General features: G+C 34.4%; 5 protein-coding genes and 1 long non-coding RNA gene across 15 annotated transcripts in view; 2 read left to right on the forward strand and 4 right to left on the reverse strand.

Moving 5' to 3' along the window:
• The window catches only part of LOC140830919 (CLIP-associated protein-like), a 10,892-nt gene extending 10,685 nt beyond the window's left edge, over nt 1-207 (reverse strand). For all 3 annotated transcript variants that reach the window (XM_073194509.1, XM_073194512.1, XM_073194503.1), the window contains exon 1: nt 1-207. This exon is cut by the window's left edge and continues 126 nt beyond it. In XM_073194509.1, the coding sequence (XP_073050610.1) occupies nt 1-207 (207 nt within the window).
• Nucleotides 208-8,839: 8,632 nt separating this feature from the next.
• Nucleotides 8,840-12,724, reverse strand: LOC140830933 (uncharacterized). 5 transcript variants are annotated; one of them, XM_073194538.1, is made up of 8 exons: nt 12,439-12,724; nt 10,815-11,746; nt 10,667-10,731; nt 10,076-10,579; nt 9,546-9,957; nt 9,202-9,468; nt 9,048-9,102; nt 8,840-8,959 (listed from the first exon to the last, which is right to left on the reverse strand). In XM_073194538.1, the coding sequence occupies exons 5-8, from the start codon at nt 9,561-9,563 to the stop codon at nt 8,850-8,852; spliced, it is 450 nt and encodes a 149-aa protein (XP_073050639.1). In that variant the 5' UTR covers nt 9,564-9,957; nt 10,076-10,579; nt 10,667-10,731; nt 10,815-11,746; nt 12,439-12,724; the 3' UTR covers nt 8,840-8,849. The 5 variants fall into 5 exon arrangements, 2 of the variants coding, with proteins under 2 accessions (XP_073050639.1, XP_073050620.1); XR_012117721.1 differs by lacking the exon at nt 8,840-8,959 and having other exon boundaries at nt 9,019-9,102; nt 9,546-9,714; nt 9,833-9,957; XR_012117719.1 differs by lacking the exon at nt 8,840-8,959 and having other exon boundaries at nt 9,019-9,102; nt 9,546-9,714; nt 9,809-9,957.
• Nucleotides 12,725-20,823: 8,099 nt separating this feature from the next.
• LOC140830951 (tetraspanin-18-like) lies at nt 20,824-24,861 on the forward strand. Its single transcript, XM_073194550.1, has 6 exons — nt 20,824-21,277; nt 21,419-21,518; nt 21,872-21,952; nt 22,720-22,824; nt 23,299-23,487; nt 24,450-24,861. Exons 1-6 carry the CDS (start codon nt 20,967-20,969, stop codon nt 24,513-24,515), a joined length of 852 nt encoding a protein of 283 aa, XP_073050651.1. The 5' UTR covers nt 20,824-20,966; the 3' UTR covers nt 24,516-24,861.
• Nucleotides 24,862-25,964: 1,103 nt separating this feature from the next.
• Nucleotides 25,965-31,603, reverse strand: LOC140830960 (uncharacterized). Of its 3 annotated transcripts, none has more exons than XM_073194562.1 (7): nt 31,203-31,603; nt 30,348-30,446; nt 30,090-30,239; nt 29,682-29,773; nt 27,814-29,586; nt 27,012-27,162; nt 25,965-26,913 (listed from the first exon to the last, which is right to left on the reverse strand). In XM_073194562.1, the coding sequence occupies exons 3-7, from the start codon at nt 30,229-30,231 to the stop codon at nt 26,168-26,170; spliced, it is 2,904 nt and encodes a 967-aa protein (XP_073050663.1). In that variant the 5' UTR covers nt 30,232-30,239; nt 30,348-30,446; nt 31,203-31,603; the 3' UTR covers nt 25,965-26,167. The 3 variants fall into 3 exon arrangements, with proteins under 3 accessions (XP_073050663.1, XP_073050681.1, XP_073050674.1); XM_073194580.1 differs by having other exon boundaries at nt 29,700-29,773; nt 31,203-31,602; XM_073194573.1 differs by lacking the exon at nt 31,203-31,603 and adding an exon at nt 30,891-30,909.
• A 9,980-nt stretch (nt 31,604-41,583) lies between these two features.
• LOC140812466 (uncharacterized) lies at nt 41,584-50,471 on the reverse strand. The gene is made up of 3 exons (XR_012113678.1): nt 50,394-50,471; nt 49,457-50,167; nt 41,584-41,888 (listed from the first exon to the last, which is right to left on the reverse strand). It is a non-coding gene; the product is annotated as an uncharacterized lncRNA (long non-coding RNA).
• A 6,796-nt stretch (nt 50,472-57,267) lies between these two features.
• Nucleotides 57,268-58,183, forward strand: LOC140830966 (photosystem I reaction center subunit IV, chloroplastic). Of its 2 annotated transcripts, none has more exons than XM_073194599.1 (3): nt 57,268-57,613; nt 57,768-57,872; nt 57,910-58,183. In XM_073194599.1, exons 1-3 carry the CDS (start codon nt 57,356-57,358, stop codon nt 57,910-57,912), a joined length of 366 nt encoding a protein of 121 aa, XP_073050700.1. In that variant the 5' UTR covers nt 57,268-57,355; the 3' UTR covers nt 57,913-58,183. The 2 variants fall into 2 exon arrangements, with proteins under 2 accessions (XP_073050700.1, XP_073050692.1); XM_073194591.1 differs by having other exon boundaries at nt 57,274-57,613; nt 57,768-57,833; nt 57,963-58,183.
• Nucleotides 58,184-72,089: the final 13,906 nt, after the last annotated feature.

Here is a 72,089-nt window from a genome sequence, read left to right on the forward strand (position 1 = left end):
GGCGGCCGAGGCCAGCGCCTGTAGAGCACCCTGACAAACTCGAAAGTTGTTGTCTCTCAGAAGATCTAAACATACGTCCACGAGTGACGTCACCTCGGACGCCGTATATGTCTTCCTCGACACTTCGAGCAGTTGGTGGAGACGCTCGACGCCAGCCATCCTCTCCTTAGTGTCCTTCGCACGCGCCAACTCCAGCGCCTCCTCCATAGCGGCGGCGGTTAGGCTGTCTGCTCCGATCTCCGGCGTCGAGAATCGGATCTGCAGTGAAGGGGTACAGTGGAGAAGAAAGAGGAGAGAGAAGCTTATAAAATGGACGGACTGGGAAAATATAAATAAATTATGTGAGGGTTGGGACAGTTGAGATTAGTCTACTGCGCGTAATTATTAGTTCTTAAATTAAATTAAACTGCTGTTTTAAAATTGCGCTCGATATATTATTTAAAATCGAAATAAAAATATGTAAAACGCTTTACATGATCAATTGAATATTTTTTACTAAACTTTAGAAAAATTGTTGGTCCAAGCTCCACAACATTTTTATATGGATATTTTTATGATTCATTTTATTTATATTTAAATGAGAATCAAAATATAATTATAAAAAATAGTGAGAGATTACGCTGCAATTTTGATATAAAACAATTTTGGTGAATTTGTCCGTAATGAAAACACAAAAATGAAAAAAAAAAATATCAAAATAAAAATTGAACCTACGACTTTTTTCTTAAGAAACAAAAGCTCTATCCGCTAAGTTACACGTTACTCAGATTAAAGTTTTAACATTTTATTAATATATATAATTATTAAAACAAACCATGACATAAAAAATTAGTTACTCTAAAGATATCAAACTTAATAATATAATATCGACTAGTGTATCTCGCGTAATCTTGATATATCAATTAAAAAAGAAAGAGAAAAAAAAAAGCAAAGATGGACTACTATGTAATCTTGATATATTAATTAAAAAATAAATGAAAAAAGAGGAAAAAAAAAAAGAGTAAAGAATAAATTGAACCTGCAACTTGAAGTTTAAGATACAAAAGCACTATTTGTTAAGTTACATGATACTTACATTGAAGTTTTAATATTTTATTAATATATTAAATTATTAAAATAGACCATGAAATAGGTTAAGTTAGTTAATTTAAATATATAAGTCATATAGTACTAAAAAAATTTATTATTACTAAGATGAGAGAATAGAGATCATTTGTAAATAGAATGAATGGGATGTATTAAATAAAATTGAAAATATGTAAACACTATGATAATTATTGGTCCCTAAAAAACTCTTTATTCTAAAGTAAACATCTATCCAACTATTAATGTGAATTGATATTTATTTTTATGGAACCTGAAGATATTAGTCAACTCAAGTATAAAGTACTATTTATTAGTTTATATAATTTTGTTCTTGTTTTTTGAAATTGATTTTTCAAAATACCATGCACTATAGAGTGGGTCTTATGTGAGATCGTCTCACGGATCTTAATTTATGAGACGAGTCAACTCAACCAATATTCACAATAAAAATTAATATCTTTTCATGGATGACCCAAATAAGAGATTCGTCTCACAAATACAACTCGTGAGACCGTCTCACACAAGTTTTTGTCTGCGCTATATATATTTCTAAATAGCAAATTGCATCAGCGTCCAGTGAAATTTCGAAAAACCAAAAAACTTTTGGATTAAAATTATTTGTATTTAAAACCATGTGTAATTAAAAATCAAACATAAATTTTTTAAAAATTGGGTAAATATGCCTGAATTTTTTTTTAACACTGAGTTTAAATATATGTGATTTTTTTTTAAAAAAAATGAAATATATATTGGCCTATTAATATTTTTAAGAGATTTATGTCTTTTAAATTTTTTTATAGGAAACGGTACAAATGAATTTTCATAACATAATCACATGATTATTACGTCTTCCTAATATATAATTTAATATTTAAAAAATGCACATATAACAATATTAAAAAATAGATGTTCTAGCTAATATTTGCACGCAACAACCGTGATTAATATGAGTAAAATACGAAGTACGGAATCATAAATTTATATAATACATTTTAATAATGCAATTGAAAGAATTTGAATCTTGAAATACATTTTTATAAAGTTAAATTTTCAATTTTTGTCTTGTATATATCCGTGTGTAATACTTTTAGTTATGTATATTTTGTTGAACTTACTAAAATCTTGTAATCAATTTTAGTCATTTTCGTCAATGACTAATATCTTTCTTAAAATTTATAATTTTTTTTTCGAGCAAACATGTTTGTCTTGAGAAATTTTTTCATCCACGAATCTACATAAATTTAACAATAAATTGGTTATTTAATTACATTGTTTTAGGAAGAATGACTAAAATTGATCAAAAGAACATAGTTATAAAATTGAGTAGGTATCTTGTGAGACGGTCTCACGTATCTTTATATATGAGACGGGTTAAACCTACCGATATTCATAATAAAAAGTAATATTTTTTCATTAATAACTCAAATAACCGCTATTCACGATAAAAAAGTAATATTCTTAAAAATAAAAAGTAATATTTTTCATCGATTACTCAAAATAAAAAACTCGTCTCACAAAATACAACTTGTAAAACCATCTCATACAAGTTTTTGCCAATAAAATTATAACTAATTCAGCGAAACATACATAACCAAAAATATTATACATCAATACATACAAAACTAAAACGAACATTTTTCCTTAAATAAATTGATCGATTGCTCTGCTTTTAATTTCCATGCAATAATAATTGCTGCTGTAATATGTGAGCCGTGGTCTTTGGTATTGACAAATAAATTATGAGCATTTATAATCGAAGTATATTCAAGGAATAATATAAAATGACAAAGACCAAAATTTAAATAATAGGAAGTCTCGGTGGGCATGTACTGAATATTATCAATAAAAATCTATATGATATCCATTAATTACTATTTATCTACATGGTAGATCTCGATTCGAATTAATTAGACTTATTTTTTTCGATCGTCTCAAATATATAGTTCACTTTTTAAATTTTGTTGCATTTTTTTTGTTTTACTATTATACATATTCATATTAACTAAGTATTGACAAACGTACAACTATTTTTAAAAATGAATTAAACATGAATAAAATAAGATGTTTGTATGAAATATTGTTTTCTCAATGATTTTCTTAATATGTGTGAAATACAAATAAATATATCTATATATATATATATAAATATATTTTATATATATATATATATATATATATATATATATATATATATATATATATATTTGGGAAGAGGGAGTATTTATTTACCAGATTTAAATATACAAAATGTATTGATTTAAGGGTAAATTGTAGAAATTGCATCTGTCCTTGATTTTGTTATGATTCAGTACCCTTCTGTTTTTTTTTTTTTTTTTGTGGTTTAGTACCTGATTAAATTCCAAATTACTTTTGACTACATCTGTCATACAATTTTACATTTTTACCTTTTAGTAATGAAAAAAAATTGTAAGAATCACTGTTTCGATTCATCTTCCCTATATGCTCTCTTCCTGCTTCCTGCTTTGCTTGTCTTCTGTGCGAGCAATCAACTTTTTTTCCTTTAATTTCCTACTAGCCATTATGTATGAAAGCCTCTATCATTCTCCATCGAGACATTTGACGTTTTTTCCGCAGGTCTAATTAGCTGAATCTTCCCACAAACCCGTTGATAAAAACCGTGAATCTGCGCAAGCGAGCGTAGAAATTTCCCAGCAAAGCCGATTCCCAACCAGCGCAAACCAGCTTCCATTGCCGTCCTGTTGCTGCAAACTTTGCGAAAACCAAAATTTCTGGGTCGAAGCAATTTCTGGGTGGGAGCAGCGTATGTGAGGAGGAGCCATTTCCGTGGAGCTACCACCCTATAAGAATAATAAAGGACGATTAAAGGGTACACATTTCAATTGTCGTTTATTTGTGATCATTTATGTAGGTGTAATTGTTTTTGTGCGTAAAAACATTTTGTTTTCTTCAATTGCATTTCGGATACACAATTGTGTTTATGACGTTGTATGTTCGTAATAGATTGTCATTTGCGGAATGAACCATCGGCCCCCTAAAAGACAGCAGAAGTGAAATAGTTGAAGAGGGCTGAGAGCAAAGTTTAGGGCTGCGATTTGCGGACATAATATTGAATTTAGGTTTTATTTTTGTTAGTTAATTTTGGTGCCTTATCGTGAAATTGAAATTTATCCTAATGTTGTGAAATTGAATTTTGTTCTTTTGACCAAATACGGACATTAATGTGCATGATCTTGGGAGCAAGTTTTGTTTAACAGAACATGTTAGTTTAGAGAATATGCTTGGAATGATAGTCAGGTGAGATTAGTTTGCCTTGTAAAAATGAGATTGTTTTAGTTTATTTTGACGGAATGTTTTTTATTTGCTTTGACAAAATATGATTGTTATTTGATATTAATTTCCGCATGTAAGATCATTATCATGTTTTCACTTGATATTTGTGTGCACTATTGTTTGTTTGCTTGACTTACCTTTTGTCAAACAATTTTGTAAAGAATGGTTGAATTATTACGATGATTTGGAAGAAAATTATTTCTGAAATGAGTAGCGAAAATTATGAATGATTTTTTTGAAATATGATGTGAATAGATAAATTTATGCTTCAATATTGTTTGAGCACAAAGGGCGATTTTGGTTCGGTTGTGATTTTATTTATGTAATTCATTTATCCCCATTATTTGATTTTTTATTTAAAGTAAGAAATTGTTGGACAAAATTTTTTTTAGATGTCCATTTTATTTGACGCCTAAATCGATAGAATCAAAGTTTAATATTTTAGATATTCCACGATTGATTTATTGATGGAAGTTGGTTTCAGGAGCGCAATATTTTCGTTTCTTGGAAGTTGCCGCTACGTCAATGGTCTTTATTTGATTTCAATTCCTAATGGCGCAACTCTGTTAGAGATATTCCAGAGTTTAGGACGAAAATGTGCGGCTATTAATTCAGAATTAACTATATTGCAATACATGGCACCCCATGAGCAGATTGCAGTAACCCTGAATGAAGATGATGATGTCCGAAATATGATAAACCTTCACAGTTGTTTGAAATAAATATAATCAAATTGATAGCAGTTCAAAAATATTATCAGAGCCCGGTCAACATAAATGTTGCGAGGTAACTTCCTTATTTTTTTGTTTGCATTTTTTTATTGTTTATTTGCAAATTTCAGAAATTGCAAAGTTGATAAATGAGTTATTGTTTTTTTTACTACTATGAAATACTTGATAATTGTTTGTTATATTTTATAGTTCAATTTAAATTATGTAAAAGAATATTGATGTGTTTCTTGATGTATTTTATTGATTTGTATTAAAATGGTTAGGTTTGATTTTGGTGATGAAGTTTGTTCTGAGAGAGTTGATGATATTGACGTTGGCACTTTAACCAATTCTATTGATGCTTGGATTCATTGCATACGTTGTGTTGGGCAAAAATTTAAAGATGCAGCCGAATTCAGAATTTGTCTTAAAAATTATGTTTTTGCCACTAGAAGATCTTTTATTTACAAGAGAAACGAAAGTGGTAAGATCTTAGTTATTTGCAGCAAAGAGAATTGTCAGTGGAAAATTTATGCCTCCAAACATAAAGCGGACAATTCATTCGGCATAAGAAAGTGCAACCTAAGTCATAGTTGTGGGGATGATAATTTGCGGAATAGAGGTCACCCTAAAGCTGATTCATCCTGGGTAGCTAATGTTGTGAAGGAGAAGTTAAGGGGAGAGCCATCATATCGCCCATGTACAATGCTGAAAGACATTGAAAGAGATTATGGAGTAGAACTTGAGTATCATAAAGTTTGGACGGGTAAAGAGATGGCACTACATGATATTCATGGAACTGATAAGGGGTCGTTTGATAAATTACGATGGTATTGTCATGCTGTTAAAGAAACAAATCCTGGGAGTTTTATTGAATGTGAAATTGATTCGATGACAAATTTAGACGGTTATTCATTTGTTTTCACGCATGTCTTGTTGGTTTTGTTACTGGTTGTCGGCCATTAATATTTTTGGATGGAACTCACATTAAGAACAAGTTCAAAGGATGTTTATTAGGCGATGTGGCAAAGGATGCGAATGATGATATTTTTACACTTGCGTATGCAGTTGTTGATGCAGAAAACGATTCTAATTGGGAATGGTTTTGCTACCAGTTAAAACATGTCTTGGCATCCCAATACGTAATGATATTCCGTAGCTACACTTTTTTCTCAGACCGACATCCTGGACTTGTCAAAGCTATTCAGTATGTGTTCCTTGGTAGTAAACATTCTTATTGTTTAAGACATCTGGTTGATAACTTTGTCAAGCAGGTTTGCCTTATTTTGATTTTTAAAAAATTTAGCCATCTTTTTTTTTTATTTTCAGTTGGTTATTATCTTGAATGTTTTTAAATTTAAATTTTGTAGGTATTGCGGAGGTATCCTCTCCATAACAAGAAACATTGGTCTTCTGTTTTGAAGAAAGCTACATACACCCCATCAAGACATGAGTTCACGCAACATATCAAAAGCATAATCGATTCGATGCCACTCGCCCAAGAGTTTTTTGTGAGTGTGTCCCCAGAAAATTGGGACAATTCTATGTTTTTGGGTGAGCGATGGGGTGTCGTTAATAATAATATTGTTGAAAGCTGGAACAACTGGGTAAAAGCAGCGCGATATCTACCCATTGTGGGTATGATAGATAATATACGAATTCAAATAATGACCACTGTTGGAAACGAAATTCCGGCGTTTGACAAAAGATTGACCAACTGATTCTAGCAACTGAATTGGACTAACTGATCGACGTAACTGAACACGTCATCAGTCAACTGATCGCTTCAAAAGTATATTTCATCGTCAACTGATCTTTACTAGCTGATCTCTCAGCTGTACACGTCATCAGTTGAAAGCGACAAACGACATATAGTACAGCCATCTGCAACTGGTAGTGGCTCACCGCATTTCAGAAATAAACAGTGTACTATTGTCAGGATATATCGACGTGGTAATCAACGGTTAGAATATTCAAATATCTTTAATGTTACCGTTGAGAGGGAAGCCTATAAATAGTCGAAGGCAGCAGCTGAAGCAGTATCGCATTCTCAGTTATCTTACTTGCTGTTACGCTGCAAAAATATCCGCTCACACTCAGAAATCAAGCTCACGCTTATCATTTTTATCAGTTGTATTCTAGACTACGCTCTTGAGCTTTCATAGCATTTTGTAATAGATTGATAGAATTTCTAAATTGTGCTAAGATCAGTTACGATCTGTAAAAGTGTTGTATGCTAAGAGTTTCAGTATTGGCAAAGTGATAAGTCCAAACTGAAGTGGGTCAGTACACTGATTTGTATTTGATCAAAGTCTTTTAGTGAAAATCATATCTGCGTGATAGAAGGGGTGACGTAGGAGTTATTCAAGTCTCCGAACATCCAGAAACAAATTGTGTTGTTATTACCTTCAGTTATTATTTTAAGTTAAATACTCTATTTTTCAGTCAGTTAGTTTTCTGCAACTGTTTATTCAGTTTAACTAATTGTTGTTGACCGAAAGAATATTTTAGATTCAGTTCTTAATACAACTGAAATCAGTTTGTCGAAGAATTATTTTAATCGAGCAGTGTTTATTCAACCCCCCCTTCTAAACACTCTTCACCCGATTCACCGATCCTTTCAACCACGATGCACAAAAGACGAGAAAAAACATTGGAGATGACCGGAGAACTAAGTCCAAGAATGGAGAAGGATGTGTCAATTGCATATAGTCAATCTCGAACCTTAAAGGTGCACAAGTCATGTGGAGCTCTGTTTGAGGTGATAGATGGGGACAAAAGTTATTCAGTGGATTTGAATGCATGTCGTTGTTCATGTCGATATTGGCAGATCTACAGGCTACCGTGCAAACATGTTTGCTCGTGCATAGAATCAAAGTCTTTGTCGGTTTATCAATTCTGTGATGGATATTTTAAGATCAACATGTACCGCCAAGCTTATAAAAGAATCATAAATCCAATTCCAACATATGACATGAGTGGGGGCTATCTGAATGATGGACCTACCATTTATGCTCCTACAACCCGTAGCCAGCCAGGACGTAGAAGGACTAAACGGATACCTTCTCAAGTTGAACAACGTGTGACAACGTATGGGAGATGTCATGGGCGAGGGCATAATAGACGAACTTGCAAAGAACCGGTGGCATAATTGGTTTGATTGACATAGACATTAATACTATATCGTTGACTGCAATTATCATAATTTTTGTAATATAATTTATTTTTAAAATTCCTAATCGTTGTCTTAATAATTTTAATTTATTGCAGGCCAGTATTAGAACAAGAAAGCTGCTGGGAGGTTGTTCAAAAAAACTACAAGATGTGATGGCATTTTGTGAATATATTTGGTGTTGTTTCTTGAATTAACCGACCTTTTGGACCATTACGTTTATGGTATCCATTTTTTTTGGTTGTTTTGACGTGATGGTAAGACGTTATCGTGCGTTGAAGGCATGACAATTTTGTAAACCAACAATGAATCTGTTCAATTGCTTCAGTGAGATTGACTATGTAAATACTGGATTGCTTTAGTGAGATTGGAAAAGTGTATGAAGTTGAAAAAAACATCGGATTATGTGTTTGTAATTGCAATTTGTAGATGTGTTAAGAAGTGATTATGTCTTAATCAATAAGAAGTGATTATGTCTTAATCAATAAATTGCTTTGTTCACTGATAATTTCATATGTGTTGTGAGTTGTGGTTTATTATCATTACAAATATTTCATGGACAAATCATTTTAAACCTTTGAACAAGCCTCGTTCATCAGACAAAATCGCCAAAGCAATCCGAGCTCTATATCCTTCCATTGAAGTATTCCATTCTTCATTCCAAAATGTCGGGTTATCTCTAGCAAAACATTCACCCCATAGACAAACATAAACACCACAATTCAAATCATTTCTGTGTTGCCTACATTTTAACGCAATCACTTCACCTTTGCCAACATCACAATTTTTCACATTCCAAAGATATCCAGACATAAATTTGGCCTGAAAAAGCATTTCAATCAATATTAGTTTTCCAAAAATTCATAAAATATGTGTGTTGTGCACTTTTGTTTAAAACAATTTTTTTCGTAGCCGACTTACAATTTTCTTGGCTGCACCTTTGTAAACAGGACCATTAAGAGAATCCCTTAGTGTGAAATACTGATCGCCTCGAGTATACCCGAGCAAGATCCAATGTGCTCTGTAACTAATCGGGAAAATTATGTGCTTACAGCGTTCTAGAACCTCTTTGTTCAGTTCAGACAACTTGCTCAATGTACTTCCGTCCAACTGTGATGTAAATTCAGAAAAATCTTTATCTTTGACCCTCTTCTGCTTCATTTTCTCGAGCATCCGAATCACGTTAATCTATGCAAATTTTTAAAAATATTGTTAGCTATCATTTTCATAAAAATATTATTTACTTAAGATCAAAACAATTTTACCTGCACATTGGGAGACATGCAGTAGATGTCATGCCCATATTTATGTTTTCTATTGCTCAAAGTATTGAAATAGGCATGAATAAGGTCAGATCGTAGTTCGCTGCCAAACTAACAAAGCAGCAACTCGTGCCCATGCAATATCACGTCATCATCTTGCCAAACTACACCACTACAAAGACAAAATAACAAACATAACAATTCAAACAAACAAAAAATGACAAATTATGTTGTCGCCATAATTTAAAAAAACAAGATCTTTTTACCCCAAAATATCCCCGCATAAGTACTTTTCAATTATGTCTCTCTCTTCCTTTGATATCTGATCATGACCATCATAGTCACGTCTTCCTCAGAACTCCTGCAAAGATTCCTCTACAGCACTTTCAGCTATACCTTTAACATCAATATCATCCTATATAAAAACAGAAAATATGCAAACACAAAATTCATCAACAAAATTTAATGCTTAACAAATCATACAAAATATAAATTATTTTTAGCTATTGCCAAACAAATGAATTTTAAATTACCAGATCCAATACGAGTGATGATTCTTGTTTTCTCTTGCGCTTTGGGGTCGTACTAGGAGGTGTCAAATAGTCAGGATGTTTTCTCTTTTTCAGCCGATCTGTTCTTTTTTGAACCGTCTTCACAATCGATGATTTTGGATTAAAAATAATCATTTCTTTCCCTTCTCCAATGTCAGTACCTACGTGCACGTTGTCTCCAGAATTTGTGTTAATTTCCACTTCGTCCACAAACACTCTCGCATAACTCTCCACTTTAACGTTGTCTTCTGTCTCCGTTTTCATTTTGTTCTCAACCACTTCATTCAAACTTTCAACTACATCATCAACATGTCCATCCACATCTTGCTCGGTATGACCTTCATCATACATATGTGTCGCATCCTTGAAGACAAATTGGGTTGTATCATCTTCAACCACTTCATTTTTTTCCTTCAACATTTTAATCTCATTTTCAAGCCTTTTTATATGCTCCAACAATTCTGAATCATTGTATCGAGACTGAACCTGAAAATATGAGTGATCTTTAAATATGGAAATTCATTAAATAGCATACCATTAAAAAATAGACTATCATCAAATACAAATGTTTACCTCAACAATCCTCTCTGTATCATCAACAAGTTTTTTTCCTCCTCAAATGGTTTGATCGGCACAATCTAACAACAATAAAGACAAATTTTTATTTTTATTAAAACATGTACGCAAAAGTATAGGATGATATAGATTAAATTGCGCAAACCTTGTTCGATCTCACAGCCATTAAAGCAGCCTCTGCCCCTATAGGATTCACGGGAATCTTGCTCTCTACCCACTTGAATAAACGAGGAAAGCAATGTAAAACACGCGGTTCACCAAGCATAGGAACTCTTTCATACACCCAAGCCGACACAAATAAAATGAGTAACATTTACTACAACCAACAATAACATATATAAGCTTCAAAAATAAAAAAGATAATACCATCAATCCAACAATGCAATCTCCCATATACTTTTTATCCTTTTTTTCACTTAAGAGAATCCAAGATGGTCTTCAATTTCATCACGCAAAAACCTAAAGGCTGCATCTCCCCGACCATATCCAAAAAAAGTTTCCAAATTGTCCAAGTATGGGAAAATAAACTTTGGTGTTCCAAAATTACTAATAGGAAATATAATACAATTAAAAAGCAGCAAAATAAAAAATCTGAAAAAATCATCAATCTCAAGATCATTCCCGACCAAATCAAACAACTTCTTTGTTATGACATTTCTCTGCACACAGTTCACCCCCTTGAAATGACGCTCAAGGAAGTTTGAACCCAACTTTAAATCCAGGTTAACGGGTTGACCAACGCTCGCCAACCCTATAACGATAGAGAATTCCCTCGAAGTGAATGGCACCTTGATATTGCTTCCAAAACAAAAGTTGCATGTCTCTACTTCAAAGCGTTTAAGCATTGAGTAGACTCTCGATGTGCTTATAGAAAGCTTTTCGATCTTCAACCAAGGTGCTAGAGGTGAAGCTTCTATCCTCTTCAATTGTAACTCACCCAATCTAGGAACCAATTGCTCCATCACGGCTAAAAACTTGGTTGGCGAACACCTTGAGTAACCCTCTTTAACAGAGGGACCAATATCTACATTATTATCAGCCGTATTTGATTAACTCATCTTTTTAGTCTTCGTCATTCTAATCCACATAAAAAAAATATTACACGGTAAATTGCCACGAATAATTCAAGAAATTAGACAAATAAGTTGCTAAAAACATAAACAATCAATCTCAAAAAAATATCTCACGACAGTACATAATGATCTTACATGTCGAAACATTGATAATGATCTTACATGCGGAAACTAATATCAAATAACAATCCATTTCTGTCAAACCAAATAAAACACATTCTGTTAAAATAAATTAAAACAAAATCATTTTGACAAGCCGCACTAATCTCACATAACTATCATTCCAACCATATTCTAGACTAACACATTCAACCTTATTCGTGCAAATACAGTTTGAGTGACCAACTCTCTGTCTTAAATTCAAGCTTCTTTCCACTGTCTTTTACGGGGCCGATGGTTCTTTCCGCAAATTTCAATTCTATTACGAACATACGTCATAAATCCATTTGTCTATCCAAAATGAGATTGAAGAAAAAATCATAATTTTACGCAAAAAAAAAAACCAGTACAAATACAAATTTAATCATAAATAAAAGACAATTGAAATGTGTATCCTTTAATCATCCTTTATTACTTTTATAGGGTCGTAGTTCCACAGAAATCCGAAATTAAAGCGCCTAATTTCTCTTCCTTACCTCAGCTGCTAATACCCAGAAATTGCTTTCACCCACAAAATCTGGTTTTTGCGACGCTTACGGAAATAAGACGGCAATGGCTGCTGCGACGTCTGGTTTGCGCTAGAAGGGACTCGGATTGGCTAGGATTTTTCTACGCTGCGTTACCTAGATGTACGAATTTGAGCGACGGGTTTTTGGCCAGATTCAATTACATACATCAGCGGAAACTATGGTAGATTGTGCAAACGAAGGATAATGAAGGAGAATTGCGAATACTAAAATGGCTAGTAGGAAAATGAAATAAAAACCAACAATTTCTGGCACAGATGAGAAGAGTTGGAAGTGGGAAGGAGAGTACCCGATTAGAAAGATTAACAGGACCAGCAAAATTTGGGCTTTTTATTAATTTTTATTAATTAATAAAGGGTAAAAAGGTAAAAACGCAAAAAAATGTATTAAAAAGTAATTTGGAATTTAATCAGGTACTAAAACACACAAAAAAAAAAAACAGAAGGGTACTGAATCATAACAAAATCAAGGACATATGCATTTTTCTCCAATTTACCGTTGATTTAAACTCGCGAAAAGTATGGAATTAGTGTAATCGTACAAGTGAAAAAGGTAATTTTGAAATAGGTACAAGTTTTGCATATATTTAGAAATATACGTACGTAAAATTCACGTCATTTTGATTGATTATGTTTCAAAATAAATGTGCAATGCTTAGTTTATGAGCAACAAATTCAGGTGACATTATCGGTCTAACCGCAACATAGGATGATTATAGTTTTGCCATAAATTATAAGCGAAGTGTGTGATCAGTAATCACTCGGTTATATCCATCAGTATATGTTTAATCATTATCAGTTGTCGAGGTTGTCTGTATTAATGGAGTAAGTGAGCATTTGACCGATTGTCAGAAGTTCGATTCTCCCTACAACACCTTATCGGGTGATCTTGTCACACACAAACCCGATACAATTTACGTGGCTAGTATGATTAGTAAACTATTGCATTAGCCTGGAGTGTTAAAAGATGTTTCGGCATTGGTCAAAGAATACTATAAAGTGCATAAAGGGAATGGAGATGTGTAGAAAATACATGGGCGTTGAAGGTGGTGTATAGTGAAGTTAACTAGAGTCAGAGGTCATCTAGAATAAGTATTGACCGGCGGTTGTAGTTGGTTACCTTGTATGACGCTGTATCTAAGAAAGTTAAAAATTCTTTGTGATGAATAAATCTATTTGATTTCTCAAAAACTTGCAATTTTTATTTTGTTTTCGCGTCTTGCATTTGATCTGTAATCTATTGAGTTGAGAGATTGTTTTGTAACAATTGTTATCTATAGACAAGTTCACGTAGGGGCGTTAAATCCCCGTGACCGCAAAATGAATTCTGAAAATTTTGATATAGAAAGGTTTACGGGAAAAAAATGATTTCAGCTTATGGAGATTGAATGTTTGTGGGCGATCTGAGAAACGTGATTAAATCCAAAGAACTCATCAGGGTCTAAGTATATTTTTTTTTTGATAAAAGACTAATCAGGGTCTAAGCATAAAGATAAAAAGAAATTCTATATTTAAAAAAAAGGAATTTCAAAATAGACTATCCCGAGCGCAAGAAACGATCCTATATAAAAGTTTCAAAAGGGTCACTTGTGATGAAATGGATACTTGAGAATGGCTTGTACTTACTACAAGCAAAAAATTATTGTGAGAGATAAAAGTGTTGCGAGATGAAGGTGCCTTATGCACAACTCTAGCACAAAAGACTTGCCCATATAAGTGAAGGCGGACTCAAGGAATTAAGTAACAAGGCTTACTTGGTTGTGACAAAGTCATATAAATCATTTTTTGTTAACATTACATCTATGATAAGGCGAAATGGTTAAGATTTGCAAAACACACTAAAAAAGGGATTTTTTTAATACACACACAGTGATCTATGGGGGACCTTCGAGGGAACCATCTCACAGTGGTCAAAGTAATTTACGTCCATAGTAGATGATTATTCTCGGAGAGTTTTTGTGTTAATTTTGAAGAATAAAAATGAAGCATTCATAAATTTAAGGGCTGGAAAGTCCTTGTTGAAACACAAACTGGGAAGAAAATTAGGAAATTAAGGACAAATAATGGATTGGATTTTGGAACTTTTTAGTGAGGGTTTTAATAATTTTTGCAAGAGACATTGTTATTGAGAGACACTACACAATGAGGATGACTCATCAACAAAATGTATTGGCTAAAAGATTAAATAGGATAATTATGGAAAAAGGTAAGGTGCATGATGTCTAGTGCAAATTTAACAAAGGATTTGTGGGCAAAAAGTTGCAGCTACTGCAATGTATGTAATCAATAAAGCCCATCTACAACTATTGACCTCAAAACTTCAATGGAGAAGTGGTAAGGACACGAACCAACACTAGAGCCCCTTAGGTTTTTGGATGTGTGGCCTATGCTCACACAAATTGAGGAAAATTTGAACCAAAGTATTAATGTATGTTTCTCGGATTCCCAGAGGGAGTAAAAAAGTATAAGCTTTGGTGTATTGAAGATGGACGTCCTAAATTGTTTAACAATAAGGATGAAATCTTTAGGGAATACGATATGTATCACTCTCGGGCTCCAAGAAAAACGACTGATAAACCACTCGAATCAAGAGACAAATTGGACACTTATACGCACAACAAAAGTAGAGTGAGAGAAATCAAAAGGAAAGTGACTTGCCAAGTCTTGAACAAAAATGATGAGAATATCTTGGCAAGTGACAGAGTTAGAAGAATCGTAAATCCACCAAATAAATTTGCACATGCAGATTGTATAGCTTTTGCTCACACAACAACCACTGAGACATGTGGTGAAGAATTTTTAACATACAACGAGGCTATGAAGTGTGTAAATTTAGGAAATTGAGGGATTCAGTTGAAGAAGAGTTGAGGTCTCTACACAAGAATAACACATGGAAATTGGTTCATAAGCCAAAAGAGCAAAAGAATATTGTAGGACGTAAATGGGTGTATAAACTTAAAGAATGAGTTTTAAAGGATGAAAGTGTTAGGTATAAAGCTAGACTTGTGGCTAAATGATTCACTCAACGTGAAGGAAGAGACTATGTGAGGTATTCTCATTGGTAGTCAAACACACTTCAATAAGGATGCAATTTTTCTTGGTCACTAAAGATGTTCTAGAACTCGAAAAACTTGATGCAAGAACAACATTCTAACATGGAGAACTTGATGAAATGATTTACATGACCCAACCCAGGGTTTTATCAAAGGACTTGAAGATTACTAGGTTTGCTCGCTAAAGGGTCCTTGTACAGTTTTAAACAATCTCCTCGTCGATGGTATAAGAGATTTGATTCATTTATGTTGAAGAACAATTTTCTGAGATGTGATTATGATAATTGTGTTTATCATAGAAGGGAAAATGGAGGCACAATTAGTTATTTTTTTACTTTATGTGGATGATATACTAGTTGCCTCCAAAAGCAAAAATGAGATTACACAATTGAAAGAACTTCTCAAAAGTGAGTTTGACATGAAGGAAATGGAATCTGCTAAGAAGATATTAGGGATGGAAATCAGAAGAGATAGAAGTGCATGTATATACTTTATGTTTCTTAATGTAGTTACATTGAAAGGATGCTTAGAACGTTTAATATGTATTTATCCAAACCTGTGATAACTCCTTTTAAGTCAACGTTCAAATTATCTTTAAAGTATTCAGCAGAAACAAAAGAGGAGGAGAAATTTATGGAAAATGTCCCTTTCAATAATTTTGCGGGAAGTCTAATATATGTAATGATTGCACACGCTAGGACTTGGTTTATTCTATTAGTGTGGTGAGAAGGTATATGGGAAGACCTGAGAAATAATATTGGAAAGTTGTTAAGTGGATATTTCATTATTTTGAAGGGTCATATCATGTTGGTCTGTTTTACAGAAAGCAAGAAGATAATGATAGAACTGTAATTGGCTTTGTGGATGTTGATTATGCTGGTTGTCTTGATGCAAGAAGGTTACTACCAGGCTATGCGTTTAAGTTTTACGGGAATGTTGTAACTCGGAAGTGAAATCTGGAACATGTGGTATCACTTTCCACAACAGAGGCAGAGTTTATTGTGGTGATTGAGGTAATAAAGGAAATCATTTGGATGAAATGAATGACAGTAAGTATGGAATATTCAAAGTGGGATTCATTTGGCAAAGAATCAAATCTATCAATAAAGGACAAAACACATTAATATTATACTTTAATTTTTGAGGGATATGAAAAGGGATCGGTTACGAGTGCTCAGATACGCAACAGAAGTTACAAAAATCATATTTTCAATAGCAAAAACGAGCACCCCTGTGTAGCAAATAACAAACAAAAAATCATACATAGTGTGTTTTTAAGGTTTTACCTATCAATCACAAAGATTGATTATGACTCCAACTAAGTTGTTAAACAACTTAGTTCTTCAATGGTAGACAATCTACAAGCTTCCTTGGAGTATTCGTTGCTCAATATCAAGCACACCACCAACAAGCTAGAACCACCTTACATTTGCACTAGAAAATGTAAGGCATTTTTCTTTGAGAATTTTGCTATCAATTCATCAAATGAAGAAGCAAATATTTTGAGAAAAAACAGAGAGAAATTCGGCCAACATGGAGAGAAGGAGGAGGCAAGTTTTTTTTTTTTTTTTGTAAAAAGTGTTGTGTATTCCAAAGGCATGCTAGTATTTAATTTGAAAATTTTGACTCTCAACTTTTCACCTCCCTTGCATGTTATTTGGGCTTGTAACAATTACAAAGCTCATGGATTATTAATTTAATATCTCAAACACATTTGGGATCAATTAAACCTTATTTGAATTTATTCGAGCTCATTAGTTAAATAATTATTTGCATTTGGGCTCTACAAGAACCAATGTTATTTAATTAATTCAACACTTGAATTAATTTAATTATTTGGACTCTACTAAGTCCACTAGTATTTAATTAATTCAACATTTGAATTAATTTAATTTAATCCATAACAATGTTTATGAAAATCATAATTTTCAAATACATTATTTATTTGGTCAACTTTTAATTTAGGAACACTTCCACAAATTAAAGGTTACATTTCCCTTGTAGAAGTTATACTTCTAATTTTCCTTGTGCTTATAAACACCTTTATAATTTGTTCAAGACGTTGAACTAATTTCCTTCTCAACGGGATCTAGAAAGGTAGTACTTGTGTGGCCCTCAATGGTTCATTGATATAACTAGCAGTTGGTTCACATTTCAATGTGATTCATTACTAAACATGTTCTTATATGAGCATACCTCAATCGCTTCATTCTTACTTATCAACTCCTTGATAATAAGAACGTCAGAACTCAATTCTGATTGTACCAAACCAATCATGTTAAACGCCTAACAGTATCGCTTACATGATTCCCTATGTATCAAATGATAGTGTCTGTAAAAACCATTCCATTATGATTATCGTACATTACGGTCCCTTCATATCATATAACCCGACCGATTCGACAACTATTGGTATATCAAGAATTGTCAAATAATCGATATTATGTGTCATGTCGTAGTTGCATCAATGAAAATCTAAGAAACCCCTTTCTTAATTACCACCAACACTCTAAACAGAGATTTCAAACTACATACATATGAGAACACATAGAACATCTATACTTGAAGGTAAGTGGTGAATCCCCGACTACAATGCATCGACTAATATATGTTTTAACAAAACACCCAAGCTTGCCACCCGATAACCCCATATGAGTCAATAAACAAGTCAAAGTGCAATGCTAGCATATAGAGTCTCAATGTTGTCCCAGATCATAAGAACTAATGGTGTACAACCATAAACTATGACGTTTCCACTTGATAAGTGAGAACCACTTGGAAAGTCCTTTGTTGAGGGTTGTTCAGTGCACTCTATAAGGAGTACATATCTGCATGCTCAAACATCACAATGTCCCCTACCAATGAAACATGATACTCATATCGTAGATACTAGTCTCAAACTCGAGCGGCCTTTATCATTCTTAGTGTCGGCTACATCGACTAGGAACTGTTTAGAATATATAGTATTCCAAATATGAGTTTTATGATACTCATCATATAAGCATCTCATATTCTTTCTACTATTTGCATATTCAAGAACTTTATTTATTCAACAAGCATGAGTATACAGATAAAGATGTGTCAAAACTACTATTTTGTATTTTTCAATTTTTTACCATTTTGTATATCTTTTTAATTGGGAGTTCTGACGTAAAATTACACACAGGGGCGGATCTAGAATTTCGACACTGGGGGGCCGCTTAGTTTATTTTGCGACGGTTTTCTCAACAACCGTCGCTATCTGGCGACGGTTATAAGAAACCGTCGCGGATTTTGCGACGGTTTCCCTCACAACCGTCGCTAAGCCAAAAAAAAAAGAGGGATCAGGTTTCGAAATCGGGTGGAGCAAACGTTATATTTGACTTTAGCCACTGAGATACATGGACGTATCATTCATTTTGGGAGGGCCATGTATATATATATCTGTTTATATATTTAGTTTAAAAAAAATTAATATATACTAAAATTTTTTTAATTTTTTTGGGAGGGCTGTGACCCCCATTCGCCCTACACTAAATCCGCCCCTGATTACACATATTGACATCATGTCATCTCCATATCAATGTCACAGTATTTTCGAAAAATGACTATTTTTTTAAATAGCAGAGTAAAACTAAATTTGACATAATGAATAGTCAAAATCGCAAGAAGACTAAAATGCATTATAAAAAAATACGATTTTATCTATTAAAAAAACTGCCTCAATATGTTTTTAGCTACATTAGACCTCTATATTTGAATTGGTTTTTAAGCTGAGCATCACTCACACACAATTAAATGGGGACGACTTTTCCTTTCCCCAAAAAAAATTTAGTTGGACGACTTATTACCAACTCTACTCGTCCTTCTAAATTTCATTCAACTAATCAACCAATAATTTCATGTTTGAAATTACTAATTATTTACGTTAATAGCTCCGTAATCTATGTTTTTTTTATTTTATGCTTTGTTGTTATTAAATATATCTATGTATCGAGACCGAGCTTTAGCTCTAATGATCTCACATTGTTTTTCTCTTGTCATTGACTCAGGTTCCGGTCCTCCCATTTTCTAGAATAGGATTTCAAAAAAATAATAAAAATATATCTATGTATCTATATTACTAAACTTGGAATCCAAACACACAGACACAAATTTTATTTTCATGATCCGTCTTTTTGTTCAATATAAAATTTTTCTTTATTTATTTAAAATTCGTCATTCAAAGAAAAAAAGTCTATCATCGTAAATTTATCAGCACCATGATATTATAAAAAACCATATATAAATAATCTATATAATTGTTTTATTATATTAATTTCATTTTTTTTTTACATATGCATGCATCACATGCCAAGAACATTAACATATATTATATAGATTTGTATTTTGTACCTAGTGGCATGTGAAGTATTACAAAAATGGAAAAAAGAAAGTTTAGTTTTTCCTTAACTAAATCAAGATTATAAAACATTAAGCATGTGAACTTGCTGCAACCCGTCTGTATTATCACTTGCTAAAATTATTAGTAAATTACAGCCATATTTGATTATTTATTTTCCTTTCGAAATCGATGCCCCGCATAGCCAAAATAAATTGAGTGAGTCTCATGTGAGACGGATCAACCTTACCGATATTAACAATAAAAATGTAATATTTTTAGCATAAAAAGTAATATTTTTTTATGGATGACCCAAATAAAGGTTCGTCTCACAAAATACGACCGTGATACCGTCTCACACAAGTTTTTGCCAAATAAATATTGACTCTTGGATTTACCCTTGGAAAATAATACTTAGGCATTGCTTGACTTTTGATTGTTTTTTAAGTCTAATTATTATAATATTTCATTTAAATATTATATATAAAATGAATACAAAAATGGGATATATATGCTTCTAGCGGTATTAACTACCAACCAAAATTCATTTAGTTTTGCTTTTTTCATATAATAAAAAAAATCTATACATTTGCATCGAGAAATTTATTTTTAAAAACTACTAAAAATATATCCAACTTTTTCAAATTTTCGTTCTAAAAAAACCCCGATTATATTTTAAAATCAATTTTTTTTTTTTTGGGTTCAATAGTTTCCAAAAGGTCCAGTTGAGAATCAGGCTGGGCTTATTAAGGCCCAATAGTTTCCAAAGGGTCCAGTTGAGAATCTGGCTGCTTATTAAGGCCCAATAATTTCTAAAGGGTCCAATTGAGAATCAGGCTGGGCTTATTACGGCCCAATAGTTTCCAAAGGGTCCAGTTGAGAATCTGGCTGGCATATTCTCTCTCTGCCTCTCTCCAAATGAAAGCGACAAGAAAAGCCAGCGTCTTGACTCATCGGCCATCGCAAGAAACAAATTTCCTTTCTTAAAAAAAAAAAGAAAAAGAAAGAGAGAGAGAAATTTATCCAGTCCACACTCGGAAAAAAAGCGAAAAATAAAAAAAATAATTTAATTACGAAGTGGAATTGGGTTCCTGAGATTCACTTTTCTTTGAATTTGGATTCTCCAATGGCTCCCCCAGAAAGGGAGAGAAAATCTGCAATGCGAACCCCATGGTGTCATACATTCGTGTCATTCATTCTGAAATTCTTGAATTTTCTGCAGGCTTTCGTAGGTGTCGCCATTGTTATATACTCTGCTTACATGCTTACCCAGTGGCAGAACCACCGCGACGAATTTCCTCCGCCAGCTCCTTCGCCCAGTGACTCTGAAGTTGAGCTGGATGCTCATGTCATCAATCCTATGATTTTTGCGTATGGTGTCGTTTCATTCGACGACAATGCGCTCCGCATGGGTTTGCACTCTCTTCCATCTCCATGGTACGCATACTTTGTTTATAGTTAATCCAGTATGTATTTGTCGAGATCTTGAATTTGTTTTTTCTACTTGTATATTTTATGTTTAGTTTTTTGGAATCATGATCGCCTTATTTATTTTTCTGTATATGTATTTCGTGACAGGTTTATATATGGTTTTATGGGAATCGGAATTTTAGTATGTTGTATAACTTGCATTGGTCACATTGCAGCTGAATCGATCAATGGCTGCTGCCTTTGCTTTGTATCCTTTTTGTAGAATCTATTTTTTTGGTCTCTCCCGCATGAGAAGTTCAATGAAAATATCATATTTTTTTTTTATCTTCATACTGATTATTGGGATAATTCTTAAATTTAGAGTGAAGTCGGATTCTGATTGAAACTTTACAAATACTGAAACCGACGCTCTGACTTATTGATGCCTATGTGGATTCTCTTTTTCTCCCTGGGAATTGAGTAGAAATCATCTGGTTAATTCTGTGTGTTGTGTTAGTTTATCTCATTTTCTTTAAGAAATCTCGTCTAAAGTGGCTCAAATGCTTTTGAACCATTTTAGTCTCGTGATATTGCTGACCCTTGACCGCATAAAAATGTCAGTATGTGTTGCTAAGTACAGTATTTGTTCTGTTGGAAGCTGGTTTGGTGGCTTTTATTGCACGGGATCGCCATTGGGAGAAGGTACATCTATCAACTGAATATGGGGAGTTGCTAGGTTCTCAAGTGGTAGACTCTGGATTTGAGTCCATGTAGTTTCCATGTAACTATTATCTAATAACTAGGATTGAAATTATCGATCCTAAGTTAAACTGAATGAAAGGATTTGTATGATGAAACCAAGAAACAAAATACGGCTGTGAATTATTCGTGGCAAAGAAATTCAAACATTTCTCCAGACAAACTTATCCAATTTGATCACTCAAGAAACAAAGACAAGTGTCGCTTTGTCACTAAACGATGTTTTTCACGTGAATCAGATATTTTAATGGTTGCATAATGGGCTCAATAGACTCAATGGGAAGAAAACTAAAAACACTAAAGTGAAGCCTTCATGTTATCTTCTAGAAGATAGGTGCCCAGCTTGTGAAGAAAGTCACCAGAGAATACCATAGAAGATTGGTGATTAATAGCTGTATTAGCAAGCTAATCAGCAGCTTGATTGCCTTCGCTGTGAATGTGGGAAGTAGAGACATGCCATTCCTTATTTAACTATGTCCATATATGATGTAGAAGTCTAGCTAATCCTCGTCTGGAACCTGAGAATGAGGGTTACCTTGTTTCGGTTCCTGATGCAATATTCAGAATGAAACATGCAAAAAGCACAAATGCGAAAATAAACCAAGAGCAAAGCAACAATATAGATCTTACCGATCGTACACTCTCTATTAATGTTTGTATGATGATTCACATGCTTTTACTTGCTTCATCTTTGACATAATTTTTTTCAGGACCTCCCACTTGACCCAACTGGAGAACTGGACAGTCTCCGCACCTTTATAGAGGACAATGTTGATGTCTTTGAGTGGGTTGGCATAGCTATTGTTGTAATCCAGGCATGTTCAGTTTTCGAGCGTTTATAATGTTTTAAATTTAACCCAGTTATATTTTGTTGACACGATGAATTAGGTTTTTTCAGTCACAAGGATCCTCTCTGAAATGATGAAGAGACACTCTCTGAAATGATGAAGAGATACGTGTTATAAATAAATGATGAAATTATCGCAAAAATTATTCACCTCCTTCTAGAGCTAGAGCCAATACGATGAATGGATGATTCTATTAGATTGGGCATTATATTATAATTCGTTATGATCTTTTTACTTTTACTACTCATTTTTGCCAACTCAACATATCTGTGCTTTTGAGTGTTTGAAGTGTTATAATGGCTGTTTTTTCAGCTTTGAAGTTTCCAAAAACTGCAGTTAGAATAGATTTTCATCAGCACATTTTATTTCAGGGCCTGCATGATTTTTGTTGGTCGAATTCTTTTCGATGTTGAAGATACGATTCCTGTTTTTCTTTTTCAGGTACTTTCTGTACTTTTTGCGGTGATACTCAGATACTTGGTATCCAATCGAAGCGGGGACGATGATATTGAGGAGGATAATGGTACTCAGACTAGAGCTAGGGAACCACTGCTTCATACGTACTCAAGCCAAGCATCTGGATCGACTAAGGGTGATTCTTATATCTGGAGTTCAAGGATGAGAAAAAAGGTCGGTATTTATACTATTTATACCAGGTCAATGATTGTCAGTGACCAATCTTTATATTTCTATAATAAATCAAATTTCCTTTCCGAAATACCGCATTCTGTAGCACCCTTATTTTTAATAAAAAAGTAACTATAATAAAATGAAAATTCAAACATAACATTGCATTTTACACAAAAAGTTACTGTACTTAAAATCACGTTTTATATCACAACTCAATATATTTGCATGCATCAGGTAAATTAATAAAGTTTTCAGTTAGCAATAATGTTGGACCGTATCGATACCACCATTAATGTGGGTTACTGTGTGCTTATGTCAAATTTAGTTATTTCTTAGGACTTTTGGACATGTGGGTTGTTTGAATGTAATAGCTAAGTTTGCATGAGTTGGTTGTCATCATTCACTTAAAAGATGAAAAACTCAAGGATGAAAGTGGCTTAAAAGAGGAGGAAATTGTGACAATCCTTTTGAGGCTTGGCTATAGAGATGATTAGTTGAAAAGTAGGATCTGCCCCTCATCGAACGAATAATCATGCAACAAAACAGTTCATAAATGGAGCTGTCTTATTATGATCATCGCCCTCTTATTCTGGAGTGACAGGCCTGAATCTAATTGAGGAGAGGCTTTTGAAAGTAATTTGGCGAAGTAATATAGAAAATTACAAATAAAATGTGGTTTTTTTTTTTTTTCATTTAACATGGGGTAACGAACGAGTCCACGGTTACTTGTACAAGAAATATTTCTTAAGTTATATCTTGCAGTTTCTGCTGCTGCTTACAAATGAAGTTAATTTACCAGTTTATACATTTAAAGATTTTCACATCGTTTTTGCTCTTTCAAATTTCTAAATAGTTCTGAATTGGTTTGTCTCAGTATTTCATATCCTATTTAACCGGTTTCCTGCTAATTCATCATTGATAGTTCTTGACTTCAATTCCCTACATGAATTTCATTGTTGCAGTATGGATCAAATAGTGGTAGCACAGAAAATGATTTACCAAACCAAAACGCTTCCACTGATGTGTGACGATCAACAAAGACACTAACCCTCTTAAAGGAAACAGGAAGCAGAAATACCTCCTGTTGTCTTATCTTAACAAGTGATCTATGATATTTTTTTATTTTTTATTTTTGTTTGTATGGTTCTTTCGTGAGTGTTTTGTTTGCTTAATGAATATGTGCATGTCGATTGGCACAATATGGTTGCTAAGAGTCCTTTTATGTTTTGCAAAAAGTGAAGTAATTCAAGAAGGCTGTGTTGTTGAGTACTTTTGGTAACTTCGAGAGTGTACATATATGTGTGTATAAATATATTGATGTAATTGCGAAGAACTGATGTAATTCTGCTTGTGTAATTCTAGTGGTATTTTTTTCAAATTTTTGTCCGAAAAAATCAAGCATCGTGACTATTATGTCCTAGGAAACACTGCCAGATAAGGATTGTGTATAGAAGAACATGAAAGTTGCAGCAACTCTAAATTTTGGTGTTTTTTAGTTGAAATACTTCTGATTTACGCAGGCATGCCTAATATGTTCATTTTAGAACTATATTGGTTTTTATGAAAGTATAATTATCATGATATAATTTTTCATCGCATAATTTAAAAAAGATGAAAAACCATCCAGGAAAATTCAAGATACAACCAAAAAATGAATCTTTCTTGGTTAGCCCCAGTCATCTATATCTATATATTTACATATATATTGGAAGATAAGAGGTTTGGTTGAGTGCATTCTTGGTTGGTCAATAATTAATGCATATTTTGTAAAAAAAAATGAGGTGAGCAAACAAGAATCACTGCTAGATACAATAATTTCATTCCCATGTGAATTGGGTTGTCACTGTCATTAGCTGTTTCCATTCCACGAAAATCCTATTCCGATTGACTTTCAGTGATTTATTATCCCTCTGCAAATTAAATGTGAGGTCAAAAAGTGAATAGTTCTTCTTCCCACTTGAGGGCCTACAAAATTTTCGAATGTCCCAATACAACTGCTTTGAACTGCGAGCTGGAGAAAATTTAACTGATCATAATTTTGTTTTCTGTCCTTTGAGAAATTGCATTTAACCTTTTACATAACATTCCTCTCCAAGAATTAATAATTAATTATAGATTTTTTTTTTATCGAATTTATTGTGAAGCATTTTTTTTTTGAGAAATATGTCCACCTATAAAAGAAGTTTTACGTGGACATCTGCCAGTATATGACTAGAAAACAAGGTACAAGTGATGGAAGATCCGATCTAGACCTCCAAAGTTGGGATCAAGGAATATATAGTGCCCAACTCATCTTTTCTGTGTCTGAATCTAAGAGGCTTGAAATTGGGGCAAAAAAAAAAAAAATTCAGCATATTTCAGCAACACAAAACTGGGGACACAGGAAGCTTAAAAAAAATTCCACTCACGGTTTAACGAGCGAGAGAGAGAGAGAGAGAGTAGTATAGACCATTTCATGATAAAGGGAGTGCCGTGCGGAAGATCTAACACATACAATATTCATATTTATAAATAATTTTATACCATTCTGGTGTTTTATAAAAAAGGGAATACCAACAATATACAACAGAAATGGTCCTGACAGTGAAAGGATGCACATTAAGTGCAGCAATTTGCATCACAGGAGGGCTGGGGACCATACAGTAGAGTTGTGGACACAGTAAATGAAACTATAAGTTGTTCAAAGAATGGTTTGGCCTTGCGCCCTACCTGTAAATTCAACCACTGCTTCTTCTACAAGCTCTTCCAGTAACTTCCCTTCAAGCTCCTTCCCTAGATTATCAGCCTCCAAAGTCAAATGATCGATCCATCCCTTGCCTACAACCTCCTTTCTCACCACTCGCTCCAACATGAGGCTATTGTCATCCACACAGTCATCCGAAACACATTTGATCTCACCAGATAACCATAAATTAGTTCTGTTCCACACCTCGTCCAGCATTGTGAATGATGTGTTCCCCAATACACTATTGTGGGCTTTAATGCAAGGAATGGCTCTTTGACCCGAGACTGACCCATATCCAGCAATTTCCACTAAAGCAGCATTGACACAGTCGAACACAAGCTTTCGGGTTGATCGTTTTAGCCTCCGCTTGGCCTCATGCAGTGTCTCCTTGTCTTTCAAGTCTATGTATTTGTCTCTTAACGATGGGTCTAACGGGCTATCAGGAGAGTGCCATCTGGCTAAAAACGTGTTCGATTGCACCTCTCCTAGCAGATCAGAAACAGATAATAGTGTCTTGACAAAGAAAAACCATTCTCGTTTCTCTTCGTCAGTTCCTTGACCAGAGAAAGATTGGTTTGGGGAATATCTCGAGACTGTGTCAATGCATGAATCATCCCATGAAAGAGTGCGAGCAATGGATCCTATAGGTGGTGATTTGTCAATCAAGTTTAATCTAACAGGATTGGCTGGTAACCCATCACCTGTAATAAAAGCAACATAAAGAAACAAAATTTTAGTTTATTAACAAATCTGATATAGAACAAAAGAGTTGAAGTGGATTTCAGGCAACGCATTTCACCATGTCTGTCAGGCTTGACATAATGTGGAAACACTGATGCCACATGCTCATCTTCTTCAAAGGGTGTATCTAGGACAGATATTGGACTCGGTTGATCCAAATATTCACCTGAGTTTCCAGATGCGACAGGCTTTTCCATGGAAAATCCGGTCTGCAAATGTAGAATTCATGAACAATATTCTCAAGTTTTCCTGATAGTAAATAACCTAAATGACGCTAGCACGAATTCAGGAGGCAAAATAAAGTTTAGACCATTAGACATCACCCGATCACAAAATACAAGCAAGAACAAATACACGCATTCCTCAACTCTTGATAAAATTCAATATTGATTCAAATTCTACGTTGAAAACTAAGTAAGCCAGAATTAAACTTTAAAAGATCAAGCAGCCATTGTGCAGCCAGGCTGATTATGTATTATACTAATTCGGGGTTAAAAACGTAACCAGGATTTTCTTAACCATCATCATCTGCCTCACATTCAATCCTCATGAAGATCACAACTCTACAATAGTATTACCAATTCTTGGTATGTGCAGAACCAGCAACTATTTACACAAGTAAGATAATTCACTTCACAGGAAACAAGAACAATTCCTGAAACTAAAAGAATGTAGAGGGTATAAAAAAATGGTTTTTATTTTGCATGTTTAACACTTAATCTAACAATTAGATGAAAGAACAGAGAAAGCCAAACAAAAGACTTCTTACTTCACAAATTTAACATCAAATAAGCTACGGAAGAAAAAGAAGATAGATAAACTGTAACTGTAACACTGACACTAACAAAAAACGAAAGTACCTCAGGACATGTTGCAGCAAACTCGCCACCTTGCTTTGAGGAAGATGTTTTATTAGAAAGCTTGGGCCAAGTAGGTGAAAAATGTTGAAATCCTTCATCAGTAAGACCTTCACGTCTATTGCAGCCTTGTTCAGGAACAATTTTGGGGTGAAATTCATCTTTGGTATCAGATGCAAGGGACTTATCTTGACTAGCTTTTTTGTTCCTCGAGAAAAACAAACTTGACACTTTCCCTTTGAATGACGATTTAACAATTCTTTTCTTCGTCTCATCCTTTCGAGCTTCTGCTTTGTCCTTATCAGGAACTGATATGCTTGTGCTTAACCTGGTTCCATACTCAGTAAAAGAAACGGGAACGGACTTCGACCGCATAAGATTCTTTGGCGAATGATTCGTGATTTCATTAGGCTCTGGTCCATTATCGGCCAGATAATTTGAACCCTTGCTTTCTTTGTTGGAAATGCTAACTTCCCTCGGCATCGCTGCCTTCTTTGTCTCAGAAAGTGCAAGCATTTCGCCCAATGTACTCGAGATTCTTCGCGCATATGTCTGCTCTTGGCAACTCCCGTTAGATGCCATCATGGCCCATCTTTCAGAAAGACGTTTCTTAGCTTCTCTGCATACTGATGACTCTGGGGAACAGGATACTCTACCAAAAGAGGAAGTTGAAAACGGACTTCCAAGCCTGTTAACATAATCCCAAGAGTGCCTAGATAGAGGTGACAGGACTTCCGAGTCACTAAGATTGCCAGCTGCGTATTCAATTTCTGATTTATTAAATGAACTTTCATCTCCAACATAACCATTGGAGAACACAGAAGACATCAAGCCTTCATCATGGTGATGCCTCCCAAGTTTCTCACGCATTTGCTGTGTGATTGCTTTTGCAACTTTTCTTGATTCTTGATTTTCATCATCTTCTACATCCCCCAAAATGTCTTCACCATTTATCACAGTTGGTGATTCTACTCGTGGACAAATATCTGCCTTAATATCATGAGACTTCACAGGACTTGGCTTTAGAACCACTATTCGAGTTGCTTGTGAGGGACTTTCATAATTCTTCCACCTTGCTGGAGAGGAATTAACCAGTTGACTTTTCTCCAACCCATTCAGCAGAACGAAAGCACCATTTTTAATTTGTTTTCCATCACTATTCCCAGCACCAGAAAAATCATTACTATTTGCCACTTTCGATGGTCTAAGAACAGTGATACGCTTTATCTCTGGAGGAGGATTGGACGGTTGACTGTAAAGATTATGTGAAAACATAGAATTTGGTTCTTGTAGGCACTTCAGAAACAAGTCTTTATTGGAATTCAATACTTCTAATGCATCTTGGAATTGCTTAGACTGACGAAGTTTTTCATCCATAGACATGCGTTTTGCTTCGACAAACTTCTGACGAACAAGAGCCATCCTTTTGTCATTTGAAGTTTCAGCGTATCTTCCTTTATGAGGTGATTTCTGTAATGTTTCGTAGACATATTTATATTCACGTGGCTCTATGTCGCGAAAGAATCCATTCTGTTGCTCCCAGTAACACATCGGTGTATCTGAATGACTACGAGAATGGCCTCTAGAATGGTTTCTCTGCATAGATACATCAGTTTCCTGCCTTGGAAGAGTGTCAAGCCCCATTAATTTGGCAATCACATTTGGTGGACCGCATTTCGAGTCCACATCTTTGGACATCTCTTGGGCAATGAGCATCTTCATGGGTGTTCCATTGGATTTTCTGGTTGCGTGTGAAGTCCTAATTTCAGATACAATCTGCAGGTATCACAAAGACAAAATAAATCAGTGTTAAAGAAACTCGGAAAAGCAGAGTAGGCAAAGTTATGTAAGTCACTCGAACTTAATATTACATCATATCGAGAGTTTACCACTTTCTCCTCCATTGGGTCACCTGATGGACTCATTCTTGTTACATCTGATCTGCTTCTGGAGAGAGGGGAACCTGAGAATCAGCAACCAGTAAATTATCATTCAAGAATGTCTTGCGTGTGCTTAATAATGGGAAAACAAAAATCAAAGTTAATCCCTGAATGAAGAAAATACAAGGAAAATTCAAGGAAACCATCAAAAGGAAAAGTTGACATGCCGAAATCAGTAAGCGATTGAAACTGTATCATGATGTCACACTATCATACATCTGCCAGTACATTTTAAGCCAAAAGCATTTTCAAAAAGAAAAGTGATGGATATGCATGACAGCAACATTTCTATGAGGAAATACACAAATGTAGTGTAGGAAAATATCCAAATAATTGAACCTTCCCGATGGGGTTTATCACTTAGCATCCGGTTTGAGGACACCCCTGCATTCAATTCAAAGAGGTTCACCACTCTCCCCAAGCATCCTGGAAACGATTTCTCAAAACTGTGATTTTCGACATTCTGATGAATACCATTCATCTCACTACCTGGTATAGAATGTTCCTTGGCGTTAGCCACCACAAAAATCGACAATTTAAAGTTTGACAAGGATGACAGAAAGAACAAAAATTGTTGACACTCCGCCTGTAAAGTACCTCTTGTAAGAAGATTACTGTTTTGAAGTAAAAAACTATACAAATTTAGCTACTTTTGCAAATTTTCAAACACCTCCCCCCTTAGAGCAACCAACCTCCCTGCAAAAAAAAAAAAAATCAAATTAAAGAAACATAAGAGGGAACAAAAGACAACCAGGCAAATCATTTGAGGGAAAACGGTACAAGATACAGAATTTACTAAATCCATACTGCAAATATTCAAAAAATACAAGGAAAAGAGAATACGAGCTTAATGAAATATAAAGACAAATCTTTTAGACGAACCTACAGCACATAAATTGCATTCTAATGCAGAGAGAGAGAGAGGGACTGGGGGTAACGAAAATAACAGATCGCTAAATAATAGAGCATTTACATATCCTCCGAGGAGGATCTTACATCAATGAGTTACGACCAACAACCCAGTGTAAATCACCGAACAAATAATGAGATCCATAGTTACAATTACGGAATGAATCAAACAACCGATAGTTTCCTCATGTCAAAAAAAATAGAATCCAAAAGTAAGAGAAAAATTAGAACCAAAGTAGCGACACTTTTCCAGTGAATAACATCCGGAACTCACAATTGGATCTCGCAACATATTCGTACAAAGAAAGTTGATATTGAAGTACATCTCCGACCAAAAAATAGGCAATTTTTAATTACGAATAAAAAGCTTTATCTTTATCCTTGATTAATCTTGGAAAGTAAGATAACAGTAAGTCCAAAAAACAGAACTTTATCCTGAAACAGTACCACTTTATTAAAAAAATCAAAGAGAAAAGTAGCAAACACGGAGCAGACAAAAAGAACTCCAAAATACACAACGAGATATTCGATTTAACCAATCACCTTCGAAAAACGAGATCGGACGACAGCAAAAACAGGCGGAATCTTGACAACAGACACCGCAGCTAGTTCGAAAATCATCACAGAATTTGGTAGCAAACTTTCACTCCCAACTTCCGAAAATGTGAACCGCGGTACACTCAGGCTATCCCTTTTTACTCATTCCCAGAGACGTATATTGTTCCAAGCACGAGTTAGCGAAGTATAATAAGTGTAGGGAAGCACTAGGGACACGAATATATGATTCCGGTGAGAATGTGGCCGGTTATCAGCCGGGATTCACGTGAAGAAGAGAGAGTAAAAGAGCTTTCTCTGCTTGCAGGGAGCTCTGGTCTCTTTTCCTTCACAACCGACTCCCTATCGGACGCGACGCGCTTTGTTTATTCTGATTAAATTAACTGTTTCGATTACGTATACATGAGGTGCAAATGAGGAAATCTATAAAGAAAATCTCAATTAAATTAAAGTATTAAATAAAAATGTAAAACGGTCCTTGTGATTTGGAGTAAATTCAATTTGGTCCCTGTAGTTAGGCTCTAATTTGATTTGAGCCCACTTTTATTAACTTTGAAATTATTATATTAGTTAGGACCAAGTTTCTTAATTCCTAGGCATGGTTCCAAAATTTAGGTGGTTGAGATTTTAATCTCTTGCATGAGTTCTTTTATATTCCTGAAGTTGGAGGTGTTCAATAATTTCATTAAAGTTAATTTGGATCACATTTTCAATTGTTTATATTTTTTATTCAGCAACAGCTATTCATTAGATATATACTGGATAAATCATTCGTCTTAACGTAATAAATTACAAACCATAATACATATATAAACTCCATGAGACAAGCCTGGTGTGTTGGCTCGGTCAATTAAATATTTGTTGGAAATAATCAGATTCGTTATCATTTGTCTCAGCATTTACTTGCTACATTAACTCGGAAACTCACATGAGGACATCGTTGACTGATGGAATAATAACATGGATTTTTTTTTAGATTTAATTTTTTTCTCAATACGATAACATATACATTTGAATAAATATTGTCTATACAAAAGCTATTAGTATGTACAATCTTGCAAACTTGAGTCAACAAATGAGTAACAGTTAATGTAACAATAACAATCACAGTTTGATATCACAATTCAGACAACCAAAATAATAGTTTTTTGGGGGAATTGGTGGTCAGTCCCCAATACCACCAAATCTTTTCTCAAACTCCTGGAGTGAGAAATTTTATAAATAAGCCAAATATACCCTTTAATTCTATTTTAATTCTATTGATCCCGCGCTTTCCGAAAATGGTATCAGAGCGAAAGGTTGATTTATTTCAAACACAATATTTATTATTATAATAGTAACTAAATGTTAGAGAAGGAGAATTTCGAAAAAATTATGAATCCGAACTTCAGTTCAAGGATAATAATTTACAAGGAATATTCCAAAATTTTGGAATATAAACAAGTGCATCTACCTATTGTTAGATCTCAGAAACCGGAAGGGAAGCATCAGCACCCTCAGGTAAAATATCAGGTAAAGTTATGATTCAGAACAAGTTTCTGGAGATAGTACCCGATTCCACTAAGCTCTCGTCAGATCTTAGAGAGATACAGAAAACGGTACAAAGTTATGGCACCTTGCTATATTATGTACCACAACGAGTTGAGAAAATCCTAGAAAAACAAGAAGAGATTCTTGTGACCTTAAAGGATATTCAAACAAGAATTCAGAAACTAGAACAACAACCAAGTTCTAGTAGACGTACTTCAGGAGGATGGTTACCACCCTCATTTGGTACCGAACCTTTGTTACATCAACTAGGGAAGGCCAGAGTGGTGTCAAAACCTTTAACTGAAGAAGAAAAGATGATCAATCTAATAAAGTTTGTCTCAGAAAAGAAATTCATCTGATGACAACTTTAGAAAGGATTGGTTTAGAGGATCTGCAAGAGCTTGCGGAATCTTTCGCAAATCTCAAAGTAGTGGATCTAAAGATGAACACAGCAGTAGGTGAAACACCACCTGCAATAACCTGGTCATCTTCTCAGGAACCACCAAGGGAAAGTATGGGATCTCATAATATGAGAGAATCTCAAACTGATTTCCATACTGGTGGAGAATCACACCCAGCGGGAACAAGGGCAAGGAGAACTCAAATTCCTTTGCACCAAACACCCTATGGGAAAACTGTTTTAGATCCTATACATCCTTATGGGGTTATTCTTAACCTTGATGTATTGGACTTCAAAAACAGAGAAGACCTCATAGACGATTGGACATCTGCTATGAGGATTGCAGCAGGAACACTTGATCTCAACAAAGAAGGATTCATTAAACTTTTGGAAATGAGTCTCATGGGATCAGTGAAAATTGCTTGGGAAATGACTTCATTAGACATGAAGGAGTCAGTCCTAACTGGTGAATCTCTTAGTGAGATTGCTGGAAAAATGGCTACCCTATTTAAAGCACATTTTATAGGGATAGACTATTTCAACAGTCAAGATACAGAGAAGAAGAAGAAATACACTCAAGCTCTGTATAGTCTTGAATTACATGACATATGTTTAGTGGATGAATACATTATGTTATTCACTAAATATAGATGGAGTTCAGGAGTCGAAGAAGATATAGCTATGCAGCTTTTCTTCGCAAAAATGACAAGCCCTTGGAGAGAAATGCTCATAAGGGAATACGTACCTGGTAATCCAGATACGTTGGCAAGAAGAGCCTCTTTTCTTAAAGGAAAATTGGCAGAATGGTGCCATATGGCAGCATTACAAAAGAATTACAAACGCTTAAGGGGTATCAACAAAAGAACTCCTTTGTGTTGTAAGGAAAATGATCTTCCAACTATTATTGGAAGTAAACCAGAGAAGCATAAGAGAAAAAATTTTAGATCTCATCCTTATGCTAGAAGTGGCAAGAGTTCTTGGAAACCAAGAACAATATGGTCTAGACAGAAAGCCAGATCTTATAAATCTGGACAAAGAAGTGGACCATCAAGAAGTAGGATATCATCCCAAGCATCGAGTTCATCTCGAAGCACAGGAAGAACACCTACAAAGAAAACTTTCAGAAGAGCTCATACTAGAGCCAATGAAAGTTTCAAGGATTGTAATTGCTGGACATGTGGAGCAAGAGGTCATATCTCGACCAATTGTCCAGAAAACGAGAAAAGAGGTATTAAACGCTTTGATCCTACTCCGGCTATTGAAGAAGCAGTTTATTACCAAGATCTTATTCAAGTATACCGATTTGAGGATATCACCTCAGATGAAAGTATATATGAAGAAGAAGAAGTCTTAAGTCAAGAAGCATCTGATGGAACAGAATCGGAATCTGACTGAAGACGAGGTGTTTCGACACGAAACACATGAAGATCTGTCTGGATTTTTCAGCCAGACAACAATATCTCATAACATGGTTCAAAGAATCATGAGAGAAAATCCGAGCCTACAGAGATATCAAGGTTTCTCTGCAGGACAGGTAGAAAAGTTCTTAGGAAGTCTTGGCCTAAGAAACAGAAAGCATCATCTAATCTATAAAGTTTCTAGAAGGGAAATGACAATCCCGATGGAACTTACGGGAAATAGAATGGAGATGCAGTTAATTCCTTCCGAAGAAATTAAGGAGGAATTACAAAAACTCAAGATAGAAGTAGCAAGGACTATGTCCTGGATTCATATCGGAGCAATCCAAATTATGATAAAGGCTACTTTCAAAGAAGGGATAGATTCACCAATCGATATTGCTATATGCGATAAAAGAATGGGGAATCTACAAGATTCAGTACTGGGAACCATCTCAGGAAACCTCTGTGCAGGAAAAATTGTAGGAGTAATCTATCCAAGGATAGCCTACAACCTGACAGATCGAGATTTCAGCCGAGCCTTGACATTGCATCAGAACTTCAAGGAAAAAAGGTTGATGAAAGAAGGTAATAGACCATATTCTATTACCTATCAGATTTCATATGCTCTATCTAATACACATCATTCTGAATTGTTTATTAGAAATGAGTTTATTGAAATCCCTGAGATATTCGAAAAAGTTGCTCAGGCAATTTATCCAGAAAGAGTCGAGTTTCCTTTAATACAAGAAACAGATATCCAGATCCAAGACAAACCGATTCTACAGAGGAATCAAAGTCTTAAACTGGAATCAAGAAGACTAGCTTTTCAAGGAGATAGAATTACAAGTTACAGATGGGATAAAAAGACTGTCATAGAAACCCAACAGGAGCTGAAAAGTTTTTCTACAATAGGAAAGCTTAGATGCCCAGAAGGTTGGAAGGAGGTAGAAATAGTATTTGATATTACAAAACAAAGGAATCAATTTCCTTGTAATTCAATATACTATTTGGAACAACCTACGATAGGAACTTACCAAGGACTGATTAATATCGGAGAATTGGAAGTCCATATCCAAGGAATTCCAGGTAAAGAATCAGATCGACTGATTCTTGGACTAGAGTTTCTTGAGGAACACAAACCTTGGAAACGTCTAGAGCATGGAATGGAGTTTATGGCAGAAGATAAGATGTGGAAAGTCCAATGACCACAAGTCCATTCTCCATATACATTCCAGTAGGAATGTTGTATGAACAATATAAGGCAGAATACTTTGCTGCATATATTGATTCAGGTGCTGGAATATGTACAGCAAAACGAGGAGTTTTTCCAAATAATTTGGAAGAAGAGTTACCCAAGATTGCTGGAAGATATTTTTCCAGAAGAATCTTAATCTTATGTAAAGGGATTAAGATGACTGAAATTATGATTGGCGGTGCAGGACAAACACCTTTGTACAAGGTAAAAACACCACCAATTTATTTTCATGATACAGGAGCTGACATATTGTTAGGAAATAATTTCCTACAAATGTTCAAGTCCTATACACAAGAAAATGAGACTAGAAGATTAGTGTTCACAACACCATGTGCTCACAAAATCATAGTCCAGAGACTTCGAGAGGCATTTTACAGAAAATTGCCAATCCAGTTTCGCAACAAGCGTGGTGATTCAGGAAAACTTCTGAACCCAAAAATGAAGGATTCAAGACGGTTTGGAGAAACAATGCTCCAGTTGAGAGCAGATAAAGAACTCCAACCAGAAGATATAGAATGCCTTAAGATAACTCTACAAACAAATGAAGTAGAGTTCGAGTCTAAGGTATCATTGGAAGATGTCAAGAAGAGGATCAAAGAAAATTACAATGAAGATCCCTTGGCATGGTGGGACAGAAATCAACTCAGGGCTTGCCTCAAGATCAAGGAAGGCAAAGAGTATGAATTTGTCCGTTGTAAACCCATCCCAATGAACATCATTGATCAAAGGGATATGCAGATTATAATCAAGGAACATTTGGACCTTGGTTTGATCAAAGCAGGTATGTCACCATATAGCAGTCCAGGTTTTCTGGTAAGAAACTATGGTGAGATAAAATGAGGAAAACCCAGATTGGTTATTAATTATCAAGAAATTAATAAGATTCTGGAATTTGATGGGTATTTTATACCTAGTAGAGAACACTTGATTAGTTGTATACGCAACGCCAAGATATTCTCTAAGTTTGATTGCAAGTCCGGATTCTATCAGATTCGGATGCAGGAAGAAAGCAAGAAATTCACAGCTTTCTCCACACCGCAAGGACATTATATCTGGGAGGTATTACCAATAGGATTGGCTAATTCACCACAGATATTTCAAAGAAAGATGGATAATCTTTTCAAAGATTATTTCAAGTTTATGTTTGTTTACATCAACGATGTTTTAATAGCGTCTAAAGATATGAATGAACATGTTAAACATTTGGAGATTTTCTCTAATGCTTGCAAGAAAGAAGGACTGGTTTTATCTGAAAAGAAAGCAGTCATTGCTACAAGGAAGATTGAATTCCTCGGAATTGAAATCGATGAGTCAGGAATAATTCTGCAAGACCACATAGTTGAAAAGGTGCAAAATTTTCCAGAAAGTCTCAAAGACAAGAAACAACTTCAAAGTTTTTTAGGAGTTGTTAATTTTGCTGGGATGTTTATCAAAAACCTAGCAAAACACAGGAAGGTGTTCAGTCCATTATTGAAAAAAGATGCTAAATTTATATGGACAGACGAACACACCAAAGGACTTATCCATTTAAAGGAAGTTTGCAAAAATCTTCCAAAAATGGCTATTCCTCAAGATGAAGATGATCTGGTATTATATACTGATGCCAGTGATCATTGGTGGGCAGCACTTCTTACTAAGCTCACCCCAGAAGGAGAACAACCATGCAGATATTGTAGTGGGTTATTCTCAGATGCAGAAGCCATAAGATGGCATATCAACGAAAAAGAATTTTATGCAGTAAAGAGGGCTTTTGAAAAATGGCCATTATTTCTACTTGCAAAGAAATTCACTTTGAAAGTTGATAATACTCAAGTTAAAGCTTTTTTAAGGAATAGAATTGAGTCTAAACCTGAGAAGGCTAGATTATTACGATGGCAAGCACTATGTCAGAATTATATTTTTGATATTGTGATAATTAAATCTCATGAAAATATTCTTGCAGATTTTTTAACAAGAGATGGACAGCATTGACATTGATGCTATTATCAAGATGCAGAGGCATTTGAGGGAACACCTTGAAATGCTTCAAACCGAGTTTAACAAGTTGGCCGTTAACGCAGAAGTTGCGGGAAGGCTACAACAAGCTGATAAGAGAATTGTCTCTGATCGAATTACAGGTTGTTTACAGGCATATACTCAGTTATGGTCTGTAATGCAAAGGCCTATCCTCCAAGGCATTGAGAAGCCATTGGTTTCTCAAATGGAGAGTTTTCGAGTACAGGACTCTATACGTGTAGCGGGGGATTCAAATACCCCTTGCACAAGTGTTAAGTCGGGATCATCACCAGATGAGTCGGCTGAAACAAAAATTGAGACTCCTGATCCTTATCTTGAGTCATCAAGTCAACCCTTCACCTCGGGGATTGAAGAGGGAGAGATCAACCTTAGGCCTCGTATTGACAAAGGCAAATCTAAGGTTGGTATTAATGAATCAACAATTTCTCCATTTCAGGTCTATCAGCAGAATTGGGAGAAATTAAAAATCAGAATTGGCATTAACCCAGCTACCAATAGGGTTGATGTTTCAGGAAAATATCCAAGGGTATGGATGAAACAAAATTCATATCCAAAGGAGGTCAAGGCATGGTATGAATTCGGGGCTCTTGCCTCAGTTTATACGACATCACCTAGCTTTCCGGAAATCTCAGGTCTACCAAAGTGGATCCAGGAAGCTGTGCACGAAACTTGGGCGAATAATGATTATTTGTCCAGAGGAGATGTTCTGGAGCTATACTTTTTCAGTGCAGCACCAGAACCAGCAGGAAAAGGTTCTCACGAAGCCTTTCATTTCATCAAGCTAAGGAGGCCGGATACTAATATCCAAAAATTTATCAAGGATCCTCCAATAGAAGAAACACCCCTGGTTGCTTCAATTACTGAAGATGACATTTCCACCAGAAGAGCTTGGGGTCTATGGGTCTGTCTCACTGAGATGGATAAAGTCAAGTTTCCGTTCAAATTTTATAATCATTCTGTGAACGGATCATTCCTGTTAAATACCATGACAGGAAAAACTACAAGTTTTGCAGAAGATTTATTCGAGAAAAAGAGAAATCTTTTGTGGAACAGCAAGCTGCCGGCTAGTAAAGAGACTCGCCGAAAATTCTGTAACATGGCACACATAGGAAGATGGTCAGAAAACATCTGCCTGGAATGCCAGAACCAGAAGGAACCAGAATTCGGTAAAGGATTCAAGCCGAGATCTGATCGGAAACACTTTACCGATACAAGTACAAGTGGGGATGGACCACATTCACGTTTTCCTCGAGGAAGCCGAAAGCCAAAGATTCCTCGACAAAGTTAAAAGGAACATGTGAGCATCCCACCAAGAAAAGAAGGACCACCATGTGAAATAACATGTGAGTGGAATTCAAGGACCACCAATAATCGGTGGAAAAAAGGAACAAGGACCACCAATAATAGGTGGAAAATGACAAAAGACATTGGACACTTTATTTAAAAAGGATCCAATGAAGAAAAACAAGACAAATGGTCCCGAAATTTCAATCTATAAATAAGATCAAACGGGAACCATTAACTCACACCAAACTTAAACCAAAACTGGAAACAAAATGTATTTCGCATATCTCAGAGTTTCCAGGAAAAGGATTAAGGGAACAAGAAAAGAGCTGAAAAATTTCAAAGAATATCAAAAGAAGTTCAAAGAAACAGGAAGAGAAATACAAGCTGATCTGATCCAAGTGCATATAAACTATTTATGCAGGCAGATAAAATTGCAAGAAATGACTGTTTCTAGATTAATAATCTAGAAGAAGACAAATCAAGAAAGATGGAGGGACCATCTTAAAAGGACCACTCAACCACCGCAGGGTCCATATGCAAGCTGTAAAGGCTTATCAAAATTTGAAGTCCGAGTTTCAAATCCGAAGGAGCCTTCTATAAATAAGGAAGCAAAAGGAAGATGAAGGCATCGATCAACCTCTTCGTTTTTCTTATAAACCATTTGTAATATATTTCCTTTTCAAGTTTATGTGTGGAGTAAGTTCAGCTACTATTAGTAGCTAAACAAGTTTCTCCTCCTCTACAGGAGGTTACTATGTAATAAATAAATGTTTGTGTTTGAATAAAAGAGATCTTTGCTCTTAGCCCCTCTCATGTATTATTTTCAAAATTTTATTTTTTACTGTACACTCTAAGGTAGGAAACGAATTAGAGTTGTGCCAAGTGCTGCTGAAGGAATCTGCGTCAGTAACCATCGGTTGCGATCGCGTGGTTGGACTGTGAGGAGCAGTTCGTAAAATACGGTGGATATAACCCGGTGGTACTCCGGTCAAAAAAGTATAAGATTTAATTTATTTTACGGAAGCATGATGGGCCGTTATTTAAAAAGAAAATCATTTGATTTAAAAAATGGTTAAAGGGTATTTTAGGAAGAAAGATGAAGCAGAGAGTAGAAAGAAAGATTTTGGTCAAACAGGTACTGAATAACAAATCTCCCTAGTTTTTTTTGGGTACAATAATAAAATAAAATGGCCAAGTAGTCTATTTATCATATTTAGTCGTTTTTGTCTTTATATGATCAGTGTCTATGTCAACGACAACTGGAACGTGCGAAAAGATAGGATTAGGTAAGATGGGGGTTTCCATGCAAAACGAAGCAACGATGAATAATAATTTTGAATAATTGGTTTTCTCACTATTGCAACAAACGAATAATTATATTAATTTCTTATGATTATGCCTCTTTAATCTATAACAAAAACTTGTGTGAGACGATCTCACGAGTTATATTTTGTTAGACGGATCTCTTATTTGGGTCATCAATGAAAAATTACTTTTTATTGTGAATATCGATAATGTTGACCAGTCTTACATATAAAGATTCGTGACACATCTCACAAGAGACATATTCTTAATCTATTCGGTGATTCCCGGTCGAAAACAATTCACAACCTTGAAATAGCGACATTGATAATTCAGCGTGATTATAAAATTTTATCGGTTAATATATTTTACACCGACGATGTTTCTCTCCATATTATATTATCTTATTGATAATTCAGCGCGAATATAAAATTTTATGGGGTTAATATATTTACACCAAACAATGTTTTTCTCCGTATTATGATATCTTAAATCATGGTTGACATACATGTCATCATCAAAAAATTAATATTCGATAATATCGAATTTTATGGCAAAAAATTAGGCCTCGGAGGGCCTACTCCAACCCCCATGGCCTTAATTTGCCGAGATTTTTCGGGAATCGAAGTTCACATTTATGGACATACAGCTTAGTTTCGTTACGTATGTCTCCCAACCATTTAATTGGTGCAAGTATATTACCAAAATAAATGCAACAACTTGATGAAACACAATCACCAAATACATTACATGGAAAGTGAAGTTCGATACGAACCGATGACTCGTAGTTCGTCTCACATCGAGATTTCAAGTTTTGAGTGACAGTCTCGTGATGTTCAAGTCTCGATTATAACAATCTTGTTCTTCTTATGAATGATTTAGGCATCAAATTCAGTTGCTTCTGAATTAAAGTATGCTTATCGAGAATAATTGACGGAAAAAAGGATAAGTTGATTAGTTGACATTTATTTTGGACTTTTATGTACGGCTTTTTCATTCGAGTGCATATAATGGCCACAAGTGTGCACGTTTTGGTTTGGTCGATTAAAATTAGATTCCACCTCCAATGATGATAATCTTCAACGGGACTATACATTAATTAAATTATTTTTAATTTTTTAGGGAAATATATCAAGTTATATCTATATATATATGTATGTATGTATGTATGAGCAATGTTGACGACTATGATCTTTATTTTTCCTATAAGGAGCAAAAAGAACAAGTGACGGCCAAACAAACACATCATCATCCAAGTTAAGAAAGTATGAGCAAATCGACGACGCCTAAAATTCAAGCGGTACCTCGCCACATATGTAATATCTTCACCAAACAAGTGACGGCCCAACAAACACATCATCGTCCAAGTTAAGAAAGTATGGGCAATCCGACGACGCCTAAAACTCAAGCGGTTCCTCGCCACCTATGTAATATCTTCATCAAACATTTCGAAAATCTGAAGCTTTCCTCCGGAGATTTGAAAACTAAATGAAAAAACTATTCGAAAACTTACAAATTTCAACAAGGATATGGTTATAAAACTTTAATGCAGCACATCAAGAAAAATGATCCGGTGAAAATTTGTATCGATTGTTCTCAAACTTAAATGCCGGTATTTTAGTCTCAAACAGGTAACGATTATTAACTATTTACCTATTTTGATTATAAACTTAGAGAAGAAACAGTTAGATATTGTGGATTAAACAACTTTCTTTTAGTTTTTATGATAAAATTATATTATGAAAATTGACTTTCAACAAATGTAAATCATTTTATTCCATCTGAGGCTTGGAATCAAAGAGGAATCTGATACGTGGCATTGTTTTACCAAACTTTTCCTTAGTGGCTTTCGCACACATGGAAGTTATTGGTTTCCAGCCTATATACCATTTTCAACTCAAATTGAGCTAAGAAAAGGAGAAATTTAAACTCCAGAATAATAATGAATATAAGATTCTTGCTTGGAATTTTACAAAACATAAAAGGATTTACGAAAGATAGACCAGAGAAATTAAACAACAGAGGATTTATCGAGGGCCCAAAGAATCATAAATTCATAAAAAATCACCCATAAACGCCTTAAACGCCAATTCTCGGCTAAGCAGGCTGAAGGGCTACAACATGAATTTACTTTTCCCGGATAAACTCGAACCTTGTGTTCACTATTTCCTGGTTCATCTTCTTACCTTATGTTCTAACCAAAGACTCTTATATTACATTAGATTCCAGAAATTTAAATAAATCTTTTATTATATCAATCTGATTCCAAGTTACAAATAAATATAGATCATGTCATAGTAAGGAAAATAATTTAGCACGAATACTTTAGCCTGTCATTCAGGCTAATCACTGAAATATATAAATTAAAAACAAAAAATAAAAACAGAAAATAAAAACAATAAACTTACAAAGTTGTAAGCAGAACTTCAAACTTTTATTAACTTCAGAAGGGTTGTGTACAAGAGAGTAGAGAGGGGAGCAAACTCGACCGTGTTCTTCTAAGAACACAGAAATAGCCTATATATAGATAGAAGAGCCGGACATCAAACCCCGGATTCCATCTCAAAATAAAAATAGTAAATGCTTTATTAAAGCAAAAGTAACATGGTTACAAAATTCAAAAAGTAAATAGTGATATGCCACCCACTTTTTGTCATGATATGCCATGATAATGTGTTATTCCACCAACTCTTGAATAGTGAGATTCCACTTTCAACGATTCTAATCATCTTTGGTATTATCTTTGAGAGATTTCTTCAAACTTTCAAATATATCCTCAATTTGAGATAATTGAGGAATATCCTCATCTGGATCCTGTGCATCATGCATCTTCATTAGATGTATGAATTGATTATTACTGGAATTTGAAGCCATTGATTTGTCTGATTCAATTGATTTGTCTGATTTTGAATCGGAGCATCCCATATTCTTATAAAGATCTTTTTTCATTTCATCAATGTAGATTTCTAGCATCTTCTCTTTAGAATAGATCTCTGAATATTTTTGAGTCAAAATTTTAAATGGACTCATTGCATCTTTCTCTTTTTGTTGTTGATTCAACAAATCTTTCTGATATGAAGAAATTTTTTCTTCCATTTGAAGTAAGGTGTCATGACCATGAAGTTTTCCAGATACTGGATCTTCTCGTAACATTTTATCCCAAAATTTTGTAGAGCTAGTTCTCCATAGACAAGGGATACCTTCATCTGTATAACCAAATTCTGGCTGCCATTTCCAGATCCATGGAATACCGAATTCCATGAAGAATAGACATAAAGTCTTTCCATCAATCCAATGTTCAGAAAAACTTTTTGTAATAATTGGTGCAACATTCAACCAAGTATCGAATGGTTTTATAAAAACCTCTGGCAAAATCTTTGCTGATGGACCAAATATTTTCCACCAAATAAAAAACCAATTTGGAATAGGATAATGGAAAACATTTTCACAAATCTTAAGAAACCATGTATGTTTCCTTTTTTCATTTTCATATAGTAAAGTTTTATTAAAACTTTCAATATAATCCCAGAAATTGAATTTAAAACTGGTTTTATGATTTTCTGAGTAAAACTCTTTTTCCACCAATGGAGATATACCCCATTCTTCAATAGATATAATCTTTTTGATAATAAACTTAGAGAAGTTATAACTTCCTTTTTGTTGAGTATTACTGAAAAAGTGAGTAATATCAACACTTTTTGTGGATATGAGAAGATTCTCATAATATCCTCTTTGCTTATAAGCACCATATACATATGATGTATTGGTAAAATATCTTTCCATAATAATCCAAGGAGTTTTTTCCCATTGGATATCTTTTTCTTCTATAAGAAGAATTAATTCTTTATGTTTTGACTCTGTATAAAGAGCTGTATCATTATCATCTTCTTTGATGATATTAGCATATGATGCTGAAGACTGAGAATCAGAATTATTTTTCTGCTTTTGTTTCAAGAATTCTTGAAATTCATTGTATAACTCATTCTGCTCAGTATTACTGGCTGATGAACTTGATAAGTTTTGGGCTATTAGCCTCTGTTTTCCATGTTGTGCTATAATATTAGGGGGTTTTCCCCTACCACCTCGCCCTCTATAAGAGGACTCTCCTCTGCCTCGAGAGTACATATCTGTAGATGAAAACATTAAGATAAATATTCTCGAGTTAAGAAATCTGGTAGATGATTATCTTCACCTTTTTTATAAATAATTTCCAAATCAAAAGGAGCTAAATGAGCCTGCCATCTAGCAAACATTTGCTTAGAAACATCATGTTTAAAATCTTTATTAAACATAAACTTTGCAGATTTGCAATCAGTTTTTATAATAAACTTTTGATTATATAAATCATCTTGAAATTTTAAAATACATCTAACAATAGCTAAGATTTCTTTTGCTACTGTGGAGTAATTTTTCTGAGCATTATTCCACTTCCCAGAATAAAATCTTATAAGATATTCTTGTTTTGTTTGAGGATCTTTTTGTTTTAAAATTCCTCCAAAACCTATATCTGAGACATCAGTTTCTACAATTTTATCCCATAAAGGATTTGCCAACATAAGACAAGGAAGATTCTTAACTTTATCTTTAATAATTTGAACAGCTTTAGTATGCTTATCTGTCCAAGGTAAAGGATTTTTCTTCAGTCTATCATATAAGATAGCAGAATCTTTAGTAAGATTTTGAATATAAGGAGAAATATAATTTAAACTCCCTAAAAATCTTTGCAACTGAGTTTTATCAGTAATTATATCTGGAAATTTTGAACCAAATTCAATACTTCTTTGAATAGGAATTATTTTTCTTTTTTCAATCATATGACCAAGAAAACGAATATTAGTTTGAAATAAAATCATTTTAGATTTTGAAATAACAAGACCATTTTGAATAACAATATTTTTAAACATTTCTAAATGTTTAAAATGTGTTTCGATATCATTGGAAAACACTAAGATATCATCTATATAAACAATTATAAAGTTGCTATAATTATAAAAATATCATTCATTATTTGTTGAAATTCTGAAGGGGCATTTTTAAGGCCAAATGGCATTACTGTCCATTCATAATGTCCTATTGGAACATTAAAAGCAGTTTTATATCTATCAGATTCTTGTATTTGAATCTGCCAAAATCCTGATTTTAAATCAAATTTGGAAAATATAATTGCATGAACTAATCTGTCTAATAAATCTTTTTTATTAGGAATAGGATGCCTAATCCATTTCAAAACCTTATTAAGAGGTTTATAATTTATAACTAATCTAGGAACTCCTCTTTCCTGTTCAGAGTGTTTATTAACATAGAAAGCAGTACATGACCAAGGAGATTGAGAAGGTTTTATTAAACCTTTGTCTAACAAAGAATGAATTTCATTCTTACATAATTCTAAATATTCAGAATTCATTTGACAAGGACGAGCCTTGGTTGGAATATTTTTTTCATTAAAATTCTCTTCATAAGGTAGAGAGATAATATGCTTCTTACGATTCCAAAAAGCATTTGGTAAATCATTACATATTTCTAAAGAAAATTTATTATAAATAATTTTTATTTTTTCCTGTAATTTAGGATTCTGTAATTTTTCATCAATTGTAAGAAATTTTATTTCTTCTTTTAAAAAGTTTATTTGAAAGGTTTTTCTTTCAATCTGTTCTTGTAGTTCATTTAAAATTCTATGAACAGGTTTAGTTATAAACTGAAAAGAAATAGGATTACCTTGATAAGTTCCTATTATACATGTTTCATCAACATAGGTTAAAGGATAAATTTGATAAATAAAAGGAAGACCAAGTATTAGTTGGCTTGAAATATCTTTCGCTAATAAAAAACTGGTTTGAATACAGTTTTTATCTTTGCAAATATAAGCTTTAGGTAATTTATAATTTATTTCTAAAGGTTCTCCTCCTGCATGAGAAAGAGAATGAGTAGTTTTATGAAAATATTTTGTAGGAATTAATCCTTCTTGTATTACGTTTAAATCTGCACCGCTATCTATCATAGCAATGAAATTCTTTTTATAAGAATTATCAATTAATAAAGTAATATTAGTATACCATTTTTGAGATATTATCATACTCAAAACAGATAAATGTTTCTGATTATTATCAGGAAATGAAATATTTTCAAAACTTTCAGGAATTGAATTATTATGATTTTCAATGACTGAAATACGATAATTTAAACTATTATTATTATCCTGTAAAAATTTTATTTGTTGTTTAAGATTATCAATCTCTTTAACTAAATCCTGTATAGTAACTGGATTTTGTTGACTATATTTTTTCTGTAAAAGATTTTTAACTTCTTTCATAGAATATGCTTGTTCTTGTTTAATAAGAATATTATTTTCATTATTACTTGTTGAAGCAGTATTCTCCATTTGATCTATAATAGTGGATTTTAATATTGGATCCTTAATCATTTTAAGGAATTCTAAAATATTATTGTTAGTTAAAACATTAATATTTAAATCTTGAAATTGAGACATAAGTTTATAAAACTCATCATTTTTATTATTATCCTCTATAGGATTAATACAAGATTTTCCTTGTATACAATTATTGCATTCTTCTAAATCAGAAATGTCTGATTCATTATCCAGAATCTCTTCTGAATTATAGGATTCTGAGGAATTCTCAGTTTCACTATCAGAATTATTATTAGAATCCATTATTATTTTAAATAATGTTTCTTTTAGATTATCATCTATATCTAAATTATTAATTTTGTTTTTAGCCCAACATTGATTAGCATAATGTCCTGGCTTTTTACATTTTCTACAAATTATTAATTTATTTTTGTTTTTATCTTTTTTCCTATCAGCTTTAGCTGATTCACGAATTTCTTTTCTTTTCTTTTTTCTTTCTTTTTGTCTTTCAGACAAATGTCTTTTCTTATAAATTTTTTCATTATTATCTTTACTTTTCTTCTTACCTTTATTAGGTAAGTCCATACCAAATTGATCACAAAATTTACCTAGTTGTTTTTTTTCTAGTAAATTCTGTCTCTTAATTTGATTATTTAATTTTAATTCATTACAGAGAGCTAAACCCTCTTGAATACAAGTATTAATCAAATTACCATAAGTATAATTATCATAGGAGATATTTATATCATCCTTTCTTAATACTTTTCTAACTCTTTCAGCAAATAAGAAAGGTAAGCCATCTATGAATTTAGCTTTCCACAAACTATTATTACAGTCTGGAATCTCATAAATTCGAGATAAGAAAGTATCTTTATACCATCTAAAATCAGTAAGTGTTTTACATTTTAGATTACTTAATAAAGTTCTAATTTGTTCACTATTATCAGTGAATTTTCCTGTGAAATGTTCAATCATAGTTAGTATTAATGTATATACTACATTTTCTAATTGAATATTATTTTCCATTTTTATGGAATTAAAGATTTCATCTTTTTGAGAATAATTTAAATAATTATCCCACCAACCTTTAAGTCGGCCAGTAAATCCTGCTGTTATCATTTTAGCAATATTCTTATCAGTATTACCTGATGATTTACACACAGTACTATACATTAGCATTCTGTGAGCAGTATTATAAATTTGTCTATCACTATAACCATCAATATTCCATTCATAAATGTTTTTCCCATTATAGCTATTAGAATAAATATATTCATTTTCTTCAATGAGAACATCCATGGGAGTAGGTTTATTATAATAATATTTGGATGTAGTAGGTCTATCAGCCCATTTAATTTTATTAATTTCATCTTCAGAATGATTATTAATCTTATCTAATTCTTCAAACTCTTCATTAAGAGTATTTAAATTAAGATTTCTAAATTTTTCTTCTAATAATTTTTCTATATCAGAAACAGAAGATTTAAATTTAAAATCCTTAATATCAGGAGGTGATTGTATAGATGAAGTAGCAACAGAAACAATATTATTTTCTGGTTCCTCTATATGAACATCTGGTTTAATTTTATTAATAGCTAAAATAATTTTATCAATAAGATCTTTAAGAGAATTAATCTCTTCTCCTATAATCGTAAGATATAAATTTGTATAATTTTGTTTTTCAATTATCTGATTAATATGTTTAACAGTAATTTGTAACATATCATTCTCAAATAATTTTGAAAAAGCAGTAAAATTTAAAATTTTATTATTCTTTTCTATAATAAAAGATTGTTGAGGAGGATAAACAGATTTTTGAATCTGTCCTGAAGAAAGTTTATAATTTCTTTCAAGAATAGAAATATAATCTATAATAAATGTTTTAAAAAACCAAGGAACAAAATGTATAAGTTTATTCTGGTTTTCACAATATTTATAAAATGTTGAAACAATATATTTAAATTCTTCTTCAGAAAAACTTTTAAAGTACCAATTTCTGAAAGATTCCCATTTGGGTAAATAAAATTCTGCATTGATCTTTGCTCTAGCAGAAGATCCTTTAGTAAAATCAATCTTTGATTTACTATCCATTAAATACTAAAATTCATTTCTGAAACTGTATCAGTTTCTTTAACTTTTTGAAAGTTACTTTTATGAACTATATTATTTTGATTTATAATTAAATCATCTACTGTATTAGTAGATTCTAATTCTTCTCTAATTTGAGAAGTAGATGCTCTAGTAGATTCTAATTATACTAAAACACATACTTAAAAAATTAATTGTTGAAAAAAAACTGTCAATTAAAGAATTTGATCGTTTAAATAATAAAATTAGGGGTGGGATCGGGTAGGGACCCGTCTCGTAAATATCATACCCAATCCCCGTCCGATAAAAATTGGGAATCTTTTTTTTCCCCGATCCCGTAGGGACCCGAATGTTCGGTTCGGGATCCTGTCGGGTATGGATGTGATATCCCGATTTTTTTTTTTGAAATCTCTCGAGACCTATAATCCAGTGGTCAAATACTCAAATATAGGAAAATCAATGCTGCAACACAACAAAATAGCAAGTACACTTGTGTTGATCAAGACAACATATTTATTTCATCAATCAAGAGCTGAAATGAATAGGTAAGGGATAATGACTTCAAAGTCGTTATTGAATGGTTGCTTACAAAATTACCTTGGCTACGCTTATTGTTTGTTGCTCCATAACTTCATGAATGGTTGTCCTGTCATGTTCCCTCATACGTACTAGCAAATAGTTAGTAGTGGGAACCTTGAGTACAATTATATTGTGAACAATAATATATTCAACAGAATGTTGCAATTACTGCAAATTGTATCTAATCAAACCAAAATGAATCAAATAAAAAGAAAGAAAGTTTGTTTCATAGTCATCGTAGTCCACATCAAGAGTTTCAAATAAAAAAAATCCAGTTTAATGTGAAAAAAATGTATTAAATATCTAACAGTAATTTATCAATCAAATTTCCACATATGCTAACCACCAAACTAAGCTTTACATTAAGATAACATAGCCGCACGGTAAAAAAAATTCAGTTGCCTCGTAGAATTTTAGTAGTCTTCGCAATAAGCTGGTGGATGGCTTTTCTTGCAAAATGAAACAATATAATTTCTAGAATTTCGATTTTCAATTTCTGAATTCCCAGCTGCTTTGTTACCAAACAAATTGACCGCTAAATAAACAAAAACCAAATAATTAGCATTTTCTTGACGAAAACGAAAGATTTCACGGACATGAAAAAAATTATTACCAAGGATCTAATCAGGGCATGCCTGACCATATTTTCATCCCCAAGAAACTGAGGTTGCCGTCCACTGCCTGCAAGTCGTAGGGCCTCGGCTGAGCGCGAGACTGCGGGAGAGAACCCTAGGCGAAAGATAAATCGGGAAAATGAAATGGGAGAAATGAAAATGTTAATTAAAATTATATTAATAATTAAAAATAATATAAATTTAATAATATTTTTTCGGGTCGGGACATGAATCTCGTCGGGAGGAGATTATATACCCTACCCTTCTCCCAAAATAAATCGGGACAGGAAAAATCCCGAATTTATAATAAAAAAACAAAATAAAAAATAAAACCCCCTCACCAAATTGGCGCAGTGGCCTTCCTCTGTGCCAAATTTGGCGCGCTGCGCTATTTTAGCCCATCGGACGGCAATTTCTTAAGATTGGAGATGACCTGAGTATTACATATAATTGGATTTATAGTTCTTGAAATATTCAAAAAATATTACTTTCATATTAATGTTTTAACGAACTAGAAACGATACAATTTTTTTTTTTCAACTTTTATTTATTATTTTATAAGAATATGATTTGACTTCTCAAGTTTTTTCAATTTTTTTATTGATAATAGTAGTGCAAATATTTCTATTGTTAATGAGTTTATTAAAATATGTAAATCATCATTAGGTAGTAAATTTTTCATGATAAGTGCATATGTCATATTTTAAATCTGCGTGTTCAAGATGGACTGAAAAATTTATAATCACATATTAAACCAATCAGTACTGCAATTAATTAACTATGGATTCACTCCCAAGTTACGAAACAATGGATAAAATTTTGCAAAATCAATGATATGAGGCATAAAAAATTTGCGTAGGACGTCCAACACGTTGAAATACAACATATAATTTGTTATTATCTTCTTTTCAATTTAAAGATTTATTATGTTTATTTTTCATTAACATGTTCAAGCTCATGATATTTATTTATTTATAAATCAATGGAATATATACACTAGTATTTGTGAAATTTTAAAAGTTTTTAATAGTGCTAGTGTCACTTATCCGATGTTTATTATCATACTTCTCATTTATTTTAATACATTGTTGCAACATTGCATATATTTTTAGCATTGTTCTAAAAATCGGCCTAGTCGGCATCCGACAACCTAGAAAAAGGGCTAGTCGGCCAATCTTGGCTAGACTAGGCGGTTATGACTTTTTTTTTTTTATTTTGGTTTTTTTTTTAAAGTTTTTGGTCTTTCAACTTAAATTTAAAATCTTATTAAAAAAATGAAAGATAATTTTTTTATATGTCTTAAACCAATGTCCAACAAGGAATGTTTTTTGTTGGTTTATCTAACTGTTGCCTGTTTTCACTACCGCAAGTGTACGGTGTCAAGTTTTAGTACTGGTTTGAGTATAGATATCGATCACACAAAGAGTAATTATTTAAAATTGAATATTATGTACCATAATTGACATAACTCAACTTTATTTTAGAAAATCAAAGGGTTGATTTATAATCAATTCAAAGAAAATAACAATTCCTGTAATTCTAGCACGTATTCGAAACTCAATGAGTAAATAAATCTAGAGATATGATTTCATCTGGTTTCTCCTATGCTAAATTAAAATTGTCTAACATTTAATTGAACTGCATCATATTTATTAACCAAGAACTCACGATATTTCCTATTCTCTTTTTCAAGTGATAAATATAACTGTATTACCTATTATCAATTTTAATATTTTTATTCAAAATCATGTAACACGTAATAAATGCAAATAGGGTTCTCTTACGGATTCGCCAAAGTTATACGTCTTTTGCACGTTAAAAGCATCTGACGATGCGATTTACCCTGTCCTAATTTCGATCACCTCTCTCGATTGTTAGATCGCAATTATTAAATCAGTCGAATTATGGCCAGTAATCCAAAAGCATTAAAGACAAGAAATCAAAAATAAACACAGTGAATTAAATCAAGGAAAATTCAAAACGTCAATAACATAGGTTCGACCACGACTACATCAACCTTTAGAAAATAAAATTAGTTCATGCTCAAAACTAGATCACAACAAAACATGTTTGTAATCATTAAAACGTAAAAGCAAAGAACCGAATTAGAAACGTATTGAAGAGAGATAAAAGTGAGTCTCCATGTCCGGATTTAGCGTCTTTATTCTCCGTTTTTTGCGTTCCGTCGTCCGTATCTTCTCACTTTTTCGCTCCTTTTCTCTATGATATGTCGGCGGCTTGTAGAATTTTTCAGAACCCCCCAAAATGCCCACGACGAAACCTATTTATTGCTGGATATCGCGCCGCGCTCTATTGCGTGCGCGGGTTCTTCTATACGTGCGTTTTCTTCTTGCGCGCTAGTCTCTGGTCTTGCCTCATCTCTCTCGCGCATATGCGCGCCAATAGTGGCGCATATGCGCGGGGCTCATTGTATTTCACCTCGCTTCGGTGCATCGCTCGCGCATATGCGCGAGCCTCACTGTATTCGGAGTTTTTGGTTTGCTCACATTTCTTCTACTAAGTGCCATTTTAGCTCGTTTTCACGCACATGTCGTAGCCACACCTAAATTCCTGCAATCACCAAAGATAACAAAAAACGCATAATTCTGCCCAAGAAAACTAACAATACATCTGAATTTTAAGGATAATTTAAGTGCACAAAATGCACTTATCACTAACACATCAAACTTCATTTTCATGTGCAATCTAGAGTGAGAAAACTCTACAAAAATGATTTTGCATCCGAAGAAGAGGAATATCACAATGATGATATGTAATTAATTTAAATAATGATTTAAAATTTTAAAATAAAAAAAATCATCTTTTTTTTTATTTGCCATGTTCTCTCCGCAATATCAAACAATGATTTAATATCCAAAAAGAAAAGTAAAAAAATAAATAAATTAAAGATATTTGTAATGCCCGAAAATTTGATTATTGTAATCGGAGATGATTTATTGATTATGAATTGATATGATTATGATTGGGCTATTCCGAGATCAGATTAAACAAAGCATATGAGTTATATATATTTTGTACAGAACTGTTGGCGCCCGAGCGGCAGAAAGTTACCGCCCGAGCGCCAATGCACCACAAGAAGGGATTTGGACAGAATGTCTCGCGCCCGAGCGATAGTTATTGACCGCCCGAGCGCGAGAGGATGATAAGAAGAGAATCCAGGCAGAAGGTTCGGCGCCCGGGCGGTAATTCTTGACCGCCCGAGCGCCGATTGAAAAACATGAAAATGTGCCACGTTTCTCTATCATGCAAGTTGGACATATATATGTATATATCAAGTTTGTCCCTCAGAATTCAGAAAGAAAAAATCAAGAAAAGCCACGAGAAATTCTCTAGAAAATCCTTACGCCTTTTTATTTCAATCCGTCCGTCAGATTTTGAATCTGAGTATAGTACCGAATTCCTATCAACGTAGGCTACAACTGGACGTAAGTTTTGCTACGTTTTGACATGTTTTGGAATTAGACTATTGTCAGAATTGAATAGGATTCATATATGATGTTCTTGTCGTGTTAGACATCATAAAATCGAAGTCAGATTAAAGAACGGACTGTTTATGTAATTGTTATGATTTTTGGAATCAATGTGACTGAGAATTCATATCAGATATGTATTGTTATTGAGATTATGACTGATATCGATATCGATTTTGAGTTCTGGTATTATATCTGTGATGTTTGGACTGACGGGGATTATCGAGACTGTATTGTTATACCGTCGAAACATCAGTTAATTGATATTGATCAGATTCAGTAGTGATTTCGATTATATCGTGATATCGTCGATATGAATTGGATTGTGTCTTGATTCGACATTGATCAGATTATGTGTTTTGATTTGAATTAATCAGAACAGGTATTGAATCGAGCTGTTTATTGATATTATATCTGTTCGATATTGTTATTACCAGATTGAGAATGGACCGAGATAGAGTCGTGACTTCTTCTTCTTCTGAGCGAGAAGATAAATGTATAAATTAATGTTGAGTTGGGATTGCACAACTCGAGTGAGGTTTGACTCGAGTTTCCCTAAATCACATACTTTATTTTATTGCATTGATATTTGCATTGAGTTGATTGATATACTTGTTCTCTTGACTTATAGATAACAGGTATTAGACGAATAGTCTTATGACAGAAGTGCCTGATAGTGGTGGGATCACCACGGGCACATTGCACGATGTCATGAGATATTGTATTGGCGGAAGTGCCATAGTCTGTCACTGGATAATTGGCTATCGATGTGGATAGAATTATAGCTCCTTCTATTACTGGTGATCAGTACTGTATCGATGTGGATAGAATTATAACTTCTTCTATTACTGTTGATCGACGTTATATCGATGTGGATAGAATCGGAGTTTCTTCTATTACTGGTGATCGATACTATACTGATGTGGATAGAAACAGAGCTTCTTCTATTACTGGTGATCGATACTATATCGACGTGGATAGAACTGGAGTCTTTTCTATTACTGTTGGTCGATATGGAATGCCAATGTCTGGAAACCGGGATCCCTAGGCTAGGACTGAGTCTAGTCTAAAACGTGGAGTCACGAGTCTGAGTGACAATTATATTGATTTATATTTATTGATGTTGATTATGTTCCTGAATATGGTTCATGTTGCTTGTTGTTCCTGATATTGGTACATGTTTAGAATAGGAGTTATTCTTGATATTGAGTATGTTCCTGATATTGGTACATGCTTAGAATAGAATTTATTCTGGATATTGAATTATGTTCCGGATTAGGGTACATGTATCGAATATGATTTATTCTTGTTATGGATTTATATCATGATGTTGATATATGATATGGTTTTGATATATTCTTTTATATTGTTTATATGATGGCATGTATACATGATTTATACTGGGATATTTATATCTCACCGGAGTTATCTGGCTGTTGTCTTGTTTGTATGTGTGCATGGCAACAGGTGGGCTAGGATCAGGGTCAAGAAGAGTACGAGGCTGGACTAGATAGCGTGGAGATCCGGGCTTTGAAGCAACTTAGGATTCAGCACTGACTTGTAGTTGAACATAGTGGGAGTATTGTAGATCATACAATAATTGTATGTTATGTTTAATATGTAATTTGAATTTAATTACATTACGTTTCCGCTGTGTAATTTAGAAAAAAATAAAAAAAATTAGACCCTGTTTATACTAATTGATTAATTAGTCATAATTATGATTTAGAACGTGATTAACGTCCGAGTCCCCACAATATTGATATATAATGTTGCTAAATATTTTAAAAACCAATTTTGAAAAATCGCCTAGGTGGCCGCTTAACGACTAGTCGCTAGGCATTAGATAGCTGAACATAGATCGCCTACCACTTTTTAGAACACTGATTTTTAGTTAATATATTAAATCTAGTAATGAAGTTTTAGTTCAATGTATTTATGTAATGAATACAAAATGAGAAAAATATTTTTTTAAAAATTCTTGAAATATTTTTATGTGCTTTTGTTTTAGATCCAAAACTTAAATCAGATGGTTTACAAGAAATGCTAACATTACATTATGATTATTTATACCATACTCTAGAAATTGTTCCATCTACCTCATTGATTAGAACTCATTTATATTATATTTATAATGATATAACACTAAATATGATGGAAAAATTGCTCACATGAACTACAATACACTACTTCTAGTAATATCACTTCTAAACTTACTAACACACACTTTTATTAAAAGAAAAGACGAAACGTCATTGAAGTTTTAGTTAGAAACTTGAGAATTATTTTACTACGACTTTTGATTTTAGTGATACAAATGAGGACATTTTCGACATATTGCGATGATAGTCACCAAAAACACATCTTATCCGATTTTGTATATAATGACAAAAGAAATTCTAACTTGTTCTGTTTCAACAGTTTGGAAGCTCAATGTTTGCTTAATAATTGATAAAAAAAAGCCACTACTCGAACACAAGATGTTAAAAATGATGCAGTAGACCAAAACGAAATTGAGGGAACATCCTGAACAAAGATGAGAGAAAATATGATTGATTGAGCAACGTCAATCCTAAAGATAAATATTTAAAAGTAAGAGAACTACCAGAGATTTGATTCCTCTATATAAAAAAGATGATTATTTGATAACTTATATATTTATTCTATATAAATGCATAACTTTTTTTATATATTTTTGCGTTGTATGTGATACCTTGAAAACGTTAATACTACCATACCGCGGCCCATGCTTCTTGGATTTACCAGGCATTACCCCTCGCGCTAAGGCAACTGTTTAAGAAGGAAATGTTGAAAGCATGATTTGTGAAGCTTTCCTTGCTACATCGAAATTTCCCGGCAGCTCCTTTGCGCACTTTGAGTTTGGGTTCGAATGTCAGTGCTATTGTTTCGAGTTTTCTTATGCTTAATTTTCATCCATTAACCCTACACATTCAAACCGGATCCTCACCTGATGGTTAACTGGACCCGTACTATCGAGTTCAAAACATGGACCGTAATGTCCTATAAAGTTCGGGATTTTCTCAACCCTAACCAGCCGAGCCCGACCCTGCCCGTGACCAAGTCACTTGGCATGCTCGACCTACATATATTTAATTTTTTTAATAAAATATAATTATACTGGTGTATGTTTTTCTTATATAATTTTGTATTTAAGTTTTTATTCTGTTATGCTTTCTCAAATGTTGCATTTGACTAAAACGATTTGAATGTATTTGATTTCACCAACGTTTCAAATTCATAATGATTTGAAATTTCTTGTGTTGTACATATACATTTTTTGCTTCAGTTTCAAATACATTATCCAGTTTTGTCTCGGATTTGAAAGTCTCCCACAAATTCAAATTATTCCACCCAAGCTAAGCACGATCAAATAGAAATAAAAAAATAACGTGTAGTATATGGAAAGCTTGTAAATTATATTTTCATGCCCCTTAAGTTTAAATACAGACTTTATTCTAATAATAAAACTCAAAACATAAAGTCAATGATCAGACGTTAGAGCATTGTATTTTCAAAATATCCAAGAAATTTTGAAATGGATAAGAGAGAATAAAAAACACAAAAAATGGGGGGTAAGATGACATTATCCAAAAGAATGGGATATGGTGACCACGTTCCATTCTCTCATTGGCCAAATCAACACCAACGCTTTCCAAGAATTAATCACAGCCCTGGAACAAAGATATCCCAGTAACCCAAACCCCCTCTCCCTCTCTTAAAATTTTTATTCCATTCCTACAAAAACAATATCGTTCAAATCTTCACAAACTTAGCATCAAGAAACCTCGCAAATGGCGACCTGTGGCATGGCGGCAGCTTGTGGATTCGTGGTGGCACCGAATGTCACCTCCAACACAACCACCCCTAGACCCGTCATGGTTTCCTTCTCCGCCAAGAACAACTTCAACCAGTCAAGGTTAGTGGCCCGCGCCGCCGAGGGTGGCTTGGAACCGGCGGACGCACAGCCTGATCCAGAACCAGTAGCTCCGAAAGAAGAGCCTAAAGCAGAAGCCAAGGCAGCACCAGTTGGCCCTCCTAGAGGCTCCAAGGTAATTTAGCTAGATACTAAAAGATTTGATTTGATCATTTTGGAATAGACTAGACTCTAAATTCAAATCCATACATCATGTCGAAGAAATGAAAGTTTGATAGATTCAAGAGATAAATATGATATGAATTTAGATTCATGGATGAGCTTGGCAGGTTAAAATTCTGAGGAAGGAATCGTACTGGTTCAAGGGTGTTGGCTCAGTTGTCGCGGTTGACCAGGTGAGACTTCATCAACACACACACACACACACATATATATGATTTGAATGTTGGTGTATGTATATATATGCATGTTTGATTTGAATGTTGGTGTATGTATATATATGCATGTTTAATATAAATTTGCAGGATCCAAAGACTCGTTACCCAGTGGTGGTGAGGTTTAACAAAGTGAATTATGCCAATGTATCGACAAACAACTATGCATTGGACGAAGTTGAAGTGGTTGCATAAGCTCACTTTGTATTATGGAATATGTAGTCTCGTACATTATATTTGCCTTATAATCTAATTTGTGTACCGAACTTTTATTTTTGGCATAAAATTTTCTTGCATATTTTCGCCTGTTACTTAATTTGTCCATGTTCTTTTAGAGTTAAAATTACATGGAAGAGCCGGATAATAAATCAGTCACTTACATTTGATCAAAAGTCATAAAAATACTATGCCATGCTTTGATATGATGTATATTTCTTACGTGGCAGAGCGATCTTTAAATATTTGATTGAATTTCAATATGTAATTAAAGTTTAGGATTTATCGAGTTCATAGATTGTTTGCGTTGCACAATATATCGAATGATAAAGTAAAGTAAATTTTTAGTAAAAACCAGTGAACTAAATGATGAAAAAAATACCGTAGAGCAAATCTTAATGTAAACCAAACCGAGACATGTGCAAAGTATAGTGTTCTTAAAACAGATTTGTCCCCTCCTGTATGTGTTTCGAAGTTCATCTTGGACGTCTGTTTCTCAGGATATAACGGAACAACCATCAGTGACTTAGCACAAGACACTACTACGACGAACTGAAAACGTAGCTTCACTTTATCACCGAAATTTAACGGATGCCAAATGGAAAGCTAATAATATGAAATACAAGAGAATGCTTGAAAAATATCTTGAGTGTTTGTAAAAATCATTTTCATGTATTTGAAATGAGGAAATGAAAACATTATTTATAAGTCCTAAAATACACACCAAGAGTCGTGCAAGATTATTTAACTCAATTGATCTTCCTATTAACTCAAGAATATGAAGAGCCAAAAGTCTTCAATTAACTCAAAAGTGTGGAAAGTCAAAAGATACTTCTATAATAATGAGTCACAACTAACTCAAGAATGTAGAGAGTATGGATGTTCATCGGTCGGTTCGGTTTTAATTTATATAATTTCGGTTCGATTTTCCGGTTTTCTGTTTTTGAATTGTGTAATCCGAAACCGGACAATTGTAATTCGGTTCGGTTTCGGTTTGGTAATATAATGGACCGATTTATACGGTTCGGTTTGTTCGTTTAATTAATAATATATCATAAAGTGAAAAAAACATAAATCTTTTCAAACATTTAATTTAAATTCATAAACACATATATTCAAAATTCAAATCATAGCAATGCTTGATGATGGTGTCGCAATTCATAAACACATATATTCAAAATTCAAATCATATTCAAAAACATAAAAAGCTACTGAAGATAATGCTTGATGATGGTGTGCAATTCTGAAGGAAGAAAGGGAGGTGATCCAAGTAGTTGATGCCATATTGCCTGCTGAATATTAAATCAATGCAACATCTTCCAAAAAAAAAAAGCCCAAATGTTAATCATCCCACTAATTATTAAATCAAGTAATCAACAACCAAATATGAAAGTATATAAATCGTAAATTCCTAATCTTAATACAAAAATTTAATATAAATTAATTTATCATACCTGATTGATAAATGCAATTATATGTCAGTTATACAAGGAACACCTCTTCCCAGGCTGGCCAAATCTGGAAAATTTTTATCATCTAAAAAATACAATATTTGTCACATTAATATAAAAAAATTTGTAACTTTTACCATCTTCAAATTTGTCGAGCTTATCCAAGTCTTCTTCTACTGTAATATGTGAAGATTCATTACAAATCCAGTCTTGTGCACAAACAAGAGCTTGCACTAATTTAGGAGTTAACGAACTCCTAAATGGATCAAGCACACGACCTCCAGTACTAAATGCACTTTCTGACGCCACAGTAGAAATATGAATTGCTAACACATCACGAGCCATTTCAGCAAGAAAAGGAAATCTAGGCTTGTTAACTGTCCACCAAAGCAAGATATCAAAATTTTCATTTCCAGGCTCTACTTCTTCACCAAGATATTTGTCCAACTCTGACTTAGCACCCATAATTCCACACATGGATCTGTGCCTCAAGTATTCTTGTTGAATTAAGGTTTTTTTTATGTGCGCTTCCAGAACTTGACATGTCATTGTCAATTGTTTTACTAGCTGAAGCCAATGATTCAAATTGAGATTCTTTTGAAGTTATCATTCGATACTCATCATATAAAGATATCACATAGAGCTTTAGATAATCTCTCATTTTTCCTCCTTTCTCTTCTCCATACATACTCAAAAGAACAAAAGCAACATACTCAAATTTGAAACGAGGATCTAACACACAAGCAACAAAAATCATCTTATTCATCTTTTCTGGAGCGCCCCAATATTTTTCAAATTTAGCTTTCATCTTCTCCGCCGTACAACTCAAATCAATATCATCACTATCCACTAACATTTTCGAAACGCAAGCAACTTCACCAATTTCATGAAAGTGAACATCTGAAGTAACATATGATGACCCCGATACTCTTAAGGTAAGTTCGTAAAAAGTTTCAAGAAACTTTACCATGTGTCATATTTTCTTCCGGTCATCATTAACAAAAGCACCCACAATATTTCCATCTTCACAAGTGTGATTAAGAAGATTATCCAATAATCCAGGATCAAGAAAACCATATCTCACAAAGACATTCTCAATTTTTGTGATGTATTCAACATCAAATAGGTCGAATTCCACCTAGTAGGGACATCCAAACACAATGATTTTTTACTCTCTATTTTTTAAATTTCACAACAATCTTTGAATCGTTTCATCCTTTCAGGAGATTGCCTAATGTATCTCAAAGCTTGTTTCACACGTTTCACAGAATCACCAACTTCTTTCAATCCATCTTGAACAATAAGATTGATTATGTGAGCAACACATCTAACATGAAGGTGAATACCATCCATGAAATTAGTTCACCATTTGCTAAATTGTTTTGAATGTTCTTTCACTGCCGTATCATTTGAACTAGCATTATCAACTGTAACAGTGAACACTATGTCCAAACCCCAATCAATCAAACACTTAGTGATTGCAATTGCCATATCATCACCTTTATGACTACTAATTGGACAAAAATTCAAGATCTTCTTGTGCAGTTTCCAATCTTTATCGATAAAATGAGCTATGAGACACATATAATTGATTCGCTGTATTGAAGTCCATGTATCTGTTGTGAGACAAACTCTTTGATGCGTGTCTTTAAAAAACAACTTAAGTTTTTTCTTTTTTTCCAAGAAAAGTTCAAAGCAATCTCTCGTTATTGTAGCACGGGAAGGAATTCGAAATAGAGGTTGTATTAAATTAATAAAATGCTTGAACCCTTCTGTTTCAACAAGACTAAAAGGTTGTTCGTCCATAATTATCATCTGAGCTAATGATTTTCTACATGTTTCTTGATCAAATCTCCAAGTATTATCTGAATTTCCACTATCTTTTGAATTTTCTTGAAATCTTAATTCGGCTTGTTCAGTCCCAGCATTATGAGGATTTTGTGTACACTTTCTCAGATGATTATTTAAAGAAGATGTTCCATTGGCATTTGAATCAGCAGCATAGTTTGAACTACAATAAAGACACCTTGCTCTTTTATACCCATCACAATCAACATGCCTGTGAGGCCCGGGGCCGAAGAGGGCGGGGGGTGATCGCCGGTGCCATGAGCTTGGACGGACAATGAGCGGCTCCTGGCAGGCTTCTAGGTGGAGGGAACATGAATGAACTGATCCCACACCGGATCGAGAGGGATTTCGAGACTGTTCAATTTAATGGACTGTACAGTTGAAGATGGCTTAAAAGATTTGATATGTACTACTCATATCACGAAGCTGCATCTTCTTTTCGGTAGCTCGTCACATAAAAACTCCAAAGTTAAGCGTGCTTGACTTGGGGCAATTTTGGGATGGGTGACCTCCTGGGAAGTTTCCTAGGGTGCGTGTGAGTGAGGACATAAGCACGCTGGAAAGACTCTTCTTGATACAGTGAGGACAGTCGTCGAATCTGGGACGTTAGAGTTGGTATCAGAGCCGACCTCTCTTAGTACGGTGTGGTTCGGGGACGAACCAAGCGGAAGCTGGTGGGCATGTGAGGCCCGGGGCCGAAGAGGGCGGGGGGTGATCGCCGGTGCCATGAGCTTGGACGGACAATGAGCGGCTCCTGGCAGGCTTCTAGGTGGAGGAAACATGAATGAACCGATCCCACACCGTAATGAGAGGGATTCTGAGACTGTTCAATGTAATGGACTGTAGAATTGAAGAGAGCTTAAAAGATTTGATATGTATTACTCATATCACGAAGGTGAATCTTCTTTTCGGTAGCTCATCACATAAAAACTCCAAAGTTAAGCGTTCTTGACTTGGGGCAATTTTGGGATGGGTGACCTCCTGGGAAGTTTCCTAGGGTGCGTGTGAGTGAGGACATAAGCACGCTGGAAAGACTCGTCTTGATATAGTGAGGACAGTCGTCGAATCTAGGGCGTTACAATACCTTTCAAAATGTTCCCACACAATTGATCTAGGCTTTACGGTTTTTCTTTTCTTTGAATCTTCAGTGGTTTTTGTAGAAGATACAATAGGTGGTTCGTTATTTGAATTTCCACTTTCACCGAGTGTACTATCAACTTCAGCCATCTAATAATACAATAAACATAATATGAAGATTAAGATAAGAACAAATGAAAAAATCCAACAAAGGTAAATCAATGTAAGACATACTGGCATACCCACACGAAAACCATAAATCAAATTATATGAGACTCCGACGATCCCATAATATGAGACTCCGACGATCCCACCGACTCAATGTAATACATACCCACACGAAAACCATAAATCAAATTATATGATCTTAATGATTTAGCCATTCTGGCAAGAATATAATTAAAAACAGTGGATTTTAGTCTACATCTTGTTATTATTACTTGTCATTCAACTACTTGACCCCACATATATATATATATATATATATATATATATATATATATATATATATATATATATATATATATATATATATATATATATATATCTGTCGGGGGAATATCAATATTCATGTTTGTTCTAAAGGCAAAAATACAGAGACACATGAATAACAACACATTTACACTGTTCTTGAACATACACAGAAGGGCTCAAACCCAGAACGTACAACCAACATGCACAAGGAAGATCATCCCTTCACCATCCCAAAAAAAAGAAACATAAAAATTCGAGAAATCATAAAAAAGTACCTGAAAATTGAAAATCAATGAACAACGAACAACACAATCAAAATTCAAGAGAAGAGGAAGAAAGCGCTGATTTTCTGTGCATAAGAATAGCTACTGCTAGGTCCGGCTGAGTTTTTTAAATGTTAGATATGGAAATAAATTATATTATAAATACTAAAAGTTTTGGACTAAAATCTATAAAAGCTGGAAACACTAGGGACTAAATAATAATATAACATAAAATGCGGCCGGTTCGGTTATTTCGGATTTCAATACATAAAAACCGAAACCGAACCGGAAAACCGAATATTTCAAAAACTAAATCCAAAACCGAACCGAAAAACCGAAAACCGATTCAAAAAAACTGAATTACAAAATTCGGTCGGTTTTTTCGGTTATATCCGAATAATGAACACCCCTAGTAGAGAGCTAAAAGACACTCGCACATTCACGAGACATAATTTGTATTCAAACTCTAAATTTGATTCAATTTTCCAACAATTTTCCACATGAATGAAAATTTATACAAATCTTGGTGACAAAGTTCTACGGTTGAATCCTGTATAAGATAGGTAGGTGTTACCATTTGAACATTCCCTTATAAAATATTTTTGCTTTACTAGCTGACCAATAGACATGATGTCCTTGAACCGTTCCTTCGTTTATGTAAATTAAGATATATTTCACAGAAGACTCTTCCTGATACTATTCAGTTCTCATGATCGTGTTCGTTTTGGCCATGAACACACACTTGGTTTTGCGAGAGGGTCTAGAATTGAGGCTAACTATTCCTTCGAAGCGGCCCCACTTCTCACTCACATTGGTGATTCTATATTCTCCTCATCAGAATCATTAAAAGTCGTAAGCTTATTCTCGACATTCATTTTTCATAATAGGAATGGACTAGGGATAACCCTCACAGTGGTCAATCAAATCAGTGCAATTAGATTGTCCCATTGAACCTAGTTCTTCGGATCTCCAGTCAGCATATGTTGAGTTTTCCTTCGCATCAATTTATTCTATAAGTGTAGAGCCCAAAAATCAGTACACGTAAATCTCATGCAATTATTTAATAGTTAATCATTTATTTAATTTTAAAATGATTTTAGTGATGCATGATTTATTTAAATTACATTATTTTAATGTTTATGTGATGCACGTTAAAATGTTTCCTCGAGTTTCATGTTTCAGACGATTATTCGGTGCGAGATCGAGGAAAAGAGACCAGTGACGATTTTGGCAATTTTAAACATGATATTTTATTTTAAGTTAAGATTGGGGCATTGTAAATAATTTATAAGTTTTTAGCATTTGTAAAGCCTAAATAATTTATTTTAATAATTTTAGAATTTTAAAACTTTTAAAGTCGAGCTTTTGTGCATTTCATTTTTTTAAGAGATTTTATTTGTGGTAGAAGAAGGTTAGTATTTTAATTAACTTTTAATTACTAATTAAGCAATTTCCTACCCTACTTATATTACTAAAATCACGCACACACCTAATTACACACACACACACTCACGTAAAAACACACACACACAATCACGTTTCGGATTTCTATTATTTTGAGATGAGAGAAAAACCTAGGGTTCTTCCCCAAGAGAGCAGCCGCCCCTCCCCTTCTTTTCCAGCACATTTTCGTTGGTTTTCTTCAAGGAATTTTGTGCCACGTTCGTTCCGGATCGTATCTCGCATCTTTCCCGCTTCGATGTCGTCGTTTCGGTAACGTTAGATATTTAAAGGCATGTATATTCTTTTGTTTCTGCATCGATCTTGTCATAGTAAATATTTTGATGTTTATTGTATGAAAATCATGAGTATGTTATGTAAGAGTTCGAGAAAATATGGTTGGATCACTTTTGAAACGGTTTTTGGATCTGAAAACTCGAATTTGCTATGTTTTTAATTACTGCGCTTTTCTTTTGTCGGTTTTCTAGAAAAACTTTCAACATATGAAACGTATAACTTTTCGATACCTTCGATTTGATATAAAATTCGAAATATTTGGATAAGAAATTAGTGAGTTATGATTTTTTTTGTGGGACTGCTCAAACTGGACTTTTATGAAAATGTGTTCTTGACATGATCTTGAAGTTATTTGTTGCAAGCTTCGTTGGGCATCGCCGGGCTTGTGTTACTGCATTTAGATATGTTATGGGATATATTTAGGTGTTATTTGGTGGTTCGTTTGGGTCGGGATTGGCTTGGGATGTAATAGAAGTCGTAGGAAGCGAAACGATATCGAATCACGGGTTATTGTTGTATGAAGTTGCTTGTCGATGCTTGAGGACATTCGGGGTGTTTGTACGGGTTTGAATCAATGTAATAGCATCCTAAGATGAATCTTGAGGTGTTGGTTCATGGACCCTAGGCTTGGATTGGAAGGATGAATCAATAAGTTAGTGAATTTTTGTGAATTTCCAAATACAGAGGCTACTCGGACCCCTTCCCGCACCCCGAAACGGAGGCCGTGTCCTTTTTCCTTTGAAAATTAGAAATTACAGTGCGTACTCGGACCCCTACATGGGGTCCGTGTACCCCTTTTAATTTTTTTTTTTAGGATTTGCTTTGGGGTTCTATATCATGGTTTAGTACGATGGTTAAATATTTATGTAAAATATCGGATTTGTTTTGGGGTTCTATATGATGGCTTAGTACGATTATTAAACGAGGTCAAGTCCCTGAGTGATCTAGAATGTCATAAGCTATTTATTTACTTCGGTGGCGAGCACGAGTTACCTACGTATAAGTTAGATAAGTGTTTGAACTTATAATAGTATGTGCATCAGTGGCCTCAAGCGAGATCCAACGAATCCCTCAACGCCAAGTAAGTATGTTCGAAATGCAAAAGAAAATATTTTCATGTTTTGATGTATGCTAAATGTCTTTTGACTAAATTATGTATGAGATTGGAAAGCGGTAAAGTATGACCATGGACCAATCCACCTCGTTAAATTATGAACATGTTTAGATCAGGATTGGAAGCGGTAAAATATGACCTGAGACCAATCCACCCGTTAATTTATGAATGAGATCTTTCCTGTTAGCCCAGTACTGTGGTTTAGTCTGATCATGCTTATTTATGTATGGGTCACTTGCTTTGAAACATGCCTTTACGCAAAATGATGAAGTTTATGTATGTACAAGTATGCTAAGCATGTTTAAGAAAAGTTTTATGTTGATGGCACGTCTATGTTATGTATGTATGTTCAAGTTTAAGTGAAAGTTCAAGTTCCATTATGTACGTTCTATTTTAAAGCTGCATGTGATTTTATTATGTATTACTCGATATTCTCAGTTTATACGTGTTGAGTGTTTAGACTCACTAGACTTGATCGATGCAGATGAGGATGAATTTGAGGACGAGAGGTGAGGACCAGTGAGCTGGCTTGGACTGAGCGAGAGGCTAAACCCGAGGACCGCCCATGTTTTTAAGTTTTTATGCAATGCTTCAACTACTTTGATTTTACGTTTTGGTTTATGATGTTTAAGCAAGTATTTTTCTCTAGAAAACTTTATATGTGATCAACTTTATTGCCAATGCTTTTGGTTGGACAGTTTATTTATGATCACAATTTGAAAGTTTATTTTATATTTAAGAAATTTTTTAATTTTTCCGCAAATTTCAAGTAGTAAAAAGTACGGTACATTACAGTTGGTATCAGAGCAGTGTTCTTGTAAAGGGTTATGCCTATTGTCAGTTGCAAGAAGCTCACGAAGTCACACCTCAAGTCTGTAAGTTTTAAAGTTTTAAATCTCAGTCATGATTTCAACATGTGCATGTTTGAGACAAATTACGTGCATCTTCTGATATTAGTATTATGTTCATGCATGTTGGGTTTACGTGTTGGGTAAATGTTGGGATATGCCTCCTAGACGTAGTATGGTGAGAGGGGCAGGCGATGAGGATAGGGAAGCTTAGAATGGGGAGAGGGTCACTCCTCCTCGTCCACCCCCAGATATGCGAGCTCAGATGCTTGTAGGGATGACGCAGTTCTTCGCGTAGTTTGTGGGGAACCAGGCTGCAGTGGATAAAGGGCGAGACCCAGACCGGATGCAGTTAAGAAAGGTTTAGGAGGATGGATCCTAAGGAGTTCTCGGGGACTAATGACCCGACGATAGCTGAAGGATGGATTGAGTCCATCGAGGTGATTTTTGCTTTCATGGAGCTGCAGGATGCAGACAGAGTTAGATGTGCCACCTTTTTGTTGACAAGGGACGTCGGGCTATAGTGGGAGAGAGTGCTTGTGTTGGTTAATTTGCAGACCCTTTCTTAGGATGACTTCACGGAAGTCTTCTAATCCAATTACTTCACTGAGGAAGTACGCTCCAGTTTGACTAGGGAGTTCATGACGTTGTGACAGGGATACAGCAGCGTAGCAGACTTCGTCAGGAAGTTCGAGAAGGGGTGTCACTTTGTAACCCTGATGGAAAATGATGCCCGAGATAAGATGAGGCGTTTTATGGATGGGTTGCAGCCGATCTTGTGCCATGATGTTTGAGTTGCTGGTCCTACGACTTATACAATTGCCATGTCGAGAGCTTTGGCGGCAGGGCAGAATCAAAGGGACATTGAGGTCGATAGGCTTGGCAAGAGGCCCTATCAGGCACCTTGTATTGAGGAATCTTTGTAAGTCATTAAGAAACTGTAGGATTAAGTTGATATGAGTACTGGAATTAGGTTATCTAAGACTATTTGGGGTTGTGTAAGTTTTAATTTCAAGTTTATGAAATAGGTGATCATACGAGGTTATTGGGTGAAATAAAAACAAAAAGGAATTAGTTGTATTCAACATAGGTTACCAATGGTCGAATATTAAGATTATTTTTATCGAGTAGGAAATCTAAAATCTTTATATGAGAATTCTAGAATTCTGTGAGTTATAAGTGAATTTGATTTATTAGAATTAGTCCATCATTAACTGGGGGAAACTTATTAAGCTTTATATGTTTGAATGAATTGAGTATTGAGGATACGTCTTTAGTGTGACATTCGTTCGAATGAGGAAGGTTTATGTGTCTTAGGCCTTAACTATAATGTAATTGGGAAGGAAATAATTTAAGCATGTGTTTGATTCTTAGAAGGTTTTATTATCTAAGCAGAATATCGATATTGTATATTTTGGGGTTTAATGGATTAGTGTTACTCGAAATTTAAGATTAGCAGCAACCTTTATTTGGGATGTACTTGTAAATAGCAAAGATACGTAGGTTTGGTGTCGTAAGGTAAATATCCGATTCAAGGATCATAGGTCAATATTATTACGGGGTTAAGATAAGGTTTAACTTTGGAATGTAGTACCGATGACAGAAATTGATCAATAACTTTTGGTGCTAAGATTTCTTAGGTTGAACTGCGTAAATGTTAATGTAATGGATCGATGATCATTACAGGTATAGTATAAGGAAAGTAAGATACGATAAGTTTGAACCTCCATTTCTAATATTGAGAATTGTAAGAAAAGTCAGAATTCGAGGTCGTAGTAAAGTAAAACTAAGACAGCCTTCAAAACTAGATAAGGGCATTACGAGTTCTTAGTGATGCCATTCGGACTGACAAATGCTCCAGTGATTTTATGGACCTCATGAACCGAGTATTTTAACCTTACCTAGATAAGTTCGTCATAGTGTTCATTGAAGACATTCTCATATACTCGAAAAGCCATGAGGAGCAACGTCAGCACCTGGGTACAGTTTTGCAGGTCTTCCAGAGTCGCAAGTTGTTTGCAAAATTCAGTAAGTGTGAATTTTGGTTGGAGAAGGTAGCGTTTTTGGGTCATGTAATTTCTAGCAGTAGCATTGAGGTGGATCCAGCTAAGATAGCAGCAGTAAAGGAATGAGTTGAACCGAAGAATGCATTAGAGATCCGCAGTGTCCTAGGCTTAGCAGGTTACTACCGAAAGTTTATTCAGGGATTTTTGTCGATATCAGTGCCACTCACTTCACAGACTAAGAAGAATGCCAAATTAATTTGGAGTGATGAATGTCAGAAAAGCTTCGACATTTTGAAGCAAGCTTTTATTTCAGTGCCAGTGTTAGCCATGCCAACAAGGCAAGGAGATTTTGTGCTATACACTGATGCATCTAAGCTCGGGTTAGGCGCAATGTTTATGCAGCATGGTCGGGTTATAGCTTATGCCTCCAGGCAGTTGAAAGTGCATGAGAAGAACTACCCGACTCATGATCTTGAGTTAGCTGCCGTTGTCTTTGCTTTGAAGATATGGAGACATTACTTGTACGGCGAGAAATGCTAGATATTTACTGACCACAAGAGTTTCAAGTATTTCTTCACGCATAAAGAATTGAATATGAGACAAATGCAGTGGTTGGAGTTGGTAAAAGACTATGATTGCAAAATTAGCTATTATCCTGGGAAAGCTAATGTTATGGCAGATGCCTTGAACCGTAAAGTTGCAGTAGTAGCACAACTGTCAGTACAGAGACCTTTTCAGTCAGAGATTCAGAGGTTTGGGTTAGAGGTTTATCCTAAAGGCAGAGCTCCTAAACTGTCTAATCTGACAGTTCAGTCTTCGTTGCTTGACCGAATCCGTAAAGGTCGGTCTTCAGATGAGTAGTTGCAGAAATGGAGACTGAAGGATGAGGCCAATGGCAGTGTACTTTACACAGTGTCTGAAGGTATTTTGAGATACAGAGGTAGAATGTGGGTGCCTAGTGTTGATTCGATCAGATGGGATATTCTGACAGAGGCACATGCATCTCCTTATTCTATTCACCCAGGAGGCACCAAGATGTACAAAGACTTGCAGTTGTATTGGTGGCCAGGTATGAAGCGGGACATTAGCCGGTTTGTGTCTGAATGTCTCACTTGTCAGCAGGTGAAGGCAGAGCATCAGAGGCCAGCAGGGATGCTTAAGCCACTCCCTATCCCCGAGTGGAAATGTGAGATTATTACAATGGACTTTGTAGTTGGTTTGCCGAGGTCAGTCAGAGGATTTAATGCTATTTGTGTTATAGTGGATCGACTCACTAAGTCCGCGCACTTCTTGCCAGTGAAGAAGACTTTCTCCATGACGCAGTATGCCGAGCTCTATATCCGGGAGATAGTTCGTTTGCACGGAATTCCAGTTACTATTGTGTCCGACAGGGACCCGAGGTTTACATTGTCCTTTTGGAAAAGTTTGCATGCAACCATGGAGACGAAGTTGCTATTCAGTACGGCTTTTTACTCTCAGATAGATGGCCAGTCTGAGCGAGTGATTCAGATTCTGGAGGATTTATTGCGAGCCTATATGATCGACTTCCATGGGACTTGGGAATCTAAGCTACCTCTAGTGGAGTTTACCTACAATAACAGTTTTCAATCATCCATAGGTATGGCTCCCTACGAGGCATTGTATAGAAGTAAGAGCAGATCGCCGATTCATTGGGATGAAGTTGGTGAAAGAGCAGAACTTGGTCCAGAGATTGTTCAGCAGACTGCAGATGTGGTGGTCAAGATCCGAGACAGGATGAAAACCGCACAGAGTCGTCAAAAGAGCTATGCTGATAAGAGAAGGAGAGATCTAGAGTTTGCCGTAGGAGACCACGTTTTTGTAAAGATAGCACCTATGAAAGGTGTTATGAGATTTGGGAAAAGTGACAATCTGAGTCCGAGGTTTATTTGGTCGTTTGAGATTCTTGACAGAGTTGGGACACTAGCTTATCGTGTTGCCCTTCCGCCGAATCTGGTCGGGGTATACAATGTGTTCCATGTCTCGATGTTGAGGAAGCACTTAGCTAATCCTTCACCTGTTCTGAGCTACGAGCCGTTGCAGATGGCTCCAGATCTGTCATATGAGGAAAGACCCACCAAATCCTAGACAGACAGGAGCGGAGACTTCGGAACAAAGTGACCAAGTTGGTCAAAGTCCGGTGGCTAAACCAATCAGTGGAGGAGGTCCTTGGGAAACCGAAGCAGACATGAGGAATTGCTACTCGGAGTTGTTTGGTAAGATTTAATTTCGAGAACGAAATTTATATAAGTGGGGGAGGAACTGTAGAGCCCAAAAATCAGTACACGTAAATCCCATGCAATTATTTAATAGTTAAATCATTTATTTAATTTTAAAATAATTTTAGAGATGCATGATTTATTTAAATTGCATTATTTTAATGTTTATGTGATGTACGTTAAAATGTTTCCTCGAGTTTCATGTTTCAGGCGATTATTCGGTGCGAGATCGAGGAAAAGAGAGACCGGTGACGATTTTGGCAATTTTAAACGTGATACTTTATTTTAAGTTAAGGTTGGGGCATTTTAAATAATTTATAAGTTTTTAGCATTTGTTAAGCCTAAATAATTTATTTAAGTAATTTTAGAATTTTAAAACTTTTAAAGTGGAGCTTTTGTGCATTTCATTTTTTTAAGAGATTTTATTTGTGGTAGAAGAAGGTTAGTATTTAATTAACTTTTAATTACTAATTAAGCAATTTCCTTCCCTAATTATATTACTAAAATCAGGCACACACCTAATTACACACACACACACGCACTCACGTAAAAACACACACACAATCACATTTCAAATTTCTATTATTTTGAGAGGAGAGAAAAACCTAGGGTTCTTCCCCAAGAGAGCAGCCGACCCTCCCATTCTTTTCCAGCACATTTGCGTTGGTTTTATTCAAGGAATTTAGAGCCACGTTCGTTCCGAATCGTCTCTCGCATCCTCCCCACTTCGGTGTCATCGTTTCGGTAGTGTTAAAGATTTAAAGGCATGTATATTCTTTCGTTTCTGCATCGATCTTGTCATAGTAAATATTTTGATGTTTATTGTATGAAAATCATGTGTATGTTATGTAAGAGTTTGAGCAAATATGGTTGGATCACTTTTGAAACGGTTTTTGGATCTGAAACTTAAATTTGCTGTGTTCTTAATTACTGCGATTTTTTTGTC

Source organism: Primulina eburnea, chromosome 1 (assembly GCF_022965805.1).
Source record: "Primulina eburnea isolate SZY01 chromosome 1, ASM2296580v1, whole genome shotgun sequence".
NCBI lineage: Eukaryota > Viridiplantae > Streptophyta > Magnoliopsida > Lamiales > Gesneriaceae > Primulina > Primulina eburnea.

Bases quoted from the DNA above. Each gene is read 5' to 3' on its own strand.
- LOC140830960 (XM_073194562.1), bottom strand. From the start codon at position 30,231: ATGAATGGTATTCATCAGAATGTCGAAAATCACAGTTTTGAGAAATCG. The intron at 29,587-29,681 runs GTAATATTAAGT...TGATACCTGCAG, and splicing joins TGGTAAACTCTCGATATGAT to ATTGTATCTGAAATTAGGAC. The intron at 27,163-27,813 runs GTACTTTCGTTT...CTACATTTGCAG, and splicing joins TTGCTGCAACATGTCCTGAG to ACCGGATTTTCCATGGAAAA.
- LOC140830933 (XM_073194519.1), bottom strand. The intron at 9,103-9,201 runs GTAAGTCGGCTA...ATGCTTTTTCAG, and splicing joins AAGGTGCAGCCAAGAAAATT to GCCAAATTTATGTCTGGATA.
- LOC140830966 (XM_073194591.1), top strand. From the start codon at position 57,356: ATGGCGACCTGTGGCATGGCGGCAGCTTGTGGATTCGTGGTGGCACCG. The intron at 57,614-57,767 runs GTAATTTAGCTA...TGAGCTTGGCAG, and splicing joins GCCCTCCTAGAGGCTCCAAG to GTTAAAATTCTGAGGAAGGA. The intron at 57,834-57,962 runs GTGAGACTTCAT...ATAAATTTGCAG, and splicing joins CAGTTGTCGCGGTTGACCAG to GATCCAAAGACTCGTTACCC.
- LOC140830951 (XM_073194550.1), top strand. From the start codon at position 20,967: ATGGCTCCCCCAGAAAGGGAGAGAAAATCTGCAATGCGAACCCCATGG. The intron at 21,953-22,719 runs GTACATCTATCA...AATTTTTTTCAG, and splicing joins GGGATCGCCATTGGGAGAAG to GACCTCCCACTTGACCCAAC. The intron at 23,488-24,449 runs GTCGGTATTTAT...TCATTGTTGCAG, and splicing joins GTTCAAGGATGAGAAAAAAG to TATGGATCAAATAGTGGTAG.